Here is a 61,579-nt window from a genome sequence, read left to right as displayed (position 1 = left end):
CAACCATTGCCTTGAGAAGCTCTAGGACAGCTGTGCTTTGGAACAGGGACTGGAAATTTGGAAATTTGGAAGGGGAGTGGTCACAGGGATGTGCCTGTTCCTGTATTTGTGAAAATCTATCAGAATTTGGCCAAAAATGAACCTCCCATTTCTCACCTGGTCGATAGAGACACGTTGGCAGCTACATTCACCAATGATTCCATTTGCACTAAGTATGCATCAGCCTCTGGCTCCTACATGTGCTCAGTCTGCAGATCCCAGTGGAACCTGGTGTGCTCCAGCCTTTGGCCCCTGGGTTTCAGCTGGACTTTCCCTGGAATTGCTCCTCCACATGCTGTGGGAGTGGAACAGGCAGCAGCACCTGTGTTTCTCCCACGCTGCCAGGGCCCCATTGTTGACCAGAGTAGCATGGATGAGCATTTGCTGGGCTTGAATGGAGAAGAGACAAACCAGTATCTCAGGTGTGAAAACAGACTGGGACACGGAGCCTGGGATGATGAGATACTAGGACAGGGAACTGGGAGTGGAGAAAAGAGAGGAGCAGGAAAGGGATTAGCTGAAAGGGTGTGGGCAGAAGGGCCTGTGACCACAAGAACATGCTTCCCTTCAAAGCTTGGGGTGCGACTGAGATGCCCTGTGTCTCACCAGGCCTCTGCTGTCTGCCAGGATTTGTGAAACCTATTGTCAATGTGTGTGTCTCCTCTGCCCCTAGTGGCTGGTCTGCACAGAGCATAACAACCTACTACTGCTGCTAGTGACTCCCTTATCGCCAGGCTGGAAATGAACAAGTGTGATTCTGTAATCAGTGACTGTCTCACAGCGCAGCTGAACAAATGAAGGCTGCGCAAAGAGCATGAAGGCTGGCATTTCCTGCCTTTGGAGCGCTTGGAAATCTTCTTTTCAAACATTTTTGATGTAATATTGATTTTGCATCACTCAATAATGGTGAGGGTGGAGGGGGGGGGGACTAGCTGGGGTATGGAATGAGATGTGAGGCCTTCTGAGAAAACCAGTTCCAATCCATGTCTCTACACCTATTGCCCTTGCTATTGCTCCATGCTATCAGAGCGATCGATTCAGACTCTGCAAACACAGGCACCAGCGCTAGGTTGCTGACACTTCCATCACATTTCAAGCTTTTGTGGCAATCCTGAGGGGTAGAGCCTTGTGGATTTTTGTAGAGCAGGAACTTAGATTGTGGAGCACAAGTTAAGTTTTTTTCCTAACGCTTCTGGCTAGAGCTAAGTGCCCTGAGGCAGCAGGGGAGAGGAGGAACATCTTAACTCAGATTCTGAACCAGGACTCAGGACACCTGGGTTATTTTTGTGGCTCTGCCATGAAATACCTGTGCCACACTGAGCAAGTTACAGCCCTGCTTTGTACCTCAGTTTGACAGTGGGGCAATGGGGAGAAAATCTATTAACAATTGTGAGGCAGGATGCTGATAGGTTGTGGTGGGAGAGGTCCAGGTTGGATATTAGGAAAAACTTAAGTCTCGGCTTGACAAAGCCCTGGCTGGGTTGATTTAGTTGGGATTGCCCCTGCCTAGAGCAGGGGGCTGGACATGATGACCTCCTGAGGTCTCTTCCAGTTCTATGATTCTATGATTCTATGGGGGCCATATAAGTGGGTTGTGAGCTAGAGGGGTCATGGCTGAAACCCACTGGTGGTGGCATGGGGATGGTTGCCCATGCATTCTGGCCTCTAAGGGATAAAAACTCTGCCTGGTCTCTGGGGCAGTCGTTCCCAAGGTTAATACCTCTCCCTGGGGAAATTCGGCCCCCTATTCCCAGTCTTGCTTTCTCTGGGTATGGCTACACTAGCCACCCTACTTCGAACTATGGTGTCTAGTGTAGCCATACCTCTGACTCCATCCCCCAGTGGTCGGCTCTCGCTCTGCCCTTGTCTGGTTAATGAGCCCTCTGCTTCCCAAAGCCTCCTCCGGGGAGGTGCTGACAGACCGGGATCTAGTCCTCTCTGGGTCAAACGCACAGGATCTAGCTTCAGTCGCTGGCATGCAGGCAGGTTTGCCAGCCCTTCAATTTTTCCTGTTGCTCTTCTCTGACTCCTCCCCCATTCCTGGGCACCCACTTTGATGTGCATACCCCCAGAGCTGGATGCAGTCTCCAGTTGTGGTCTCCCCTGTGCAACCCTGTCTTCCAGCTCCCCTCGCTGCACCCCTGCTTCTCCAGCCCAGCATCACTCTCCCCGTCAGCCACAGCATCGCCAGTGAGCTCACCAGGACACCCAGGTCCTTCCAAGAGTCGCTACATTCCAGGGTTCAGCCCTCCAGCCTGTGCCTGACTGGCAGCTGTGTCCTCCCAGGCATGGCCTTCCACTGGGCTGTGAGTTAATACACATGGATCACTTAAGCCTAGCTAGAGCATGGGGTGAGGCAATGGCGTCATCGGTGAGGCTCTGCCTGTGCGTGCCGGGGTTAGAACCAGCACCCCTGGCCCCCTCTAACCACTAGACCCTAGACCCTATTCCCCTTCCAGAGCCAGCAAGAAAACCCAGCCATCCTGACTCACAGCTGTAACCACTAGACCCAACTCCCCTTCAAGAATGAGGGATTGAACCCAGGAGTTCTGGCTCCCAGCCCCCCTCTTCTCATTTCTTCCATGATGTGGACTCCAGGGGTGGATGGCCCTCTATGCATTGTCAGGAACAAAGGCCTGTCTTCCCAGGGAAGCTGGTCCAGCCCCATCAGGTCTGATTTGGATACAAAGCCCCGCCCCCAGCCCCACCCCTGGTTCATTGGACCATTGTGGTCTCTGCACATCTTATAGCCATCCTGCCAGGAGCAGGGCAGAACCAATGGACTCAACTCACCACCCACTAGCAACTGGAACAGAGCTGATGCTTCTAGAGGGGAAAGGTCCAATTCTCCACCCCCTGGGCCAGCCATTCTCCCCCTCCCCTGGTGCCAGGTCAGACCTGGCTCTCTGTAGAGGGGAAAGGCCCCCCTGATCCTGAGCCAGCCAGTGCCCTGCCTTGGGGCTGAGTCCTTAAAGCAAAGTCCTAGCATGATTGTTTATGGTCCCCAGTCCAGTGGCAGACGCAGAGGGGTGCTCACACCAGCATCCCTTGTAGATACTGTCAGAAACTTTCAGTAAACATTGGTCCCTTGATTTGGGATGGAACTGGGTCAGGAAGCCTCAGGGCCAGCATGATATTGCTGCACCTAGTGGGTGCAATGCAATTAGCTAGCAGGCTGGGGATGGGGCAATTGTGTGGGGAGTGAAGACAGCAGTTCAAGTCCCTTCTCCACCTGCTTTGAGACTTGAAGTTGAGTCTCCCACAGCCCAGGTGAGCAGAACACTCGACTACAGATAGGGTCCTAGCCACTGGGGATGGGCTGCTCTGGGATGTGGCTTTCTCAGACCTTCTGTGAATGTTTAAACAATCTTTGGGGTTTTTTTGTCTTGATGAGGAAGAAAAAATAATTTTGAACCTCTGAAACTCTGTGTGAAATGGAATTCTTGTTCTCAGACCAGCTGTGGTCCTAGTTAAATTCATTCTTGGTCAGTACATGTAAAAACTACCCTCAAGGTTGGATTAGATACAGGATTCCCTTTCTTGTCACATCTCAAATTATGGTGTAACTGTATGGGCATTACCCAGCTGTTATACCAGAGGTAGCTGCATCTCAGCAGTGCACAAGTGCTCTCCATGCACTGCTGCTGTGTGGCTGATCCCCAGCTGCCCTGCCCCAGAAGTGGCTGCATCTCAGCACCAGGCAAGCTGTCCCCATGTGGTGTTGTGATGTGTCTGTTACCCAGCTGCCTTTCCCCAGAGGTGGCTGCATCTCAGTGCTGGGTTGTGTCCCTGTGTGGTGAGTTTTCTCCAGGCACTTATTCTGTGTGTCTGTTCTCTAGCTGCCCCACCCTAGAGGTGGCTGCATCTTGCTGGGTGGGTGCTCCCTGCAGAGTGCTTCAAGAGCCTTATTGACAGAATGCATTGTTCCAAAGCAGGAGACTGGATTATGAGTCCCCAGCCAGCAAAGTGGCCAAGGTCCCGCGGGAGAGGAGGGAGTCTGGGGGAGGTGGTTATGAGTTAGAGTTTCCTATTGTTTGAAAGAACAAAAGGATCCTGAGTTAATTCTTTTGCAGCCTCAATTATCATGAGCAAGGGAGCAAGGGAACCTGAGAGGACCCCCCTCCCCGCCCAACAGCAACAAGATAACAATAGGCGCCAGACACCACCCAGCCCGTCCTTGGGACCTAGCGACACCACAACCCGGATGTCCCTGCAGACACCAGCTGGGAGGCGTCTGGAGAGAGACATGAAATAAAGGCCAAAACATTACAGCGCCTGAGTTCTCCCCCCAACCCCGGGAGGAGAGCGGGGGCTGGTGGATAGAGCACAGGGGCCTGGAAGCCAGTACTCCTGGGTTCTTTCCCCAGCCCTGGGAGGAGAGCAGGGGCTGGTGGGTAGAGCACAGGGGCCTGGAAGCCAGGACTCCTGGATTTTGGTGCTAGTTGTGCCATTGACCTTCTCAGGCCTTTTGCAGTTCACTTCCCCTCTCCATGCGTCTGGTTTCCAGGCTATAAAATCACTTCTCTGGTTCCCAGGGGAGCACTGAGAACTGAGTCCCATCTAAGAGGCTGACTAGGAAGCATCTTGCCCCTGTGAAGCAGCCCTGTCTGGGCAGAGCACAGCACCCAGCACTGACTGGGAACCAGGAGGACAAAAATTGGCCAAGGGCAGATGGGAAATGCAGGCTCCAAGGAACAGACTGGGTCAAGAGCTGAAACGAACTAGAATTTCCACCCGCGTCCCCACTATCCTACCCAGAGCACCGTCTATACCCTTATACAGGCCCGATGTTCTGGGGATCAACGTATTTGGAGACTGACAGGTGTAGGGTGGATTAAAGCATTTTTGCCTCCAGCCTGAGTCTGGCTCCTGGAGTCATGAGAATCCAGCAAGCTCCCAGAGACATGAAAACATTGTCTGTGGGATTGTGACAATGAAAATGATGCTGCCTGTCTGGATGCTTCCTGCTGCCTGCACCTATTGTGGAGAGAAGAGGCAGCTGCCCGCGTGCGACCAATGCAGCACTGCTGCCTGAGTCTGCAGAGAGCCTGCGCCCATCACAGGAGAGGAGGCAGCTGCCCTAGTGTGGGTGACGCATCAACACTGGCTAAGCATGAGCACATCACCTGGGGGGGGGCAGGAGCTCCCCTGTGCATCCCAAAGGGTGCCAGTTGCCCACCCCCTGCCCTTGGGTTCATGCCAGCCTTTCCTCAGAAGGGAGCTGGGGGGCACAAAGCGGGTGGCCTAGCCCCAGACCTAAGCACAAGCATCCCAGAATAATACTCCTGTGCTGTTACTTTGAAGGGGAAGAAGGTGGCCACATGTGCCAGGGAGGGGCATGGCATAGGGGGTGGGACTGCTTTGTCTTAACCCAGTCCTGCCTCACTACTGGCCCCATAGCACAGAACTTCCTCTGTGGAGCTACAGGGGCCAGACCCTTAAGGTGCAGCAGTAGTAGATTGTTACCCCCACGTGCTCCAGAGAACTAGGGGATATAGGCCCAAAGCCAGGGACTGCAACACCCCTCTCTCACCTCAAGATAGCAGCCATGTTTTTGATTCCCAGATTATGGAGCACCCTGGGCAAGAAATGTCATCCCGAGCTAGGGGCCTGGATCACCCTCATCAGCTAATGGCCTGGGCCAGGCACCTTGTGGGGAAATGGGCTGCAGGGAGCAGAAGCAGCTTGGGAACAGGGTCACACGCTGAAACTGAAGCACAATCCCAGGAGTCAGAGTGCCCAGCTCCGCCACTAGACCCCACTGCACTCCCAACCAGGGAGCGAACCCAGGCGTCCGGGCCCCCAGCCCCTCCGCCTCTCACCACTAGACCCCACTGCCCTCCCAACCAGGGAGAGAACCCAGGCGTCCGGCCCCCAGCCCCTCCGCCTCTCACCACTAGACCCCACTGCCCTCCCAACCAGGGAGAGAACCCAGGCGTCCGGCCCCCAGCCCCTCCGCCTCTCACCACTAGACCACACTGCCCTCCCAACCAGGGAGAGAACACAGGCGTCCGGGCCCCCAGCCCCTCCGCCTCTCACCACTAGACCCCACTGCCCTCCCAACCAGGGAGAGAACCCAGGCGTCCGGCCCCCAGCCCCTCCGCCTCTCACCACTAGACCCCACTGCCCTCCCAACCAGGGAGAGAACCCAGGCGTCCGGGCCCCCAGCCCCTCCGCCTCTCACCACTAGACCCCACTGCCCTCCCAACCAGGGAGAGAACCCAGGCGTCTGGGCCCCAGCCCCTCCGCCTCTCACCACTAGACCCCACTGCCCTCCCAACCAGGGAGAGAACCCAGGCGTCCGGGCCCCCAGCCCCTCCGCCTCTCACCACTAGACCCCACTGCCCTCCCAACCAGGGAGAGAACCCAGGCGTCCGGGCCCCCAGCCCCTCCGCCTCTCACCACTAGACCCCACTTCCCTCCCAACCAGGGAGAGAACCCAGGCGTCCGGGCCCCCAGCCCCTCCGCCTCTCACCACTAGACCCCACTGCCCTCCCAACCAGGGAGAGAACCCAGGCGTCCGGGCCCCAGCCCCTCCGCCTCTCACCACTAGACCCCACTGCCCTCCCAACCAGGGAGAGAACCCAGGCGTCCGGCCCCCAGCCCCTCCGCCTCTCACCACTAGACCACACTGCCCTCCCAACCAGGGAGAGAACCCAGGCGTCCGGGCCCCAGCCCCTCCGCCTCTCACCACTAGACCCCACTGCCCTCCCAACCAGGGAGAGAACCCAGGCGTCCGGCCCCCAGCCCCTCCGCCTCTCACCACTAGACCCCACTGCCCTCCCAACCAGGGAGAGAACCCAGGCGTCCGGGCCCCCAGCCCCTCCGCCTCTCACCACTAGACCCCACTGCCCTCCCAACCAGGGAGAGAACCCAGGCGTCCGGGCCCCAGCCCCTCCGCCTCTCACCACTAGACCCCACTGCCCTCCCAACCAGGGAGAGAACCCAGGCGTCCGGCCCCCAGCCCCTCCGCCTCTCACCACTAGACCCCACTGCCCTCCCAACCAGGGAGAGAACCCAGGCGTCCGGGCCCCCAGCCCCTCCGCCTCTCACCACTAGACCCCACTGCCCTCCCAACCAGGGAGAGAACCCAGGCGTCCGGGCCCCAGCCCCTCCGCCTCTCACCACTAGACCCCACTGCCCTCCCAACCAGGGAGAGAACCCAGGCGTCCGGCCCCCAGCCCCTCCGCCTCTCACCACTAGACCCCACTGCCCTCCCAACCAGGGAGAGAACCCAGGCGTCCGGCCCCCAGCCCCTCCGCCTCTCACCACTAGACCCCACTGCCCTCCCAACCAGGGAGAGAACCCAGGCGTCCGGCCCCCAGCCCCTCCGCCTCTCACCACTAGACCCCACTGCCCTCCCAACCAGGGAGAGAACCCAGGCGTCCGGGCCCCCAGCCCCTCCGCCTCTCACCACTAGACCCCACTGCCCTCCCAACCAGGGAGAGAACCCAGGCGTCCGGGCCCCAGCCCCTCCGCCTCTCACCACTAGACCCCACTGCCCTCCCAACCAGGGAGAGAACCCAGGCGTCCGGCCCCCAGCCCCTCCGCCTCTCACCACTAGACCCCACTGCCCTCCCAACCAGGGAGAGAACCCAGGCGTCCGGGCCCCAGCCCCTCCGCCTCTCACCACTAGACCCCACTGCCCTCCCAACCAGGGAGAGAACCCAGGCGTCCGGCCCCCAGCCCCTCCGCCTCTCACCACTAGACCCCACTGCCCTCCCAACCAGAGAGAGAACCCAGGCGTCTGCCCCTCCCCCCCATCTCCCAGGTGAGCCCTCCCGGCGGAGCTGACCACAGCGGGTGGCTGCGGGGTGCGAGCTGCCCCCTGCAGTTCCAGGAGCGCCCAGCAGATGGCGCCCTCCCGCCAGGGACGCGGCTCGGGGCGGGTCTCGCGGGGCTCCGGGCAGCAGCGCGCGGGAGGCACCGCGGGGAGCCCGGGCCGGGGGGTGCGAGGCTGAGTCTGCTCCGCAACAGCTACACCAGGGAATCAGCCCCCCCCCCCGCCGTGTGTGATCCCCCTATGCCTGACCGCCCCGTGTGTGACCCCCCATTGACTGACCCCCCCCGGCTCTGACCCCCTGTGTCTGCCCCCCATTGTCTGACTGCCCTGTGTCTGCCCCCCATTGTCTGACCCCCCCATTGTCTGACTGCCCTGTGTCTGCCCCCCATTGTCTGACCCCCCATTGTCTGACTGCCCTGTCTGCCCCCCATTGTCTGACCCCCATTGTCTGACTGCCCTGTGTCTGCCCCCCATTGTCTGACCCCCCATTGTCTGACTGCCCTGTGTCTGCCCCCCATTGTCTGACCCCCATTGTCTGACTGCCCTGTGTCTGCCCCCCATTGTCTGACCCCCCCATTGTCTGACTGCCCTGTGTCTGCCCCCCATTGTCTGACCCCCCATTGTCTGACTGCCCTGTGTCTGCCCCCCATTGTCTGACCCCCATTGTCTGACTGCCCTGTGTCTGACCCCCCATTGTCCGACCCCCCATTGTCCGACTGCCCTGTGTCTGCCCCCCATTGTCTGACCCCCCATTGTCTGACTGCCCTGTGTCTGACCCCCATTGTCTGACCCCCCATTGTCTGACTGCCCGATGTCTGTTTCCCATTGTCTGACTCCCCCGTTGTCTGACCCCCCATTGTCTGACTGCCCGATGTCTGTTTCCCATTGTCTGACCCCCCCGTTGTCTGACCCCCCATTGTCTGACTGCCCGATGTCTGTTTCCCATTGTCTGACCCCCCCGTTGTCTGACCCCCCATGTGTGACCCCACTTGTTTGACCCTCCATTGACAGCCCCCCCATGTCTAGCCGCCCATTGACTAAACCCCCTGGGTCTGCCCCCCCCCCCCATTGTCTGACCATCCTATTGACTGAGCTTCTTCTGTGTCTGACCTCCTACCGCCCCGCGTCAGACCTTCCTGGGACTGATGCCCCCCATTGTTTGACCCCCTTCCCATATCGGACCCCTCCCTGTATCCGATTCCCCCCTCTGCCCTCCGACACTCCGCAGGTGACCACCCCAGGACTGACATCTCCCCTATTTGACCAAACCTGTCCGGTCCCCCTGGTGTCTCCCCCGCATCCAATCCCTGCCTGACTGATACCCCCAGTGTGATTCCCCCCAGGACTGACTCCTCCAGGACTGGCCCCCCGTGTCTGATCCTCTCCGGGACTGTAGCCGTGTGTCTGATGCCCTGGAATCTGACACCGGAGACTGGCCCCCAAGTCTCCCCTGTTTCTGGTCTACGGGTGTCTGACTCCCTGCTTGTCTGACTCCCCAGAGACTGACCTGGGTCCGATCCCCCTAGGGCAGGGGTGTCCAAACTTTTTTCAAAGAGGGCCAGATTTTATGAAGTGAACATGCGTGAGGGCCGACCATTTTGCCTGACATTCTTTGAACCATTAAAATTAAACACAAATTAACTATTTTATGCAAAGTTTATTGCAAGCGGCATACTTTTCATTTCGTCACATGGATGACAAATCTAAACAGGTGTTAAATCACTCTGCCTTTCATATCTGAAGGCCAGATGAAAAAAAAAATCCAGGAAGCTGAAATATATGTCAGGAACATTGTAAAGTATATTACATATTATTGGTAATAAAGGTTGTCTGTCAACTTTTAAGTTCAAAAAATATGAGCAGGAACATAACACCAAGTATACATGTTGTGTCCAAATATATTTATAACTGATTTAGACCAACTGACATTAACTGAGATTTTACAATGTATTCATCTCAATACATATGGATTCGTTGGGGGCCATAAAAGATGGATATTGCCAAATTACCTGTGGGGCCGTATTAAACCGGAACACGGGCCGCAATTGGCCCGCGGGCCGGACTTTGGACATGCCTGCCCTAGGGTCTGATCTGCCCAATGTCTGATCCCCCTGAGTCTGATTCTCCCAGAATCTGAGCCCCCAGTGTCTGGTCCTCTGAGACTTTCCTGCAAGTGTGGACATTTAAATTGATAAAAATTTAAACCAAAATTTTACATAAGTGAAAACCGAACTCTGCCAACCCCGGCAACAGACACACAAAGTGTCCTGGCTCTGCCCTTGCTCTCTGAGCCCTTCCCCCCCCCCCCCGCCTTTCCCCGCCCCCGCAGCTCTGCCCCTGTTCTCCCAGCCCTGGGTTCTTAGTCCCTCAGCTCTGTCCCTGCCACCCCAGCCCTTCTCTCCCCACCCCCCCGCTCCGTCCCTGCCACCCCAACCCTTCTCTCCCCACCCCACCGCTCTGTCCCTGCCACCCCAGCCCTTCTCTCCCCTCCCCCCGCTCTGTCCCTGCCACCCCAGCCCTTCTCTCCCCTCCCCCCGCTCTGTCCCTGCCACCCCAGCCCTTCTCTCCCCTCCCCCCGCTCTGTCCCTGCCACCCCAGCCCTTCTCCCCCCCCCCCGCCTTTCCCCGCCCCCGCAGCTCTGTCCCTGTTCTCCCAGCCCTGGGTTCTTAGTCCCTCAGCTCTGTCCCTGCCACCCCAGCCCTTCTCTCCCCTCCCCCCGCTCTGTCCCTGCCACCCCAGCCCTTCTCTCCCCTCCCCCCCGCTCTGTCCCTGCCACCCCAGCCCTTCCTCCCCCACCCACCGCTCTGTCCCTGCCACCCCAGCCCTTCTCTCCCCACCCCCCCGCTCTGTCCCTGCCACCCCAGCCCTTCTCTCCCCACCCCCCCGCTCTGTCCCTGCCACCCCAGCCCTTCTCTCCCCTCCCCCCCGCTCTGTCCCTGCCACCCCAGCCCTTCTCTCCCCACCCCACCGCTCCGTCCCTACCATCCTAGCCCTTCTCTCCCCTCCCCCCGCTCTGTCCCTGCCACCCCAGCCCTTCTCTCCCCTCCCCCCCACTCTGTCCCTGCCATCCCAGCCCTTCCCCCCACCCCCCGCTCTGTCCCTGCCATCCCAGCCCTTCTCTCCCCTCCCCCCCACTCTGTCCCTGCCATCCCAGCCCTTCTCTCCCCTCCCCCCCACTCTGTCCCTGCCATCCCAGCCCTTCCCCCCACCCCCCCGCTCTGTCCCTGCCATCCCAGCCCTTCTCTCCCCTCCCCCCCCACTCTGTCCCTGCCATCCCAGCCCTTCTCTCCCCTCCCCCCCGCTCTGTCCCTGCCATCCCAGCCCTTCCCCCCACCCCCCGCTCTGTCCCTGCCATCCCAGCCCTTCCCCCCCACCCTCCTGCTCTGTCCCTACCACCCCAGCCCTTCTCTCCCCTCCCCCCCACTCTGTCCCTGCCATCCCAGCCCCCCTGCAGCTCTGTCCCTGGGCTCCTAATCCCTCAGCTATGCTGGGGCAGGGGGCTGGGAGTTAACACCCCAGTTAGATGCAGGTGGCATCTGCTCCCCTCCCCCATTTCCTGTTGCCTCCCCAGAGCTGGGAATGAGTCGCAGGCGTCCCCCTCACTGGTGTGAGTCAGGGTGTCTGCACTCTCCTGGGTTCTGTCCCAGCTTTGGGAGGTGAGTGAGGTCTAGTGGTTGGATCCGGAGGAGGGAGGCCGTCCTTAAGCACATGGTGCATATGTGGCTGTATAAGGCACCTGAAAATTTGTGGCACCACCAGGACAGCAGGTAAGAACGGGTCGGCTCCCACCCCACCAGAGCGCAGCAATCTCCTTAGGAAGGGGCCGTGTTGACAGAGCCGAGTACACAGGCCTGTTTCTGTGGGGAAGCTTCTGTCTGTAGGGCACCAGTTTAACAATGCACAGAGCCCCATAAGTCCTACGGACAGCTGGGGGAGGGGACGGGACTGGGAACCATGACTCCTGGTTTAGGGGATGGGGGTCTTGTGTGTAGTGTGCAGGGAAAGGGCTCTGTGGTTCCGTACCAGTGACCTGCTTTGCCTTGGGATGTGCCGCTGAACTGCTCTCAGCCCTTGGTCGTGCCTATTGTCCACATCACACCATGCCCCCACAGCCATGGTAGCACCAGCCCCATGCAGCCATGGGGAACCTTGCTCCCAAGGACTTCAGATGCCCTCAGAAGCCCTAATTAATCACAACTCTGCCAAGACAGGATTTATACATCTGCAGCACCAGGAGGCAGACACCTCTGGGGTGGGGCAGCTGAGGCATAGTTACACATAACACAGCATGGGGATGGCTGGCCTTGCACTGAAATGCAGCTGCCTCTGGGGCAGGGCAGCTGGGGAACAGCTGCACATAACACAGCATGGGCATGGCTCGCCTTGCATTGAGATGCAGCTGCTTCTGGGACAGGGCAGCTGGGGCATGTAACTCCACTAGGGGATGGCTGCCACCCATGGAGGTGGAAGATGTGGGACCTGACTGGAGGACTGTGGGTAGGCAGTATCCCAGCAGCTCAGCACGCTGCTTTGTGGGAGATTGTTTGCAGTGCTTTGCAGGATAATAGTGGATGGTGGGAGGGCAGGAGCTCAGGGCCAAATTCACACCGTTCCTTTCTTCCCCCAGTCCAGTGTTTCCTTCCATCACCTAAAGTTTCCCTGCATTTCTTACAATTCGCGGAACCACAGAGATGTGGGGCTGGCAGGGCCCTTCAGGGGCACCTAGTCCAGCCCCTCACACGCAGGTTACAGCAACATAACCCCAGAGCAGCCCTGGTGGGTTTGTCCAGACTGCTCTTAATTCCCTGTGATGGGGATCTCATGGCTGGATTGCCCAGGCAGGTAGAAAGAGTTTCCTAAGAGTGAACCTCAGTCTCGCGTCCTGCAGGTTAAGCCCAATACTGCTTGTCCAGTAACATATTTGGAGACTGTCACAGCCCCTCCCCCCCACCTCAATCTTAGAATCCCAGGGCTGGGAGAGACCTCAGGAGTCATCCATTCCAATCCCTGACCCAAAGCAGGACCAACCCCAACTCAATCAACCCAGCCAGGGCTTTGTCAAGCTGGGACTTTAAAACTTCTAGGGATGGAGAAACCACCCCCTCCCTAGGGAACCCAGCCCAGTTTTTCCTAATAGTCAACCTAGAACTCCCCCACTATACCCTGAGCCCATTGCTCCTTGTTCTGCATCTGTCACTACTGTGAACAGCCTCTCTCCATCCTCTTTAGAATCTCCCTGCAGGAAGTTGAAAGCTGCTCTCAAATCCCCCCTCACTCTTCTCTTCTGCAGACTAAACAAGCCCAAACCCCACAGCCTCTCCTTGTACGTCATCTTCTCTTCACCCAACAGGGCCAGTTCTTTCAACTGTTCCTCATAGGCAGTGGCAGACTAGCAATAGGGCCCGTGTCTGGGGCCCCAGGCCAATTGGGGGGACCCAGAAGAGTGCTGTTTGGGGAGCAATTTGGGGCGGTGGGCCTTGCTCCATTCTGCCTGCCTGGTATTCCAGCCAGGGAGCAGGTTTGGGGCAGGGGCTGTGTTCACAGAGCCCCCCCATGTGCTGACCCCATTTAACTCCCACTTGCTCTGGCGCAGGCCCCCTCTCTCCGAACTATTGTCTGCCTCTGCCCATAGGTCAGGCTTTCTAAACCTCTGATCAGTTTTGTCGCTCTCCCGCAGATTCTTTTTAACGCGTCCCCATCTTTTCTATAGTGCAGCACCCAGAGGTGGCCCCAGGAGCCCTGCCGAGGCCCCCCCAGTGCCGAGCAGAGCAGGCAATGATCTCCTGCCTCTTACCTGGAGAAGAGCTCTGTGCAGCTGGAAAGTTCCTTCCTCCAACAGAATTTGATGGGATAAGAGATTATGGAAGTAAGATCCCACGTAATTAGTTAACCGGTTACCACCAGTTCACATCCCTATAAGAGATCCCCTTGCCCATCTCTGTCTCCAGTACGGCCCTCCTGTTCCTGCCGCTCTTATAGCCCCAGGCTGGAACCAGGATCTGGGGGTTTGCCACCATACAGCGGGGCAACCTGTGGCCTCCATGGCACAGCCCACGGGCAGTGTTCCCTGTAGGCTAAGTGCGTGGGCAGCTGCCCAGGAGAGATGCTGGGCAGAGCACAGCACATGTTTCTGTTGGTGGTGCACATCTGCACATGCCTCCCAAGGTGCAGGGCCTGGGACAGTTGTCCTGAACCGCCCAATGGCTCTGGCTGGCTCCTGGCCCCTTTCCCCTCCCCATGACATTTGGGCATGGCACTTGACCCTTCATGCCCCCCATGTTGCCCCTGTCCCAGAGGTTTTGTGGGCATAAACAGGAAGTCCCCAGCGCTCTGCCCAGGTTAGCTGCAAGGGGCATACAGTGCTTGCATATTGTACACGTTGCTATCACTTTTTGAAACGTCAAACTAACTCATGCACGTGTGTGTGTTTAGCTGCTTTAACCTTGTACCCAGCTCTCTCCTCTCCTTTCCTAGCTAATACATCTTTCCAGTTTGTTAGCGCTTGGCTGTCAGCCTTGTCTGTGGTAGGGGATCTAAAGTATGTTTGACCTGGGGTAAGGGACTGAATGTTGCTGTAATTTTTGACAATAGCAAGGAGAGCATCCATCGCCTGGCAGGTGTCAAACACCCATCGCCAGCCCTTGTCCAGCAAGGAGCCGCAATGCCATGACTCGCCAGCAGGAGGCCACCGCAGGCGACTTGCTCAGCCTGCCTGGCCACTCAGGGATGCCCCCAGACCTGCCTGGAGGTGTGTCCTTGAGTGTATGGGACAGAGGGTATGAAACAGAACAGAGGGCCTTCCCCAGCTACACTGCAAGCACCATGGACACTGGGAAGACTTAGGACTCCGGGGTTTTGCTGAACTCAAAGCCATTGGCGACTTTGCTCTTTGCACAGTCATGTCAGGAAAGAAATCAGTGGGGACACGGCGCTTCTGGCCAATGGTTGATCCAGGTAGGCAAACAAAAGGGCTTTCACTTAGAGCTTCTACTTGATTTAGCGTCCAGCCCTTACACATCCTCCACAGGCTACGGGTGCACCCCACCCAAATTCCCCCAGATTAATATTTACCCAAGCGCTTGAGGAAGCCTTGAGTGGATACCCCTAGAAGGCTAAGGGTCAGCTTTCAGTCTGCTGGGGAGCTTGAAGAGGAAATGTCCAAGCACCCACCAGTGTTCCCTCTAATCTCCATCCAGGTGTGGATTTTTTCCATGCATTTTTTCAGTGGATTTTTTCCATTGATACATTTTATGTACACCGAGGCATGTGCAGAGGTGCACAATCAGAAGAAACAGAAAATCTAGCTGTGGGCACTCTGCTAATCAGCTGGGTGGCATTTGAATCTCTCCTGAGTGGCTGCACAAGGTCCCAGCTTACGGGGAACCTGCCCACTGAGTTCAGTGTTCCCCATGTAGCCGATGAACTGATTAACCGATAAGCAAAAGCTTATAGTTTAATTCTGTAGTCTACACACATTTCCCTCCCCCTCCACCCCAGCAGTACATTTTTTGGCAGGCAGGCAGCCCACCCGGCTCAGTCCTGGCTCACGCTGGGTCCAGACCTACTCCCACTGTGGCTCTGCATTTGAAGTATATTAGGAGCCGCATGGGCAGGCAGCCCAGCTCAGTTCCAGCTTGCAGTGGGTCCAGGAGCTCAGACATCCCCTAGACAGGGGCTGCTGCCACCCCGTGCTGCTGCCTCTTTACCAGGCCGCAGCACTGGGCAACAGGCAGGCAGTCCACAAGGGGAGCTGGTTTTTAAACTCTCTCTCCTCATGGGCCAGCTCCCGCCTGGCACCCCATGCTGCAGCAGCGCAGAGTGGCAGGGGGCTTCACAGGAGCGCACTGGCTGCCGGCCCCGCCCTCTGGGGACTATAGAATAGTCGAGTAACCTATAAGAATTCATGAAGTTACTTGACTATTCAGTTAACCGAGATTTAACATTCTTATTCCGAGATCCCCGTGCCTGGAGGTTTTAAGAACCAGCTGGACAAACACCTGCCAGGGTTCCCTTGGTCTTGACTTACTTGGTCTCCTCTCCACTCGGAGACCTGGCTGAGATGACCCCTTGAGGCCCTTGCAGCCTGACGTTGCTGTGACCCTGCAGGCGAATGCTGTGAACGCGATAGTTGGGATGTGGGAGAGGGAGCAGGAAGGACACGGGAGATTTCATTCGGGACACGTCTGACACCCAGCAAACAAACAGTGGTTTCAGAAGCAAACTTCTTTGAGTGCCAAAGCCCCAGGCCACTTAGGAACAGCAAACCCTGAGAGGCACCGTGTCACCAGCTGGAAACCCTCGCACACAGCCCTCGGGAAAGTAGCCCAACTGGCCGCCATGTCTGGTGTCAGGAAGGAATTTTCTGTTCCCCCAGCCGCTTGGGGGCTTTCACCTTCCTCTGCTTCATAGGGCAGGGTCTCTTGCTGGCTTAAACTCATGGAAATGGCCGGTTCTCTGGAGCAGGGCATCTTTACATGGTGATGGGAGGATGTCAGTAGCCCAACCAGAGGCTAGGGTCCCCTTGCAGGTGTGTCTGGGGGCCTGGCAATGCAGAGGAGGGCAGACTAGATGGCCTCTTTTGGCCTTAAAGTCCTTGAGTCTATTCCAGGCCCTGGGAGCTCATTGTCTGACCCCGAATGGCCCCAGCAAGCATCCTGGTAGTCAGGGCCAGCCTAGGCCAATTCCCCTGATTCCCCCAAATCGGGCCCCATGCCTAAAGGGGCCCTGTGCCCTAAAGCCGGTAGCATGCCGGGCGCGCTGTGGGAGGGGGCGTCGGCCCGGGAGTGCGGTGGCTGTCTGTGCCGCAGGAGGTGAGAGTCGAGCGCAGGGTTTTCCTGTGCCGTGAGGGGCGGGGGAGGGGAGGGGTTATCTACCTCTGGGGTTTGGCAGGGGAGGTACCTGGGGATTTTTTGTGTGACGCTCTTTTTTTTTTTTGCTCAATCAAAATTGCTGCAGGGTCCCATTGAAATTGTTCCTAAAGCCAGACCTGCTGGTAGTTCTCTGTCCACATGGAAGGGAAGGCCGGCCGTGCAGGCGTCTGCAGAGTTTGAATGGCTCCGTGTACATGGCACCATCCCTCGAGCGTGGAGATTTGGGGGCCCTTCGCTCCATAATGCCCTGCAGCTTAGCAGAGTCGCCGAGGACGCTCTGTAACTCTCCGTCCCCGTCGCTGCCTTTCTCAGCACCTGCGCCGCTTTCAGTCCTGCCGTTCCACCTGCTTTCCGGCGTTGGGCCCACTGCTCCCTGCCTCTCAGTCGGCAGCCTCTGAGGCCTGGAGGGGCAAAGCTAGGCCAGCAGAACTCTCAGGTGGGCTTTCCTGTGGGGGTAGGAGCATGATGTCAGCACAGGCTGTGCCAGCGTCACTGTGTCTACACTGGGCTCTGCCATGAGGGTTTTCTCACAAGACTGACGAACCAAATCTGGCCGGTCTATGCTTTAAGGGAGACTACCTTCACGTACCTTGTCTCCCACTCCCACGTTCACACCCTCGTGCCTTGTCTCCCACTCCCACGTTCACACCCTCGTGCCTTGTCTCCCACTCCCACGTTCACTCCCTCGTGCCTTGTCTCCCACTCCCACGTTCACACCCTCGTGCCTTGTCTCCCACTCCCACGTTCACTCCCTCGTGCCTTGTCTCCCACTCCCACGTTCACACCCTCGTGCCTTGTCTCCCACTCCCACGTTCACACCCTCGTGCCTTGTCTCCCACTCCCACATTCACACCCTCATGCCTTGTCTCCCACTCCCACGTTCACACCCTCGTGCCTAGTCCCCCACTCCCACGTTCACACCCTCGTGCCTTGTCTCCCACTCCTACTTTCACACCCTCGTGCCTAGTCTCCCACTCCCACGTTCACACCCTCGTGCCTTGTCTCCCACTGCCAGGTTCACACCCTCGTGCCTAGTCTCCCACTCCCACGTTCACACCCTCGTGCCTTGTCTCCCACTGCCACGTTCACACCCTCGTGCCTAGTCTCCCACTCCCACGTTCACACCCTCGTGCCTTGTCTCCCACTCCTACTTTCACACCCTCGTGCCTAGTCTCCCACTGCCATGTTCACACCCTCGTGCCTTGTCTTCCACTGCCACGTTCACACCCTCGTGCCTAGTCTCCCACTCCCACGTTCACACCCTTGTGCCTAGTCTCCCACTCCCACGTTCACACCCTCGTGCCTAGTCTCCCACTCCCACGTTCGCACCCTCGTGCCTTGTTTCTCTCTCCCACATTCACACCTGTGCCCCCCGGAGCAGGAATCCCTGCCAATACTTTATTTGCCAAGGTTATATTGACACTTCCACTTAGCAAGAGGAGAGCACTGAGCAAACAAGGGCCTTGCTCAGAATCCCAGCTTGGGGCGCTGGGGGGAGCAAGGGAGGACGGCAGCCGTGGGGAAAGTTTCCAAGGGAGATGCCCCTCGTAGTTCAGATGGGATTTTCGCATCTGGGATTCTGCAGCATGAGGAGGACCGTGGTTTTACCTTGCGTGTGAGAATATCCCTGGGAGCCAAGGTTCCCAAGCAGCACTCTGGGCAACAGGCGTGTAATCCTGGCTCTGGGAAGGGGGTGGGGTCTAGTGGTTAGAGTGGGGCTGAGAGCCAGACTCCTGGGGTCTAGCCTAGCTGGGGGGGGAGGGGCGGTCTAGTGGTTAGAGTGGGGAGGAACTGGGAGTCAGAACTCCTGGCTTGTATCTGCCGCTCAGCCTTTGGCAGCAGTATGCTCGGGAGGTGTGACCCAGCCGCAGCCCTGGCTCTGTGCCCGGGGTGGTGCGCAGTGTAAGGTGAGCAGGGAAAGTGCTGGGGGATTATGCGAATAGGGACAAAACTAAGTCTGCATCTGCTCATTAGCTAAACCCCTGAAATCTGGCAGGTGCGGTGTCAGAGCAGGTGGTGTAGCCGCGCCCCAGCCACCAGGATGCAGTAACAGTGGGGCCAGATTCCTTGCTGGGGTCAAATGGGAGTCAATGGGGCCAGATGCCCAGCTGGTGTGACTTGTCTTTATTTCCACTGAAATTAACAAACTATTTCTGATTTACACCAGCTGGGGATTTGGCCCTCTTGAGAGTAAGGGCATCGAGTAAATGGCGTATTGAGAACAAGCAGCCGTCACACTTGTGGATTCTGTTCACAGCTGTAGGAGGGGAGTGGGGTCTAGTGTGGTTGCAGGGTGGGTTGGGAGCCAGGACTCCGGGGTTCTAGCCCTGCTCTGGACAGGGAGAGGTGCTTCCTGGTTAGAATTTGCACTAGTGACAGATCTGACACCTGCAAGTGCTTTGCACGCAGAAGTATTGAACTGTGATGGGAAAAGTATCTGCAAACATTTGGCTAACACCCTAGGTTAACAGGGGCGTAGTGTGTGCTAAGGCCTGTGGGCTGATCACACACAGCGAGCTGGAGGTGAACAGAGTCCACGACTGAATCTGAGGACACGAGAATGACACAACAAAGGTCAGGACAGCTCTCTACACCCCAGCGAACACAGCCCGAGTCAGTCACACTGCAGGCAATCAGGAGTCACTGGGGTCAATTCCCTCACGCTGGTGTAAATCAGGAGTAGCTCTCCTGGGCTCAATGGATACCATTGACCCCTCACTCATCCTGGTGTAAATCCAGAGTAACTTTCCCTGGCTCAGTGGGGCTAGTTCCATTCTCACTCACCTCCATGTAAATCCAGAGTAACCCCGCAATGCCAGGATGGGGCGCTGACAGGTATCGGAGGATGATAAACGGCACCTGGGCTCTTGCTGCCCTCGCCTGTGTGTATCAAGCTGGGGGAGAGGAGAGTTCCTGGGCTTTGTAGGTGGGGAAACAGGGAAGGGCGTAACACGGGCAACCTGGGCCTGATACCCCTCCACTCACCCTGGTGTGAATCAGGTGTAATATGACTCTGGTCACTGGGGCTAGTTTGTACATTGTCATTCCTGGTTTACCCTGCAGGGGGAGCAAGAGCGGAGTCAGCCCCAGTGAGCCTGTGGAGTCACTCTGGATTTACACTGGGGGAGAGAGAGGGGATTGCCCCTGGTGATGCTTATGGAATCACTCTGGATTTACACCAGAGGGCCTGAGAGGGGAATTGGCCAGAGTGACACCTGTGAATCAGGAGTGACTCCGCTGGGCATCACCCCAGATTCACCCTGTGTGAGAGGCTCCAGCTCCATAGCGCCTCCATGAGGAGTAACAGTAGTTTGAAATTAGGGGCTTTAATTCGAACTATCTAGTTCATGCCGCATGTAGCTGCAGGCAGGTAGTTCGAACTACTGGGCATTTAAAAATGGCGGCACCCGGGAACATGCAATTGAAGCCCGGAATATTTAAATCCTGGGCTTCATTTACAAGTTCGAATGCCTACATTAGCCACCTAGTTCGAACTAGGGTGACAGTGTAGACGTACTCATTGAAACAGCTAAAACTAAACCCTCCCACCTCCCCGCACTGCCTGCCTCCCGCCTTCCCTGCCCATGTGTGTTTTGGGCCGGTTCCCTGGCCGCTGGCAGCCAACCGTAGCGCCTCCAGAGTCACACCCGCAGGGAATCCGGCCGCCAGGCCCGGGGGCCGGGGCACCTGGCTGGGCGAGGAGGAACTCCCTGCGGTTGGGCTGTGGGAGCAGTTCCATGGGAACCATGACTCTCCTCCTTCTCAAACACTCACCAGGAGCGGCTATTGCTGAGCACACAGCTGCTGGGCCTCTCCTGCCTGTACACAGGGAGCAGGGGCTCAGCAGGGGGCTGTGGGAAGTGGGGTGGGGGCTCAGTAGGTGTGGTGTCTGCAGGAAGGGGGCAGGGGGCTCAGTGGGCACTGTGCTGCAGGAAGGGGGCTCTGTGGGGGGTGCAGAAAGGGGGCAGGAAGGGGGCAGGGGGCTCAGTGGGCACTGTGCTGCAGGAAGGGGGCTCTGTGGGGGTGCCGGGTGCAAGAAGGGGGCAGGAGGCTCAGCGGGGGGTGCACCACACTTCCTCTCTTGGATGCTCCCAGCCCTGGCTCCCCACAGCAGTCCCTCCTCCGCCCAGCGGGGTGTTGTGAGGACCCCTGCAGTCAGGCGGGAGGAGGGTCTGTCTGTGCTGGCCCAGCCCTGCCTCCGCCTGTGTGAAAATAGTCACCACTATTGACGCTACTGCAGCCACAGGGTGGGGCCCCTGGGGGATTCAGTGGGGCAGAGAGCTGGGCGTCAGGGCTCCTGGGTTCTGTCTGTGGGCCTGGGGAGGGAGTGGTCTCCAGGGGGTTAGAGCGGGGGGCTGGAGTCAGGACCCTGGGTTCTACCCCTGAGCTTGGGGAGGCAAGGTGCCAACAGGGCCTTGCGGTGGTGGCCCCTTTAATCCTGGCTGAGTGGAGGGGAAATACGCTGGTGAAACATTTTCACCCAGGACAGGCTCCTGACTAGCGCCTCCTGGTCCCCGCCACACCCAGACATACCTTGATGCTGCAGGGGCCCTGCCTCTGGCTGTCTGAGGGCTAGGAGGGTTAAGAAACCCCCTACTGGCCAGTGGCATATTGTGTGTGGGGCGGTCTCTTTAACCCACGGCATTGGGTTCCATACCATAATACTCTAAGGCTCCCTGTGTGGTCACAGGGGCTGCATAAAACTAGTCAGAGTTAGGAGGGACTAACTCTGACTAGCCTTGCTGGACCCCAAAACACCCTGTGGCAAGGTGTTCCACAGGCCTCTGTTGCATCCCCCCCCCCCCCGATCTCCGAATTGCAGGGCAAAGGGAAACTGACTCCTTGGTTTGCCTTCCGCCCCAGTCTGGACATTGTAACCCTCTGTGCTATTTGTCATGTCTCTGCACTTTATTCTCTAGCATCCTTTGCCTCTGTGTAGGATTGCCCTCCTCCAGGAAGCTGTGATGAAGCCTGGCCTCTTTGCCTCGCCCATGGGTGTCCCCACCCCTCGAGGAGTCCCTTGCTATTTAAGCCCCTCAGGCTCCACTGCTGAGCCAGCCAGGTGCTTCCGGCAGGTAAGTCCAAATTCTTGCCTTTCTCTTTTGCCCCCAGCCCTCACTCAGGGGTGTAGTGGGGACATGTTGATGGCAGGAGATTCAATGCTGCTTGGGTTCAAGTTTGGTGGGAGACAGACAGACAGATGGAGGGAGAGACGATGGCAGAGAGGGTCTGTATATGGGAGGGATAGAAGGTATATGTGTGGGGATGGAAGGGGGTTGATCTAGCTAAAGGATGGGTGTGTATGGACATTGACAGATCAATGGACGGACAGACAGATGCGCGCTGAGGCCTAGCGAGAGAAACAAGAAGGCGCAGAGAGCAGACCATGGAGGGTGAGCAAGGAGAGCGCAGGGTAGGGAGAGGAGGAGGGGGTCGCTCTGCAGCAGGACCAGACAGATAAAAGACAGACAGGGATGCTTCTTTTGGGGTAAAGGCATCACCTCCTTCCAAGCCCCGGGAGCACCCAGACCAGACCAGACCATGGGCCCATCTACCATGGTATTTGGTCTCCAGCAGCGGCCTGCCCCAGCTGCATTCCGATGGGCGCATGACACTGCCTGGTAGCCCGTGAGGGCATGGTGTGCCCCAGGGAAGTTGCTGACCAGGTTTCAGGGGGATCTGTCATATGGGGCCACACACCTGGTGTCTCCAGCTCCTCCGCCCCCCTGGCTGCGGCAATCCCAGGGTGGATGGCAGGAGTCTCATTTTAACCCTTTGTGGCTGGGCTGGCACTGGGGCGTGGGAGAGACTGCAGGGCAGTGGAGAGCAAGGTTCATCTACATTGACCTGGAACAGGCAGGAGCCCCGACAAGAGCTGGGGGAGAGCCCAGGCATCCTGGCTCCCACTTGCCCTGGGAATCCCAATTCCCCCTCGGCGCTGCCTCCCCCACCCCCACACTCACCTCTGCTCCCCCTGGCACCCTGACTCCCCCCATTGCCCCGACTCACCCTTTGCCCTGCCCCTTGTCTTACAGCCATGGCAACGAGGAGGCTGCTGCTGCTCTGGACCGGGCTGGTGCTGCTAGGGGGTGAGTAGGGATCTGGCCTGGGGCGGGGGGGGGGTCGGGGGGTGCCCAGGTGCAGGTTACTAGAGCTGGGAGTGGGGCAGTAAAGAGTCTCTGGGGGCTGGGAGCAACCCTGGGCAAGGGAGGAGCCACAGGGCAGGGAGGGACTGAGGATTTTCCACCCTCTCTCCATAAATCAGGAGACTCCCCTGGGGTCAGTGGGCTGATCCGCACTTTGCACACGCTGGTGTAAATCAGGAGACTCCTCTGGGGTTAGTGGGCTGATCCGCACTTTGCACACGCTGGTGTAAATCAGGAGACTCCTCTGGGGTCAGTGGGCTGATCCGCACTTTGCACACGCTGGTGTAAATCAGGAGACTCCTCTGGGGTCAGTGGGCTGATCCGCACTTTGCACACACTGGTGTAAATCAGGAGACTCCTCTGGGGTCAGTGGGCTGATCCGCACTTTGCACACACTGGTGTAAATCAGGAGACTCCCCTGGGGTCAGTGGGCTGATCCGCACTTTGCACACGCTGGTGTAAATCAGGAGACTCCCCTGGGGTCAGTGGGCTGATCCGCACTTTGCACACGCTGGTGTAAATCAGGAGACTCCCCTGGGGTCAGTGGGTCAGGTTCAGCTCCTGCTCACCCCAGTGTAAATCTGGAGTAATCTCGATGGAGTCGATGGCTCATAGTTTCCTCTCTGTGTAAATTCAAGCTCACTGCTGGCCCAGCCCTGTGAGCCAACTTCCGCGGTGCCCAGCACAGCCTGGGTCCTGGGGCTGCTGCTTTGGATGGGCACAGCCCCCATGCAACCTTGGGACTACTGTAAGATTTGGTTCAGGGCCACAAGGTGCTGGGGGTCGGGGCTGGGACCATGCGCCCCATCCCTTTGCCAGGCCCCTGTGTTGAGGGAGGGGTGTGGCATAACATCAGCGCCTTACACACTCTAGCTGGGCATCGCCCCTCCGCCAGGCGAGGCCATGCCCCATGCATGCAAGGGCTTCAGTCTGCACTGTCACAGGGTACATCTCACTTGCTTTTCACACACAGTGGGGGAGGAGGAGCTGCACAGACTTCATCAGTGTGTATGTGCACACGTGTGTGAGTGTGTATGGGTGTGTCATCCTGTGTGTGTGTGTGTGTGTGTGTGAGAGAGAGAGAGAGCATGTATGGGTGCGTCGGCCTGAGTGTGTGTGCCTGTGTGTGTGTGAACATGTCTGAATCAGCCTCTGTGTGTGTGCAGAGTGTGACCAATGGGTGTACAGTGTGTGTTTGTGTGTCCATGACAGCATGTTTGCATGGGTCTGTGCATGTCATCCTGCATGTGTCTGTGTGTCCTTAGGTGTTTATGCAAGTTAGGGTGTGTGTCAGCAAATGTTTCTCTGTGTGCATCAGTATGTATTTGTGTGTATGTTAGTATGTGTGTAGGTTTTTGCATATATTAGCATGTGTGTGCATGTGTCTCTATGTATGTTTGTGTGTCAGGGGGTGTGCATGGATGGTTAACTCTTCCCCTCTGCCCTGTCCCTCCTGAAGCCTGGTGGCCCTGAGATGCAGGCATAGCAAAGGATGGGCACAGAGCCAGGATTTGACCATGCCCCTTTTCCCTTTTGCCACTCCTTTCCTTCTCGCCCTGCCCCTCGCCCTGCCCCTTTCTCACCTGGACAGGTGCCGGTGGAGCACGCCCATTCCCCTCCGGCCTTGCCTTTCCCGACGCGCAGGCCCCCTTACCCACAGGGAGGGGCATGGTGGGTCCTCTCCAGAGCTCCTTCCTGCCAGGGTTGAGCTGGGCTTTGAGATCTGAAGAGTGTGTGTGGGGGGGCAGGGCGAGTCAGGCCTGCCAAGGTGTGCACTTGGCTCTGAAGCAGTGTCCTGGAGTTACAGAGAGGGGTTGAGAGCCAGGGTTCCTGGGATCTATTCCTGGCTCAGAGAGGTGAGTAGCGCCAGGAGTACTATGTTCCCTCTGAGCTGCATGGGCAGCCAGCTGCACAGTTCTCTGATAAGCTCAGCCTGACAAGGGTCAAACAATGAGGCGGCAAAACTCGCAGATGACACAAAACTGCCAAAGATAGTTAGAACATAAGAACGGCTGGACTGGGTCAGAACAAAGGCCCATCTAGCCCAGTGTCCTGTCTGATGACAGTGGCCAGCACCAGGTGCCCCAGAGAGGGTGGACCGAAGACAATGATCAAGTGATTTGTCTCCTGCCACCCATCTCCAGCCTCTGACAGAGGCCAAGGACACCATTTTAAGTCCAAAGCAGACTGCAAAGAGCTTCCAAAGGATCCCCAAAACTAAGTGTCTGGGCAACAAAAGGGCAGGTGAATTTCAATGTCAATAAATGCAAAGTAATAACTATTGGAAAACATGACCCCAATTATGCATATGAAATGCTGGGGACCAAATTAGCTGTTACCACCCAAGGTGAGATGATCGTGGTGTCACCATGGCTAGTTCTCTGCAAACATCTGCTCCATGTGCAGCAGCAGCAACAAACAAACAGAAAGTTAGGCATAGTTAAGAAAAGGACAGAGATTAAACCAGAGAACATCTCATTGTCTCTGTATAAGTCCATGGGACGCCCACATCGTGAATACTACGTGCAAATGTGGTCACCTCATCTCAAAAAAGATCTATTGGCATTGGAAAAGGTTCAGAAAAGGGCAACAAAAATGATTAGGGGTTTGGAACAGCATATGTGGAGAGATTAATAAGACTGGGACTTTGCAGGTTGTAAAAGAGATGACTAATAGAGGTCTATGAATTCATGACTGGTGTGGAAAAAGTAAATAAAGAGGAGTTATTTACTCCACCCATAACACAAGAACTAAGGGTCACCAAATGAAATTAAGAGGCAGCAGCTTTAAATCAAAAACAAAAGGCAGACTTTCTTCACACAAGGCACCTTTGACCTGTGGAACTCCCTGCCGGAGGATGTTGTGAAGGTCAACACTTTAACAGGATTCAAAAGAGAACTAGATACATTCATGGAGGATAGGTCTATTAGCCAGGATGGGTAGGGATGATATCCCTAATCTCATTTGTTAGAAGATGGGAACGGATGACACCTGCGAAAATCAGAGGTGGGCAAAAGGGTCTCTGCAGGCCGGATCCAGCCCACCAAGTGGGTTGATCCACCCCGCAGAGATCCTGCCACTCCTCTACCCCCAGGCCAATTAGGGTCTGGCGTCAGGGGAGCACGCAAAGCTTCCTCCTGCCCTGCCAGGAGAACGTGGTGCTTTGAAGCGGTGTGTGCTGCTCACAGGGCGGGAGGAGATGACACGTGCTCCCCTGCCCCCAAGCCCTGATTGGCCTGAGGGGAGGGGAGCTGAGCAAAGTTTCCTCCCTCCTCCACCCACCCTTAGGGTTGCCAGGTGTCTGGCTTTGAACCGGACAGTCCAGTATTTGAGTTTTCTGAAACAAACTGAGAAAATAGAAATGAGAAAATAGAAATGTCCGTTAGTTTCTAACTAAGATGGAATGTAGATTGTGACGTGATGTCAAGTGTCCGGTATTTTTGTTGAAACCATCTGGCAACCCTACGCCGCCCTGCAAGGAGTGAGCGGCACTTCAAAGTGCCGTACACTTGTGCAGGGCGGGGGCAGGGAGAAGGACGTTTTGTGCAGCTCCTCTGCCCCCAGGCCCTGATTGGCCTGCAGGTGGGGGAACGTGTGAAGGGGGGGGCAAAAGGGCTCCCCTACCCCCAGACCAATCACGGTCTGGGGAACCCCAGAAGCATTCTGGCTCTGCCCCTTCTGGTTTAGACCCCGCCCCTTCTAGGGCAGCCTGGGCCCACTTCAAAAATGTTTTTGAAGCGGCCTCTGGCCAAAAATTATTGCCCACCCCTGGCAAAAATGTCCCGTGGCTATCCACAGCCATGGATGCGGATACCCTCAGACACAGAGCAGATTTGCAGGGATGTACAGCTCAGGAGTGGGGTTGGAGGAGCAAATCTCTCCCTCAGCCAACCTGGAGCTGCCTCAGAGCTGCTGTGGTTGGGCGACCCTTCCCTGACTTGCACCCAGCTTAGTCTGGACCTTCCCTGGCTGCAGGACAGGCTCCTTCCCCCGCCTGTGCCCCCTGGAGCTGCAGTGGCCATACAGGGGCGCCTCTCACGGGGTTCCAAGCTGTTGCAGTGGGAGAGGGCTGGGGCAGTCCTCTCTTCCCAGGGCAACCCACACCCTGGACCCAGCCCCAGCCCAGAGCTCACACTGCCAGTCAGAGCCCTCACCCCACAGCCCAACCCTCTGCCCCAGCCCTGAGCCCCCTCCCACAGCCCCACCCCTTGGCACCACCCCACCACGTGCTGTCCGAGTGTGGAATGACTTGCGTCATGTGACCTCCCTCTCAGCACATAGCACACGGGGACACAGAACATTGGCGGGATCGTGGCGGCAGTGTCCTGGCTCACTGAGGTAACCACAGCACCTGGGCCCAGCTCTCTCACTCCTGATTGTAACTCCCTTGCGGGACTCCTCAGCGCTACACTCAGAGGCACGTTGGCCCAGCAGAGCTGTGTGAGGGGCAGCCTGGGGCTGAGATGGCGGGTGTGTGTCAGGCCTCAGGGGCACAGGCAGAGCAGTGTGTGGGTTACTGAGGGCTTTAGCCATTGCCGTTTGTTCTTTTCCACCGCTACGGTACATAAACGCAGCTCCAAGCCTCCTAGAGCTGCTGGCGTGGTTACCCCTCTCTGTCCCTCTCCCTTCAGACCCCAGCACGGCCGCCCACATGGGCCGGGAGTTCATCACGGCCTTCATGGAGAATTACCAGATCAGCTACTCTAAGGCTGACTTCCAGCTCTTTGTTTCTGGCTACGCACCCTCCACCACCGTCACCATTGTGGTGCGTAAGTCCCAGTTCCACTCCACGATCCAGCTTGGCCAGGGACAAACGGTCTCGGTGAAGATTCCAGCCAATGCTGAGATGTTCGGCACCACCAAGTTCTGCAACACCGTCCTGGTGCAGGCGGACAAGGAGGTCTCGGTGATGTCGCTCAGTGCCAAGGCGCTGACGACCGACACCGGGGTGGTGTACCCGGTCCAGAGCCTGGGTGTAGAGTACTACATCCTCACGCCAGCTGGAGACGTCCCTGGGACCTACAAAGAGTTCTCAGTCGTGGCCTGGCGGGAGACCACGACAGTGGAAATCTACCTGAAGGGCAGTGTGAGGTTCCAAGAGCGGATCTACCCGGCTGGCAGCAAGATCACTATGTCCCTGGAGCCCTACGAGGCTGTCCAATTCCAGAGCAGCCAGGACCTCTCTGGCACCCGAGTCGTGTCCCTGAAACCGGTGGCAGTGCAGAGCGGGCACAGCTGTGCCCAGAGGAACACCAAGTGCAACTATGTGGCTGAGCAACTGCTGCCTGTCTCTGGGTGGGGCACAGCTTTCTTTGTGCCACCGATGCCCTTCCAGGCCAGCGACGATCTGGTGTACCTGGTGGCCTCCCAAGCCACACAGCTCACCTACCTCTCTGGCAAGGACAAAGGTAGCCAGGCTCTGGTGTCTGGGCAGGTCCTGCAGTTGAAGGTGAGTCTGGCCAGCCCACTGTACATCTCCGCCAGCGTCGGCATTCAAGTCTTCTTCTTCTGCACCGGCGGAGCCCAGGGCACCGTGAGGTATGACCCCTTCTTGGTCAGCATCCCAGACGTCTCCAGCTACTGCGCCTCCTACTCCGTCTTCACCCAGCAGGGCTTCGAAAACTACGTGGTCCTTGTGGCCAAGAGCACGCTGATGGCTGGCATCACCATGGACGGGCAGCCCCTGCGAGGGGCGCGCTGGAGACCGATCCCCGGCACCGAGTATTCCTGGGGAGAGCTCGGCCTGGGCGTCAGGGCCAGCGCCCGCTCGCTGGAGCATCCCAGCGACACCTTTGGGCTGCTGAGCGTCGGCCTCACTCAGCAGGATGGCTATGGCACGGCTGCTCTTTGCCAGAGCGGTGAGTGGGGGGGGGGTCTGAGGGAAAGGGGGGCCCTGGGCTGTGTCTGGGGCTTTTATGCTGTTGTGGGTGTGAAATCTTAAGGTGCTGGGCAGTGTGACTGTCCCTATGGGGGACCCCATGCGGTGTCTGCAGCGCTGCATAGGGAGCATGGCACCATCCAGCCATGGTCATTTAATGAGCATTGACAGCAAAGTCCCTCCCTCCGTCCATCCATCCATCCTCTCTAGCTGACCCTGCCAACCATTCATATCTCCCTACTTCACCCTTGTATAATGCTCTGTTATAAAGCCCCATCTACCTGCTCTAAGGCACTGGGCCACCAGGTCAACCCACTGGACCCTATAATTTGACCTGATGCCCATATGCTTCCTGTTATGATGTCGTTCCTATCTCTGCACTTGCCCTTTCCTTCTCATCCTATCCCCAGCCTCCCCGGTGCCCTCCTGCAGCTCTGTGCAGTGCCGGAAGAAGGAGACCTGCCAGATTACCAATGGCAGACCCCTGTGCGTGGCCACTTCTGTGGCGACTTGCTGGGCACTGGGTGATCCCCACTACCGCACCTTTGATGGGCGCCACTACGACTTCATGGGCACCTGCACCTACACCCTGGCCAAGACCCTCAGCTCGGATACCACTCTCCCAGCCTTCCACGTCATGGCTAAGAATGAGAACCGGGGCAACCAGCGAGTCGCCTATGTGGGCTTTGTGACTGTGCAAGTCTACGGCTACACCCTCTCCGTGGTCAGGAACGAATACGGGCTTGTGAGGGTAAGAGAGAGCCTGCCCCCTTTCATTCGTCTCTGTCCATCAAACTTTTCTTGGATTTTCTCTTTGTTTATTCTTTGTCTTCATTTCTCTTGCTCCCTTCTCATAGCTTTCTTCATTTTTCCTTCTTTTCTTTGTTTCTTCATTACTCTTCCTTTGCTTCATATTTTTCTTTTCTTTTCTTTTCTTTTCTTTTCTTTTCTTTTCTTTTCTTTTCTTTTCTTTTCTTTTCTTAAAATAATTTTTGGTTGAAACAAAAATAAATTAGAAATGTTTGGCAAATTGGCAAGCTGATTTTTTTTTGTTTTGGGCTAAACAAAATCAGCAGCTTTTCCGGAAAAACTTGCCAGCTGTCTACACTGGCTGCTTGAATTTCCGCAAAAGCACTGACCTCCTACTGTAAGAAATCAGTGCTTCTTGCGGAAATACTATGCTGCTCCCGTTCAGGCAAAATTCCCTATTGCGCAAAACTTTTGCGCAAAAGGGCCAGTGTAGACAGCTGAGATTTGTTTTCCGCAAAAAAGCCCCGATCGCAAAAATGGCGATCGGGGCTTTTTTGCGGAATAGCGCGTCTAGATTGGCACGGACGCTTTTCCACAAAAAGTGCTTTTGCACTGAATTCCTTCGGTGTCACCAAATCTGCTTTTTTTCCCCTGAAAAAATATTTCAGTTGAAACTTTCTCCCAGCTCTGTTGCCGAGCAGGCCTGGGGGTTCACCTCACAGGGTCCCATCATGAGCAGCAGCAGATGTCCCCGGGGAAGGTGCATGGAACCTGTGCAAGGTGGTGGCAGATTTACCTGCCCTGGGAAACACGAAGTGGTTCAAGGTGAAGTGGGTTCTCTTGGGTGGGCTGTGGCCTGGGCTTGTTTTTAAGGACGTGGCTGTTGGGAATAGGCCGTGAACTATGACCATGACTTGTGCTTTCCCTCCTAGGTGAATGCCCAGCGGTCCCGCCTCCCCATCTCCTTGATGGAGGGGAAACTGAGGCTGTATCAGAGCGGGGCCTCTGTGGTCATCCAGACCGACTTCTCCCTGAGTGTCTCCTACGACTGGGGCAGCTCCCTGGTGGTGAAGCTCTCCAGCAGTTTCTGGGAGAGCGTGAGCGGCCTCTGTGGCAACTACAACGGGGACCCTGGGGACGACTTTGCCACCCCAGCTGGGACGCTGGCTGCCAGCCCTGTGGAGTTCGGGAGGAGCTGGAAGGTGGAGGACGGGGACAGGTTCTGCTGGGACGACTGCCATGGGCAGTGCAAGAGCTGTTCCCCGGAGCAGGTCGGCAGGTACAAAGCGGAGCCCTTCTGTGGCTGGATCACCAAAGGGGCGGGCGGCCCCTTCAGCCGATGCCACTCCATGATCGATCCCAAAATCTACCTGGACAACTGTGTCTATGACCTGTGCATGAACGACGGGCGGAAGGAGATGCTGTGCCAGGCGCTGGCGAGCTATGCTGATGCCTGCCGGGCCGAGGGCGCGGCCGTCTCTGACTGGAGGAGCCTCACAGGATGCAGTGAGTGGCGCTGACCCCTGGTTTGATCCTGGTAGCTGGTACCAAAGAAATCCAAACCACGGTGGCTCAGGGGATGGGGCATTGTGTCTTCTCCCTCGATGGGGTGCCGGCTCCCCTCCAGCCCCAGGGTGGGTGACTGCTTGGCTCCGCGGAGGGCTTGGAATGGGGCACAGAGCCTGTCCCCTCTAGAGGAAACACTGTCAGGAGATGGGCTGTGGTTAGGGGAACATGTCGGCCCGTTTCTGTGGGGGAATTGGTGGCTGATCCTCGTTATAAAGTCCTGCTAATGAAGGGTGGGAGAGCATGGACCCCTGGGTCGGTGGCTTGCTACCCCCATCTGTCGCCTCTCAGCGCTGTAAACGTTGGGGTGAAACTGCCCTGAATAAAGAAGTCAAGCCACCCTTGACCCCACCAATGCTTCCAGCGGGACCAAGACCAAGCTGTGCCTGGGGGGCTCTGCTTCCAAGCAGTGGGGGCAGGGGAAAGGCTTGGGCCACAGAGAAGGCTGCAGGGAGTAGACTAGGGGCAGGGGTCTATGGGAGGCAGAAGGGGAACGGAGAGATCTGGGGGGCAGAGGAGGAGCAGTGCTGGGGCACGCAGAGTTGGGGAGCAGAGCGTGGAGGGGAGAAATGTGGGAGAGCAGATGAGCAGAAAGCTGGGGGTCCAGGAGGGGCTGCGGTTGGGGGGCAGGGAGGAGAAGATGGGGAAGAAGGAGGGGTAGCAGGGCCTACTCCCAACAACCCAACAGAGCCCACCCCCTCCATCAGGGGGCCAAGGGGCAGGGTCCTCCCCCCCCAAGTGGAGATTACCTAGCATTGTGTCCCCCTCTCCCAGGGCTGTTTCCTGGACTCTGGCATGTGGTATTCATCACCTGCTGGGAGGTGTTAGTGGTGCTTGAGGGTGGGGTGGGCGCTGCTGAAAACTCAACCGGTCCCCACCCGACACAGGATGTGTATTTAATGTAACTTGCAAAAGTTCCAAAGTTCTGACCCATCTCTCCATGTTCCGGTGGGCCGGCCAGGGGATTGTGTTAAGTGTTGGGCTTGGGGAGAGCACAGACCTTTGGTGCTTGGGCTGAAGGGGTGCTCCCTCTCCATGGGCAGCAGTAGTAGATCTCTTATCCTGCCTCTGAGACTGATGCATGAAGCTGCAGCATGCGCCAGGTGCAGCACTGCTCCCAATGACCCCCGTGTCCCATCCCTCTTCCAGCTCTGCCCTGCCCGGAGAACAGCCAGTACCAGCTCTGCGGCTCCGCGTGTCCTGCCACCTGCAATGACCGAGTGGCTCCTAAGAACTGCTCCCTGCCCTGCGTGGAGACCTGCCAGTGCCACGAGGGTTTTGTTTTGGATGCCGGGAGGTGCATCCTCCAGACCAGATGCGGGTGTGAGTTTGAGGGCCGCCTCTACGCGCCCGGGGAGCAGTTCTGGGGAGATGGTGCCTGCACGAGACGCTGTGTCTGTGACCCGCAAACCAGGCGGGCGAGCTGCCAGGCCACAGGCTGCCGGGCTGGGGAGCAGTGCCAGGTGCAGAACGGCATCCAGGACTGCTACCCCACAAGCTATGGAACCTGCTCAGCTTCGGGGGACCCCCACTACATCAGCTTTGATGGGAAGAAGTTTGACTTCCAGGGCACCTGCCTGTATCAGTTCGCTGGGCTGTGCAACAAGAGCCAGGACCTGGTGGATTTCCAGGTCCTTGTTCAGAACGACCATCGGGGCAGCCACGTCGTGTCCTTCACCAAAGTCGTGCAAGTCAAAATCTATGAGGTCGACATTGTGATCAGAAGGGAAAACCCCGGCAGAGTCCTGGTGAGTTTATCAAACCATTCTTCCCTTTCCTGGTTGGTCTTCAGACCTGTCTTCCTTTGCCATCTTCCTCCCTTCCTCTCTCTTTGTGTTTGTATATGTCGGAAGTCCCCCCTAACAGGTAACGTGCTCTGTCCAATGATGATAATCATTTGGCTGAATGCTTGGCCCCTCTGTGTGTCATGCTGGCTTTACGCAAATAGCTAGCACAGCAGACTCTGAGCGAATCCTCAAGCACCACAGACTCAGATAAGGTACAGAGGCCCCCGAGTCAGATTTATTATAAACGAAGCACAGCAATAGCTTCCCTGGACCAGACATCTACAGTTGGGCTAAGAACATGTGACCGTGGAAATGGACACATCGTCGTCAGTAGCCGGGGATCTGCCACTTCCTCCCAACGAGTGACGTCGAGGTGCCCAACATTTATAGAGTGAGACAATCAGCCTATGACATACACCTTCCACGGCATCGTGCGCGCTAGTGACTCGTCTGTTACTCTTCTTGTGTTTTCCTCCAAAACTTTCCTGCCCCCGGCTGCTCTGCTTTCGCTCCTGGTGGTCCAGACAAATATCACTTTTGTCAAACGAAGTTATGGTGCGCTAGGCTGGGGTGTCCTTGCTGCCCTGCTGGAGTGTGTTCACATGTGCCGTGTGTGGATGCAGTGCGAGCAGTCCTAGTGCCGACATTGCCCGGACACCGACTCGCAGGCCAACATCTGCTTTGACAGGGCCTGTTTCTCGCGGCATAGCTCTTGCTGACTGGTTCAGGCCTCAGGCCTTATGCCAGGCCCAGGCCTTATGCCAGGCCCATGCTTTAGGCTCCTTCTCTCTCCTGCAGCGTTCACATGTCATCTTCTCTCCGGAGTTTGCTCATTTTACCTTTTCCTTTACCCAGGACACCATGGGCGGCAGATGTCATAGGCACGGGGAGGCTAAGCCTCACCCGACAGCCTGGCCTGCCCCGACACATGGTCCCCAACCTGCCTGCTCTCAGTTTTCCCTTTCACTGGGGCTGGGGCATCTGGCCTGTGGCTGGGACTCAGGGCAGTGGGGCTGTGCTACCCGCCCACCCAGCTTGCACACCAGGGCTGAGAGTGGCGAGGGCCATACTGCTAGTCTGGCATGATGGATGGAGGGGGGCTGCTGGGACCACAGTGCTTGCCACCCTACCTGACTTGGGGTGGCTGGGGCTGTACCACCCACGCACCAGGTACACCAGACTGGAGACTGCTGGGGCTATGCTGATGCCCTGGGACAGAGGGCAGCACCACCCAGCTGCCTGCTCAGTGCTCTGGGGTTCAGCATAAAAAGTATTACTGTTTGGTGTTCCGTGGTCTCAAAACGTTTAAGAAACACTGCTCAAGGCAGTGGATTTCTATTACAGGGAGCTGTAGTCCGCCAAGGAGCCCAGCCCATCTGTGAGCATGGGGAGTGGAACTACAACTCCCATAAGGCAATGCACAGCAGGGACCAGACTCTTCATTTCTTTTTAACTGATTCACAGTGAAACCTTGTGGGTCAGTTAAAAAATGAAATATTCCAGTTCAGGTCCCACTGACCTACAATGAATGTTTCATTGTGGTGTTTCCCCTCTGAAAAATGGAACATTTTCAGCAAAATAAAAATTTTCTGTTCTAAATTTTAAAGTTTCAGAAACTGCATAATCTGCTGCAAAATCCTCCCTTCAGGGGAAAGCCAACCCCCATGACTTGCAAGTCATTTCCCCTCAGATTCATGACCTTTCTCTGGCACTGTCATTGTACCCACAGGCCTGCTGACAGGCAGCATGTTGGCAGGCAGAGGGAGCACCTGCCCCGGCGCCTGGTGATTCCACAGAGCCCGGAGCCCTCAGCCCTTTCAGTCGCCATGGCAGTGCCCTGCAGCGCAATCCAGGCCATGCTAGGACAGCACGGGGAGCCTGGTGTGCTCAGGGTGGCGCTGAGTCTGGCTCTCCTGTCCCTGCCGCTTCTGCCTGAGGCCCCGTCCCTTCTGGGGGCACAGTCAGTCCAACACATGCACCTTTCCCAGGGTCCAGCCCGGCTGTTGCCTTCCCTGTGTATCCTCATCTCTTATTCTTCTCGCTCCATCCCCGGTCCCGGCGCAGTGGGTCTATTTGGAAGACTGGCATAAGCAATTTTAATCAGATGTTCTGGGGACAAAATGGTGGCAGTTTTCACAAATGTTTGGTTTTGGAATCAATACAAATTCTAAAACACCCCAAGCCCCTTTATCCTGCTACCGGGAAATGGAAACATAGTTTAAAAGCCTTTTTTAAAAAGGGAAAATAAAAACTGACCAAAGTGGAAGCGACTACAGAATTCACCCTCTGGGTTTCTCTTCAGTCAGCTCGACTGTGAAAGTTCTTTAGGGAAGCAGGTTCTGCAGGTTCAAAGCTCCTTGCCCAGTGTCAAACCGTTCTCACTGACCCTTTGGCCCCTACTCCCAGGTGAATGGCGTGCTGACCAACCTACCGTACAGCCACAACAGCAGCAAGATCTCCATGTACCGGAGGGGGCAGGAAGCAGTGATCCAGAGCGACTTCGGTCTCACCGTCACCTTTGACTGGCAGAGCCGGATCACCGTCTCTGCGCCAAGCAGCTACGCCGGCGCCCTGTGCGGACTCTGCGGGAACTTGAATGGGGACAAGGGAGATGACTTGACCATGAGGGGTGGCAGGTTGGCCCCAAACCCAACGGCCTTTGGGCAGAGCTGGAAGGTGGCAGATATCCCAGGCTGTGTGGAGGTTGCCAAGGACGAGTGCTCAGATCTAGCAGCTGTGGAGAGACGCCAACGAGGAGTAAGTCAGGAGTGCGGGCTCCTCCTAGACAAGAGCGGCCCCTTCCGAGAGTGTCACAGCAAAGTCGACCCGCAGGGCTACTTCCAAGACTGCGTGTACGACTATTGCTTCTTCCAAGGCCGACAAGCTGTGACATGCCAGCTTCTCACCAGCTACGCCGCAGCCTGCCAGGCCGCCGGGGCGGCTGTCTCTGCCTGGAGGAACAGCTCCTTCTGCAGTAAGTGCGAGCAGCTTGGCACCGCCTGCAGGGCTGAAAGGAGAAAAAGCGGCGTGTGTGGTTGGGGCAAAGATGAGCTGATGGGTGGTCTGGGAAGGGGATTTGAGATGTTTCTGCCATAGCAGTAACAGGCTCCAACCCAGCCCAGGGAGGGGGGACTGGCAGGTTCGGGGTGGGCATAGGAGAGGCTGTGGGGCTTCTCCTTTCCAGGGGACATCAGCTGTGACATGGCCCTAAGACAGGGGAACTAGCTGGCTCAGGGGCGGGCGACTGGACTACAGAGAATTCCAACCCAGGCTCTGCGGGGGCGAGAAGTTGACTCGGTGCGGCTGGCTCAGGGAATGGGAAATGGGCCAGAATTTCCTAGGGGGTGGGTCTGGTGAAGGTCCTCACTGGGAAGTGAGCCCGTCCCGGAGCTCAGGCCAATCACTGGAACTCACCCGAGCTCAAGAGCTGAGCGGGCCGTGGAGACGGGGCTCCCCTGTGCCAAGGGGCCGGCAAGGGCACATTGACTGGGCACAGCAGGACACGTCCCACACTGCCCCCCCCCAGCTCCTCTCCTCCAGCCAGTGCCCGGTGGCGTTTCCCAGCCCCGTCTCCTTTCCTCTGTGTGGGATGCTAACGCCGGTTGTTCCACTGCCAGGTGTCTCCTGCGCACCAAACAGCCACTACGAGGTCTGCGCCCGGGGCTGCCAGTCGACCTGCAGCAGCCTCTTGGCCCCGGTTCAGTGCTCGGCTCAGTGCTGGGAGGGCTGCGTGTGCGACGAGGGCTTTGTGCTGAGTGGCGACGAGTGCGTCCCTATGTCCCAGTGTGGGTGCCTGCACCAGGGACGTTATTATAAGGCTGGGGAGACCTTCCACCCGACGTGCCAGGAGCAGTGTGTGTGCCGGGCCGGCGGAGACGTTGTGTGCACGGGGCTGTCCTGCCGCCCTAATGAGGAGTGCAAGCTGGCGAACGGCGTCCGGAAATGCCGCCCTGTCGGATCCGCAACGTGTACTGCTGCCGGAGACCCCCACTACCTCTCCTTCGACGGGGTCGCCTTCGACTTCCAAGGCACCTGCACCTACATCCTGGCCAAGACCTGCGCGGACACCGGGAACCTGACCTCCTTCGCCGTGAAGGTGGAGAACGTGCCCTGGGGCAACGGCAGGGTGTCCGTCACCAAGCTGGTGTCCGTGGAGGTCTACGGGCTCACGCTCACCCTGCTGCAGAACCGGAAGGGGCTCGTCATGGTAAGTTCTGCCAACGATGGGGCCGAACCCTGCCATGGCAATGCAAGGGCCACTTGTCCCACAGGTCAGTCATTCCAATTAATTCTCAGTAGGACTCAGGGTCTGATGGTGACCATACTGACACCACAGGCCTTTGGGTTTCCCTGGTAAAGTGAGACCAGAATCCAGCGCCCACCCCAGTGCAGCCAGTGGATGATTTAACATTAACCCCAGAAAGCTGAGATCAGAATCCTGCCCTGAGCCCCTTACACTGAGCAAAGTGACTCAGGATTTACCTTGGACTCTAGGGGTATGTCTACACTACCCCGCTAGTTCGAACTAGCGGGGTAATGTAGGCATACCGCACTTGCAAATGAAGCCCGGGATTTGAATTTCCCGGGCTTCATTTGCATAAGCCGGCTGGCGCCATTTTTAAATGCCGGCTTGTTCGAACCCCGTGCCGCGCGACTACACGCGGCACGGGCTAGATAGTTTGAACTAGCAAGCCATTCCGAACTATCTGTACGCCTCGTGGAATGAGGTGTACAGATAGTTTGGAATGGCTTGCTAGTTCGAACTATCTAGCCCGTGCCGCGTGTAGCCGCGCGGCACGTGGTTCGAACAAGCCAGCATTTAAAAATGGCGCCGGCCGGCTTATGCAAATGAAGCCCGGGAAATTCAAATCCCGGGCTTCATTTGCAAGTGCGGTATGCCTACATTACCACCCTAGTTCGAACTAGGGTGGTAGTGTAGACATACCCTAGGAGATCAGACTCTGCCCTAACGTAACTGAGTTCAGTGGAGTCACTACAGATTTGCCCAGCCATCACTGAGACCCTCCCTTGTGTCCCTAACCCAGCCCTGCAGCACCCCTACCCCTGCTCAAGGGAACGCTCTGTCTCTCCCAGGTGGACGGGGTCTCCCACAACCTGCCTGTGGTCGTGGCCGAGGGGCAGCTCCAAGCATATCAGCAGGGCGGGAATGTGCTGGTGCAAACGGACTTCGGCCTCACCGTGAGCTACGACCTGGTTTACCAGGCCAGAGTCACCGTCCCAGGGAACTACCAGGGGCAGATGTGTGGCTTGTGCGGGAACTACAACGGGCGCCGGGACGACGAGTTCCTGCTCCCCGGTGGCAGGCTGGCCCCTAATGTGGCGGCGTTCGGGTCGGCCTGGAAAGTCCCGGTCCCGGGGGCGGCCTGCGAGGACGGATGCACCGGGAACAGCTGCCCGGTTTGTGAGGAGAGGAAGAAGGACGTCTTCAAACAGCGCCACTACTGCGGGGTTCTCACGGCCCCTGACGGCCCCTTCGCCGCCTGCCATGTCACGGTCAGCCCCAGCGTGTATTTCAACAACTGCCTCTATGACGTGTGCCTGGCCAACGGGGACTCCCCGGTCCTGTGCCAGAGCATCCACAGCTACGTGACGGCCTGCCAGGAGGCTGGGGCCTCCATCCAGCCCTGGAGGAGCGCCTCCTTCTGCCGTAAGTGCCGGGATGCCGGTATGGCACAAGGCCTGGCTCACTCATCCCCCCTCTGGGCATCTCATTCCAGACCCTTCACTTCTCTGTGTGTTCACATCCAGTCTCTGCTTGCTCTCCCACTCTGGTTCCTTCCTTGCTCCCTTTCATAGAACCATAGAGCTGGAAGAGATCTTAGGAGGTCATCAAGTTCAGCCTCCTGCCCAATGCAGGACCAGTCCCAACTAAATCAACCCAGCCAGGGCTTTGTCAAGCCAAGACTTAAAAACCTCTAGGGACGGAGATTCCTCCACTTCCCTAGGGAACCCATTCTAGTGCTTCACCACCTTCGTAGGGAAATAGTTTTTCCTAATATCTAACCTAGACCTCCCCCACTGTAATCAGTTCTTGCTCAGTCAGATTTGCAGGTGGGGGCGGGAGGGGCTGTACTCTGTAAAGCAGTGACCCTGGGAAGGACCCAGGTGTCCTGACGGAGCCAGCTGCTCATGAGCTCCACAGACTGTGCTGCGGTCTATATGGTGTGGTGACCCTGGGCTGGAGAAACGGGACTGTGAGGAGCAGTCAGGAGGTGAGGTCTCCTTGAGAGGGCCACGACTGGAGACTGTGCCCAGCTCTGGGGGGCCGCACATCAAATACGATGTTGGAAATGGGCTGGGGCTCAAAGAAGAGCTACGGAAACAATCCAAGGGCTGGAAAACCTGCCTGGAGCTTTATGTGGTGTGTAACCCAGAGTAAGCTCGGGGGGACTCGGTCGGGGTCTGTCAGCAGTGCCCTGGGGAGATTTCGGGGAGCAGAGCGAGAACCGACCACTGGGGGATGGAGCCTGAGAGACTGAGAGTGGGCTTGGGCAGGCAGGAAGGCAGAGTTGGCTGCTCTGTGAATCAGTAATTTCTCTCTTTACTTCAGCTCTGAACTGCCCGGCCAACAGCCACTACGAGGTGTGTGCCGACCTCTGCTCGGCCACCTGCGCTGGGGTCGCCGGCGCTGCCCCGTGCTCGGAGACCTGCGCCGAAGGCTGCCAGTGCGACGCCGGCTTCCTCTTCGACGGCCAGGGCTGCGTGGCTGTGGACAGCTGTGGCTGCTTCGAGAAGGGGAGATACTACAAGGTACTGCCCCCTGCTGGAGGATGAGGATCTGAGCCTATTGCCCCCTAACTGGGAACCTAAGGTCAGCCGGAGCAGGGCAGATTCACAGCCTGGAGGTGCATCTGTGGGATCCCCTGGGTCTGGCATTCTGCCTGCTGGCTGTGCTGAGTCCCCGATCTCCACAGACAGGCAAAGACATCTGAGTCAGAGCCATGTGTTCCTCTGTCCTGGGCACAGACTCTGGGTCAGATTTGCAGGTGGGGGAGGGAGGGGCTGTACTCTGGAAAGCAGCAACTCTGGAAAGGACCCAGGTGTCCTGGCGGAGCCCTGTGCCTGTGAGCTGGAATACTTAGCTTCTACATCCTGTAGCCAGCTTCTTGACTGCACGTTGATGGGTTATGACCGAAACCGACAAATAACCAGCCCAAACAAGAACCTCAATAGGCTTCTCGCTAGCCGGTAGTAGCAGCGGATCCAGGCTAAGGCAGGATTGTAGCTGTGTCTGCTCCAGGACAGCGGGGAGGGGATGAGCTTGCAGAGTTTCTTTTGCCGTTGTTTGAGGAAGATCCTTCAATTCCTGGGTAAACTGGGCGGGAGGTTTTCTCTGAGTCCTTTTTGGGTGTGGGTCACGTCATCGTCTCTGTAGAGTTCAGCTCAGTGAGTTCAGTTTTATGGCTTTACAGTTCTGATGAAGGACAGCACAGTTACCTTTAAGCTATATTAAACTTATTTATTTACGTTTTCACTTTGTGCAGTGCGGTAGAGTTTAAGCATTTATTTTAAGTTGGCTTATTTAAAAGTTCCCAGATGGGCAAAGCTGTGGGTTTTACCCATTTAACAAATGCTGCTTATTGAAATTATCTCATCTTTGTGCAACATTGTGGGTTTTAGGCATTTGAAAATATTTTTTATAGATTTAAATTCTCACAGCTGCACAAAATGATGGGGTTGTCAGACTACACAACCGTAGCGGCTGGGATTCCAAAAGTTACAAATTTGTAACCATTAAGACACAAATTGTCAATCTCACAAGTCAAGGTACACAAAGAGCGTGGCCTTCAGGCAAATGCTGAGAAATTGCAGCCTTTTTGATACAGGAGGACAGCAGCTGCTGTGTGCCACCTTACTGAATGCCCTCTGCTTAGAAAGCAGGTATGTGTAAGCCAATGAACCCTGGTCCAGTGGCAGCTGGTATTGAATCTAGGACTTTAGGGACTAATCTCATGTGCCTCTCCACAGGCTACAAGCCAGATGGCTCTGGGCTTGGGCTGTAGAGCAGAGATCATGCTTCCTAGTGGTCTCAGTGCCTCCGGATTACACGTGCATCCAGCATTATCCCTCCTCGTTAGACCCATCCTGTTTCCAAGTTGCTAGCTACCGTAACCATCATCCGGTGGCAAGATTTAATCAGTCATCTTGGTAGCTGAGTCTAGTGGCTAGAGCAAGGGGCTGACAGCCTGGACTCCTGATTCTGTGCCCCACTGCAGAAGTGGGGTGTAGACGCTGGGACTTGTGGGCTCGGGCCTCAGTTTCCCCCCACCAGTTGTTCTCCTCGGGCCAATGAAAGGTTGGCTGTGTCTGCTCGCTGACTGGGGTTATGCCCTTTTTCCAAACAGCCCCACGAGACAGTCCTGGCAAACGCCTGCCAGCAAAGTTGCAGCTGCAGCCCGGCCCGAGGCCTGAGCTGTGAGTCCCATGGCTGTGCCCGGGATGAAACCTGCCAGGTCAAAGACGGGGTCATGGGCTGCATTAACAGAGGTAAAGGGCCGTGGCTGATGCCGGTGCTGTGAGGGGTTCTTGGAGCCAGAGCACATCAGCGGTTGTTGGTGCCAAGAGCGGGGGCGGGGCTGGAGGTCGGGGGCTGGGAGCTGGACTCTTGGATTCGACCCCAGCTCTGGGCTGGGAGGAGTGGGGTCATGTGGGATGGGAGGGGTTAGGACTCCTGGGTTCTTTCCCCAGCTCTGCTACTGCCTTGCAGTTATTTCAGGCCAGCTCTGCCCCCTGCCGGGACCAGAGTTCTGCTGAACACTCCCATAGACTCCTAGGCCTGGAAGATACCCCAGGAGGTGGAGTCCAACCCCCAGCTGGCTCCATGTCTCCGGGTGTATCCCGGTGCCAGCCCCCCACCAGAGCTCACCCCTCCTGCTTGCTGTCTCCTTTCAGACCCCTGCAAATCCCTGCAATGCCGGGCCAAGGAGACGTGTAAGATCGAGAACGGCCAGGCCACGTGCGTCCCCAACTACAAGCAGACCTGCTGGGGCTGGGGGGACCCGCACTATCACACCTTCGACGGGCTGAACTTCGACTTCCAGGGCACCTGCACCTACACTCTGGCCACGTACTGCGGGAGCGACCCCTCCCTGGTGCCCTTCACCATCAACGAGAAGAACGACAACCGGGGGGGCAACCAGGCTGTGTCCTATGTGCGTCTGACCAACATCTACGTCTATGGGTACAACATCTCTATCCACAAGGGAGAGGTTGGCAAAGTCCGGGTGAGTCTCCTGGCTTGGGTTGGGCTTCCAGCCAGCCCAAGGGCAACACACCACATAACACAGCGCAACTGGAACACAACACAGCAAGACTGCCACACAACATAGTTCATACCAACACAGAACAGCACAAATGCAATGCAACATGCTGCATGCAACACAGCACAGCACAACTGCAACACAGCACACTTCACATCCACACAATACAGCACAGCACATCTGCACCACAGCATGCTTCACACCAACACAACACAGCACAATTCAATATAACATGCTGCATGCAACACAACACAGCACAACTGCAACATAACCTGCAGCATACCAACAAAGCACAGCACAGCTGCAACACAACATGCTTCACACCAACACAATACAGCACAGTGCGCATGCAGCTGTCCCACCGTGTCCCACCAACGCTACATAGCATCACACAGCACGACCACAACACAAAACATCTGATGGCAATGTAACACAGCTTTGCACAGCACAACCATAGCATGACTCACCTCACATAAAATCACACCACTCCAGCTTGCTTCACAGCAACACAATAGCTTCTGATTCACGTATACCAGTGGTGTGCAATCTTTTTAGATCTGCGACCCCCACATTGCAGGGGCTGCCAACTGCTGGGCCCAGCCCTGGCCAGCCAGATCTAAGCGCTGCAACCCCCTGGGAAGACATCCGCGATCTCCTTGGGGTCATGACCCATGGGTTGTGCACCACTGACCTATACCCCCACACAGCTCAGCGCTGCTACTGTATTGTGTATAGCTTCTTCCACAGCACCTGGACTCGCAACACACTATCCCACAACATACAACCCCAGCACAATATTCTGTGCAGCATTCTCAGTGGCACCGGCAGCCCCAACACACCAGGCCCCAGTGCATTGTGTAGAGCACGTTCCAGTACACCAGTGCTCCCAACACAAGCTCCCTTTGTGCAGCGCATGTTCCGCCATCCCCATCCCCCGCTGTGCGTGCTCTCATGCTTGCCCTCCCCCCGCAGCTGAACGGCGTTGCCACCAGCCTGCCGCTGACCCTGGCCGAGGGCAGCCTGCGGCTGTTCCAGAGCGGCCTGAGCGCCGTGCTGCAGACAGCCTTCGGCCTGGCCGTCTCCTTCGACTGGAACTGGCTGCTGCAGGTGACCCTGCCCAGCAGCTACGACGGCGCCACCTGTGGCCTTTGTGGGAATTACAACCAGAACCCGGCAGACGACATGGCCACGCCGGCCGGCGCCCGGCCCAGATCAGTGGTGGAGTGGGCCTCCAGCTGGCAGGTGAGGGACCGCGACCCCTTCTGTTGGCACGTCTGCCAGGGGAAATGCCCCACTTGTGAGGAGGAGCAGCGGCAGCGCTACCAGCGGGACGAGGCCTGCGGGCTGATAGCCAAGGCGGACGGCCCCTTCCACGAGTGCCACCGCAAGCTCAGCCCGGACGGCTTCTTCGACAGCTGCATCTACGACGTCTGCCTCAACGGGGGGGCCAGGAGCATGCTGTGCCAGGCGCTGGGTGCCTACGCCGCCAGCTGCCGCAAGGAGGGGGTCGTGCTCCGCGACTGGAGGACGCCGTCTGGCTGCAGTGAGTGTGGGGCCAGCGGGGAGCAGGTTGGAGCAGGGGGACTGGGAGCCATGGCTCTTCAGTTCTACCCCTGGCTCTGGGAAGGGAGTGGGTCAGAGCAGGGTGGGCCGGGAGTCAGCATTCCTGGGTTCTATTCTCACCCTAAACATCCCATGATGCATCAGGGTGGTTGGCTCCCATGGTGCACCACTTCCCCTTCACAAAACGAGAGAGCACGGTGCATCATGGGTGATGTCCAGACACGGAGCTAGGTGTTTATAGGTGAGAAGGAGGCACCAAACCAGTGCCCCAAGGAAGCACTAGGGCAGCATTTCCGAGCAGAACTCTTTAGATTGCTTTTTGTTTGTTGTCAGCTGAAATTTGCACCCCAAATCAATGTTTTCCATAGGGGTAAGCCTCTCATTTTTCCTATCAACTCTCATGTTTCAGGGCATGACAGACTGCAGGGTCAGGAAGGGATTTTTGCTCCGCTCTGCAGCTGGCCTGAGTGTGATACCTGAGTGTGTAGCATCTTCAAAGGGAGGTGGGATATAGGATTGTCTGGACCAGGGCTACGCGTCGGGATAGGCTGTGGGTCAGTTTGGCTGTTGTTAATTTCCCCTCCCTTATCTCAGCCCTGCCCTGCCCTGAGAACAGCCACTACGAGGCCTGTGGGGATGCCTGCCCGGCCAGCTGCTCCGACCGAACTGCCAACACCTCTTGCCGGGAGCCCTGCGTGGAGACCTGCCAGTGTAACGCCGGTTACGTCCTCAGCGCCGGGCAGTGCGTCCCCGTGGGGAGCTGTGGCTGCGACTACAACGGCCGCTACTACCAACCCAGCGAGGAGTTCTGGGCCGATGAGAACTGCCGCTCTCGGTGCAGGTGTGACCCCAGCCTGGGCATGGTGCTTTGCCAGGAGACCAGCTGCAAGGCCAGTGAGAGATGCGCCGTGGTCAATGGGGTCCGGGGCTGCCAGCCAATCAGCTACTCCACCTGCACGGCCTCCGGGGACCGTCACTACACCACCTTCGCTGGGCTGAGATATGACTTCCAGGGCACCTGCATCTACCAGCTGGTGGGGGTCTGCTCCAAGGACCCCACGCTCACCCCGTTTAATGTCACAATCCAAAACAACCGCGGCAGCAGGGCTGTGTCCTTTACCAGGGAGGTGACCCTGGAGCTGTACGGCAGAACCATCACCATCAGCCAACAGCATCCCCAGAGGATCCAGGTACATGGGCTCTTGCGGAAGGGGGATCTGGGTGCCAGATTCCAGCTGGGGTCAATGAGCCGTAGCTCCATTGGAGTCAATTGGGCAGATCCCGGCTGAGTTAATGGGCTGTTGCTCTATTGGAGTCAGTGGGCCAGATCTCAGCTGGGGTCAATGGGCCGTAGCTCCATTGGAGTCAATTGGGCAGATCCCGGCTGAGTTAATGGGCTGTTGCTCTATTGGAGTCAGTGGGCCAGATCTCAGCTGGGGTCAATGGGCCGTAGCTCCATTGGAGTCAATGGGACAGATCCCGGCTGACTCAATGGGCCTATAGCTCCATTGGAGTCAATGGGGCAGATCCCGGCTGGGTCAATGGGCCATAGCTCCATTGGAGTCAATGGGGCAGATCCCGGCTGGGTCAATGGGCCATAGCTCCATTGGAGTCAATGGGGCAGATCCCGGCTGGGTCAATGGGCCATAGCTCCATTGGAGTCAATGGGGCAGATCCCGGCTGGGTCAATGGGCCATAGCTCCATTGGAGTCAATGGGGCAGATCCCGGCTGACTCAATGGGCCTATAGCTCCATTGGAGTCAATGGGGCAGATCCCGGCTGACTCAATGGGCCTATAGCTCCATTGGAGTCAATGGGGCAGATCCCGGCTGGGTCAATGGGCCATAGCTCCATTGGAGTCAATGGGGCAGATCCCGGCTGGGTCAATGGGCCATAGCTCCATTGGAGTCAATGGGGCAGATCCCGGCTGGGTCAATGGGCCATAGCTCCATTGGAGTCAATGGGGCAGATCCCGGCTGGGTCAATGGGCTGTTGCTCTATTGGAGTCAATGGGGCAGATCCCAGCTGGGTCAATGGGCAGTTGCTCCATTGGAGTCAATGGGGCAGATCCCAGCTGTTGGGATTCACAGAGGATATGAGCTCTGGTGTCCATGTAAACCAAGGAGCCAGCCTTTAGTTAAGCAAGTAGCTGGTATGTTGGAAAGCGTTAGTGCGACACTGTGTGTATGATCCGAGGCACACCGCAGGACAAAATCTTGCCCAAAATTACATAGACAGTCAGTGGAAGAGCTGGGAAAAGAGCCCAGGAGTCCTAGCTTTCAGCTTTAGCCACTAGACACTACTCCCACCCAGAGCCGTGGAGAGAACCCAGGAGTCCTGGCTCCCACTACCTCTCAGAGCTGTGGATGGAGCCCTGGGTCCCTGTCCCCTGCTTGTAACATTCATTCACAGTTAACCCCTGTCCCTGCCATGTCTGCTCCAGGTGGACGGAGTCTTTGTGGATCTGCCTTTCTACCATGAGGAGAAGCTTCAGGCCTATGTCAGCGGAGCCCACGTCCTCATCAAGACCGCCTTCGACCTGAGGGTGACCTTTGACTGGAACAGCCTGGTCCGGGTCACCGTGCCCAGCACCTATGCCAACGCCCTCTGCGGCCTGTGCGGCAACAGCAACCCGAGCCCTGGCCAAGATCTGACGATGAGGGACGGGAGCCGGGCCACCGACACCGTCCGTTTCGCAGAGAGCTGGCAGGTGGGGGAGGCCCCAGGCTGCTCGGCTAGCTGCACCGGGGACTGCTCGGTCTGCAGCGAGGCTCAGAGACAAACCTACAGGGGAGAGCAGTACTGCGGGGTCCTCGCCAGAGGGGACGGGCCGTTCAGTCAGTGCCACGGGGCCGTCGACCCCGCCCCCTTCCTCCTCAACTGTCTGTCTGACACCTGCCAGTACAAGGGGCATCACTCAGCTCTGTGCAGCGCGATCGGTGCCTACGTGGCGGCCTGCCAGGCCCGGGGAGTCCCGCTGGGGCCGTGGAGATCGGCCTCCTTCTGCAGTGAGTGTTGTGGGCGGGACTCTGCTTTGGGGGCAGGCAGGGGCGGGGGCAAGGTCAAAATGTCTTACTCACCGGCCGCATGCGTCTGTGACTTATTGCTGTCTAGGGGAGACTGGCTGTAGTTCACACAGCCAGTGCAGGGCCACAGCCCAGGAGGCCTGGCTCCCTGCCACTCCTGCTCTAACCACTAGACACTAGTCTCCTCCCAGAGCTGGGGCGAGAAGCCAGGAATCCTGGCGTCCAGTTTCACACCCACCCCAGCTTTGTTCACTGTACCTCAATGGGCCTTTTATCTCACCCCCTGTGCCCCTTTCCTCTGCTCTCCTGTAGGCCCCACCTGCCCCCGCAACTCTCACTACGAGCTCTGTGGGAGCGGCTGCCCTGCCACCTGCCACGGCCTCTCAGCGCCGGATGGCTGTGACGCCCCCTGTGCCGAAGGGTGTTTCTGCGACGCCGGGTTCCTCCTGAGCGGCGACCGGTGTGTCCCTGTCGCGCAGTGCGGCTGCGTGCACCACGGCAGGTACTACCGGAGGGGAGAGGAGTTCTACCCCAGCCCCTCCTGCCGGGAGCGGTGCCGGTGCCAAGACAACGGGGCCGTCGAGTGCCGGGAGGCCTCATGCAGATCTAGCGAGCAGTGCAGGGTGGAGAACGGAGTCCTGGGCTGCCACGCCAAGGGCTGCGGCAAATGTGTCATGGCCGGCGATTCCCACTACCTGACCTTGGACGGACGGTCCCTCGACTTCCAGGGCTCCTGCTCTTACACCCTAACCAAGGTCTGCAGCAGCAGCCTCCCGCTGGCAAACTTCTCCGTGGTGGTGGAGAAGGAGAGCTCTGGCGAGAGCCGCGTGGCTCAGCTGAGGACAGTGCTGGTCTCCATCCATGGCTACTCTGTCTCCCTAGAGAGGGGGAGGAAGTGGACAGTCGTGGTGAGTTCCTGTTTGCTTTGGGCCTTGTCGCTGGCCAGCTCCATGTTTGCCGGTTGTTCTGCACTCTGACCCAGGTGCCCGACGTCCAGTGCTACCTGGCTCGGAGCAGCGGGGAGGGATGGCCCTGGGGACGGGGAAGGGGGACTTGGGAGATTTGGTGCTAGACCCTGCTCCATCAGGTGCTCGCTGTGTGATCTTCAGCACGTCCCTGTACTCGTGACCTGCGTTTTAGCCCCAACCCTTCTACCGCCCACATGGAAAAGCCTCTGACCCTGCGCTTCAAACCCAGCTACCTTGGGCTGTGTCACAATAAACATGCAAAAGGCCGTGGGCTGCTCAAATGCCAAATTAACACAGGCGAGATCCGGAGCTAGAGTAGAGCAAGAGCACCTGGACACTTCTCAGCAAGTCCGCTGCTGGAGTGTGGGCAGGTCCCTTCCCGTTTCACTGCCTCATTTCCCCAGGCGCCGGTTCAGAAACACTGTGGTGTTTTGCCGAGAGAAGTTGTAGTTTTCCATGGGGCAGGGGCAGGGGCAGGGGCAGGGGCAGGGGCAGAAAAATGCCCACTTTTGGGCCATCTCAGAGATGCTGGTGGTCTCGTAAGCCGAGTCCATATGGCCCAAGAGTGGGGCAAACAGTCGTGGGAGGATGGGCTCCATTTTCATGAACATCAGGGCCACCTCTCCCGAAAAACCACCTCTCCCAGGCTCATGCAGATCGAGAGCCTGCGGTAAGGCTAGATGAAATGGATAAAGAAACAGAAGGCAGGGAGAGGCCTTTGAGATTTGCCGGGGCTGCATCTGAATACCGGAAGACTAGCTAGAAAAGAGACAGAATTTAACTTTTGACGTTGCCTCAGAACAAGAGCCAGTATTGGCTCTGGGGCTCGGGTAGATCAGCCTATGGAAGCTCCATGACACAGCTCCAGGGAGGCTGCGGGACTCTAGCGCAGTGATGGGCAAACACCCTTTTCCTTGGCACAGGTGAACGGGGAGCTCTACACTCTGCCGCTGGCCCTTGACAGCGGGAGAATCCAGGTGAACCAGGAGGGGAAGAATGTCGTCATCCAGACCGAAGTGGGCCTCAAAGTCCTTTACGACGCCTCCTCCTATGTCCTAGTCTCCGTCCCCAGCTCCTACCAGGGACACGTGTGCGGCTTGTGTGGCAACTTCAATGGCGACAAGAACGACGACTTCCTGCTGCCCAGTGGGAAGAGCGCCCAGAACGCGGATGAGTTTGGGGCTGCCTGGAAGGTGCCCGTTGAGGGTGTCACATGCTCCCATGGTTGTGGGGACAGGTGCCCCGCCTGCGATGCAGCAAAGATGGTGCCGTACCAGGCTGAGAGCTCCTGTGGGCTGATCAAAGCTCCAGCCGGTCCCTTTAAAGACTGTCACTCGCTCGTCAGCCCTGCCGAGTATTTCAGCCATTGCCTCTATGACATGTGTGCAGCCAACGGAGCCAGGGAAATCCTCTGCCAGAGCCTGCAGGCCTACGTGGCCGCATGCCAGGCAGCTGGAGGCACAGTCAGAGCCTGGAGAATGGCCTCTTTCTGCCGTAAGTTTACAAAGCAACCTACAGCCCAGTCTGAGATAACCTTTCCCCACCCTGTCACCCTCATGCCCTGGGACCCTGGTCTCCTTTCCCAGCCCTCCACCCTTCCCCCCAACCTGCTCATTAGTAGCAGCCCTATTGGCAGGAAAGTCTCTAAAGGACCAAACAGCCTAGGAACCAACCTGGAAAAATAGCCTGGCTTGGTCAGGCCAAGGAGTCACTGGTGGGGCTGGGACTGGATCCAGACCACTGGTGTGTCTACAGGTACATCTACGTGACAACACAACCAACTGAGCCAAATCCCAGAGCTCAGGCTGTGAGGGGGTTGGGCTCAGAGCCCTGGTGGGAACGCCCACACTGCTAGTGACCCACTTGCTATAGCTATAGGGGCTGACACTGAATAAGCTGTGGATATGGCAGCAGTGGAAAAGTGCACAGGCCCCTGTAGCAGTAGCTTAGCCAAAGTAACTCTGGTTCAAGGCCTGTAGACTTAATACCAGCAACTTACCAATAGGCCGTTGTGACCGGGCTCCCAGGAGAGCCAACTTAGGCCACTCAATTAGGAAAAGTTATTTACTTGTTACTATAATACAAGAACTAGGGGTCTCCAAATGAAATTTGGAGGTTTAAAAGAAACAAAAGGCAGTATTTCTTCACACAAAGCATAGACAACTTGTGGAACTCCTTGCCAGAGGATGTTGTGAAGGCCAAGACTATAACACCATTCAAAAATGAACTAGATAAATTAATTGAGGATAGATTCATCAATGGTTATTAGCCAGGAGGGCCAGGGATAGTGTCCCTAGTCCCTGTGAGAAGCTGGGAATGGGTCACAAGAGGATGGATCACTTGATGATTCGCTGTTCTGTTCATTCCCTCTGGGACACCTGGCATTGGACACTGTTGGAAGACAGGATCCTGGGCTAGATGGGCCTTTCCTCTGACCCAGGTTGAGCAAATTCCTATTTTCTTATGATGAATTGCAAAAAATGGGGCAGCCAGTCCTCAAATGTAACTTAGATTTACCAAGTCAGCAGAAAACAGCTTCTGTAAGACCTTACTGGTTACCCAGAAGCCAAAAACGCAGTTCCCTTGTAACAGCCCAGCCTTAGGCTCCACCCTGACACCAGGTCAAAAATGACAAGGGTCACTGAAAATCTTATTCTTCATCTAAGAAAGTTCTACCAAAGGACCAGACACAGCACATCCCTGGGGGGAATAGTTCAGATCTCATCCAAATACCCGCTCACAGCCAATTCTTATGAACTAAACAACCACGGCTTAGGAAAGAAAAGGGCGAGAGCATAATGGTTGACAGACAAGCACACAGACACCTGGGAGAACAGTTCTCGAGACTCAGATTCATTGTAGAGGGTGAGCTTTGTAGTTGCCACGAGTTCTTTCCAAAATCGCCCAGAGGTTACAGTGCAATGTTCGTATCCCGTATCCTGAGACTTTTACTTTTGTGTACAGTCCATCTAAATGTAGTAAGTCCTTATGATCCCAGAGTCACTAGCTAGCACGACACAATGGAACTTGCATCAAACAGGAGGTGAATACACACGCACGATTGGTATTACCTCTACATTCTAGCAATACTGCTTTGCACCTCACACATCTAGCCTACTGTGAAGGCACTAATGACTTTTCTCAGATGTCTCTACAGGGTGACTCTGGACGCTTAACCCTTTCTGGCCAGGGCCATACTTGGTCTAAGATTTGCTGCAGTTATATAATAGTGGGAGCAACAACCGTCTGTAGGCCATATTTTCATCAGATAACACCACAAAGACATCTGAGGATAGCTAGTCGCAAGCCGAATGCTGTTATAAGTTGAATTGCAGAACAGATGCCTGTTCGCGCCGGCATTAGCAGTTCATGAGAGGCAGCTGCGCCAACATCCACACAGCAGCCTTTTGTGCCCTAATGCACCACCAGTGTACACACAGCCTCCTAGTGCACCCCCACCCTAGCTCCGCCTCTACAAGAGGCGCCAGGCTTGTCAGCAGCGCTAGGGCGAGGCCGTGCCTGAGTCACTGTCTCACTTCTGTCCTATTGTCTGCTTGTGACCTTCACTGCTCCATGCAGAGAGCTGAGAACCTGCCACCCCTGCACCACGCAGAGCCACTCGGGGAGGCAAGAAGCGCAGGCGGCTGGCCCCTGCTCCTGGCAGGGAGCCTGCAGGGCACATGGGCTCCTGGCAGGGAGCTAAACAGAGCCGACAGCCCTGGCCCCCAGCCCCTCTTGGTCGGGGGAAGCGCTCCAGTGAGGCTGCGCACAGCGACGGGGGACGGATGCTGTGGACCAGCCACGGCAGTAATGACATAGGTTGGCAGAGGTCTGCAGTGTAGACAGGCCCTTCTCCAGCAGCTTTGCCGTACCAGACCAAGTCCCCTGTTGCTTGGGCATTTACTTCTTGTTCAATTCCTCTCTCTCTGGTTTGTTTCTCTCGCCAGCCCTGGCCTGCCCGGCCAACAGCCACTACGAGCTGTGCACCAGGTCCTGCGATTTCACCTGCGCCGGCTTGTCCGCCCCTGCCCAGTGCACCGGGAAGTGCTTTGAGGGCTGCCAGTGTGATGTGGGCTCTGCGGCCGACGGGGAGGCATGTGTGTCCATGGATAGATGTGGCTGCATGCGCGACGGGCGCTACCTCAAGGTCAGTGCTGGGGTCCTGAGGCGTTAATTTCTCAGGCCTGTTGCTGCCTGCAGGGTTAGCACAGGACTGAAAGGGGAGGGAGGAAGGAGAGGGGCTGAGAGGAGGACACACTGGAAAAGCAAAGGGGGTGGTGGTACTTTCTTAGCTCCACCCACAGAATACGCTCCGCCCACGAGTCTGCTTTTCCTGTAATAGATGTTCAGAATATGAACCGGTTCCGTGCCATTGCCAGCCGGGACCAATGGGAACTGCACACACAACTCTGAAATCCCTCATATGCAGTGAATTGCAGCAGGCTGATGAACAACCAGCTTTCTTAACCTCACAGGGCTGCAGTCCACTAATGGCCTGGCTGAATTTTGTCCTTTGCACCGATAAATCCATGGATTGTCTTGCTACTAGACACCGGACACACTTTTTTGCCCAAGGCCTTTCCACCTGGGGAAAAATGCAGATTTGGTGATGCCAAGTTGTTTTGTGATTTTACCTTGGTTTAGCCAATTTTTTTAGCCATATTGTTAGCAATATGACAAAAAAAAATCAGGAGAAATCCAATTGTTTCATTTCAGCATTTTCTAAATGGAGCGTTTTTGTTTTCCTGTTTGTCATTCTTTTTTAAAATACAGTTGTAAGCAGGGTCTGAGGGTTACACAAGTGAAGGAATTTGAATCCAAGTTGATTTGAACCAAAAATATCAGAGAGTTTTGTTTCAGGGCCAACCCTTTTCAGACACTTGTGATTGGTTTAGTTAAGAAAAGCGAAGGCGCTTTTGAAAGCAGTGGCTTGCCCTGCCATGAGATGTGTAGTAAGGCATGTGGCAGCTTTTAAAAGGAACCCATGTTGCACTCAATTTTCCACCCCAATGAAGCACTTCTGCCACCGGCTCTGTTATCGCGGACGATCCGGTTCTGCACTTCCAAGCTGTTGGCTGTTCATCCGTCTCCGCAATGTCCCACAGAAGTGCCTCCTGGCTGCGGAGTGTCCCGTGTGTCTGGAGTGCGCCAGGTCACACTGTGCAGAGAACGCTGCTTTGCTGTAGAGCCTGCGCCTGGGGCAGGCCTGCCAATGGGAGTGTGTGGGGGGGAGGCAGTTGCCCTGGGGCCCAGAGATTCAAAGGGGCCTGGAGCTCCCGGCTGCCCCTGCTGCCCTTTTGAATTGCTGCCCGACTGCTGCTCCACTGCTCCGCCTGACTCTGAGGGCTGGGGGCAGGACACTCTGTGGTCTGGTTGCTTTGACTTGCCCCTCCTGCCCTGCGCTCTGCCCCTTCTGGGGCGCAGAGCTGGCCCCCCCACACACCTGGCCCCGGGGCCTGTGGCGGCTGTTGGCCTTGCTGCGTTGGGGGCTGGACAGCATAGACATGGATGTTGGATCTGTCCTGTGGGCTGCCAGGTGGGGCAGGATTTTGGGAGTTGTGGCGCATGCCCAGGTTTGATCCAATTGCAAATGTCTACAATCTGTCACAGCTGTGAAACGGAGCATTCTGATTTTGGGGGTTCCAACAAGCGTTTCTGTTTGAGAGTGTCCTGCAGGTGTATGAAGAAAGCCAGTCGCAATTTGAAAATGGTGGAAACTGAAGGAGGCATTTTGATTTTGTTGAAACAAAATGGTTGGTTTGACTAGAAACGACATGTTCTAGACTTCTCAGAGCCCTGAAAATGTTGACAAATTTCATTTTCAGTTCGACCCAGCACTGTTTCTTTTGGAGTAAGGCAAAGAAATGGCTGTTCACACCGTTTACTTGCACTCTGTGGCTGGTTTCTAGGTGCTCGCTGTTTTGACACCCCAGAGCCCTGGGGCGGTGGGCGTTGACTCCCATCAGCTGTAAGATGAAGGGAGAGATACAGTCGCTTGAGGGGCTGGGAGGGGCACCTGAAATCAGGCCTCTCAGCCAATCTGGAAAGTGTGTCTTTGTGGTATCGGAGCATCTACACCTGCTCTGAGCCGGGTCCTGTCCGCGGCCTGCGTCAGAGGTGTGGGGGAGGGAGGCGTAGCTGCTACTGGCCTCTGATACGGAGACTTGACTCTCTCTCCAGTGAGGGTTTAACGAAGGTGTTTGGGAATTTCCCTGCAGGCTGGGGAGAGTGTGGTCTCCAGTGACTGCTCTGAGAAGTGCACCTGCCGGGCTGCGGGCGGGCTGGTCTGCGAGCCACACAGCTGCCCCGCCGGAGAGGCCTGCGCGCTGCAGAACGGGGTGCGCGGCTGCGTGAAGCGGGAAGGCCGGTGCACTCTGCTCCCCGGAGCCCAGCTCACCTCCTTTGACGGCACCTCGGGGAAGGTCCTCGCCGGCGGGGTCTACGAGGCGGCTTCACTCTGCGACGGCAGTGCCCCCTCCTGGTTCAGGGTGGTGGTGGAGGTCCAGCAGTGCGGCAGCGGGGGAGCGGTAGCTGGTGCTGCCATCTACGTCTTCTTCCAAGAGGCTCTTGTCGTTGTGAGGAGGAACAAGGAGACGTGGGTAAGTGGGGAGCGGGTCGGAGTGGACTGAGCCACAGGGGAGAGCGTCCCCAAGTTAGAGCTAACCACATAGCAACACACAGGAGTCCTGGCACCCAGCCCGTCTTCCCCGGTTCCTCTAATCCACTACAGCCCACTCCCCGCCCTGAGGCAGGACAGAACCCAGGAGTCCTGGCCCCCGACCCTCTCTCTAACTCCCAAACCGGGGGACAGGCCCCTGGAGTCCTGGCCCACCCACCTGCCCCACGCCTGTAGCCCACCAGAACCCTCCCTGCGCAGCGCCAAGACGCCCCTCACGCCGCCTGGTGCGGGGACGTGACAGCACCGTACAGTCTGTGTAGCCAGAGCAGCAGGGGTTGAAATGGAGGGAGCGCCCAGCACCCACGGGAAGCGGGTTTTGTGCTGCCCCGTTCTGGAAATGGAGTTTTCGGCTGATTTATCTGCTGCGTGTGTGTCAGAACCCGTCATTTCCCCATGGAGGGGGAGGGGCGCTGCGCTCGGCGGAGCAGGCTGATCAGCCTTGGAAATACGAGAAGCGAGAGGGGGGCCAGGATCTCACCATCCACGTGTCCGGGGGGCCAGGGTCTCACCAGTGCTGTCCCGGGCCAGTGGCCGGCTGGAGGATGTCAGGACAGGCAGGGCAGGGGCACAAGCAATGGAGCCTACCATGGAGAGGAGGGCGCGCATGCACCGCACGGAGCCTGAAAATGAGAAACACTGGACGGTTGTTGAGCCACCGGGTGGCCGTGCTGATCCCCGGCCAACCCCCAACCCAAGGAGGTGAAAAGCTGCAATGCCGCCCCTCCAGGCCCCACAGAGCTCCCTAGTTGTATCTCCCAGGACCCCTGTGCCAGGCGCTGTACAAACAAACCCCTGGCTCCTGCTCCAAGGAGCTTCCACCCCAAGTGCAGACCTGGCAGCCGGACGCAGAGTGGCATGTCTGACAGCACCGCTCAGCCTGGCTGGCCAGAGGACGCAGCCTGTGTCAGACAGAAACCGTGTGACTGTAGCAGGGCACAGACCTGTCTCTGCTAGTTTGGATCTAAACCTGGCAGGGTCGCCGCCCCAGCGTCAGCTGGCGACTTGACTTCCTAGCTGGGATCCCTGGGACTTGGGCAGCTCGTGCCATTGCACACCTGCTGCTGTCCCCACCTGCGCTAGCTCGATGAAAGCTGGTCTGCCAGGCCGTGCGGCTGTCACCCCCATGCACCCTTTGGGCTGGCCTGCGGGAATGGCCGGGCCAGCTCGCCCACAGCGCTCCCTGGTAGACACCCTGGGCCTGCTCAGAGTTAGCGTCGGCCACAGTGCGAAACGTCTCCCTCGTTCGGGGCTAGCTCGCGTGCTGCCAGTTCACACCCATCCTTCTCCGGACTGAATTCCTGATGCGGACGAGCCCACAGAGCCTGAGCCGGCTCCCGTCCCCAACGCTTCAGAGCCGCTCACCCGCTGGCGAGGTCCGGCACACGTTACAGAGTGGGGAAACTGAGGCACGGGAGGACTAAATGACACGCCCCAGACCCTATGGGGAGTCTGTGCCGCAGGGCAGGGAACTGACCCTCTTCTCTCAGGGCTCAGCTGGGCACGAGGCGCTGGCCTTTCCACAGCAAGGGTGGGGCTGGGGCGAGAGCCCGCTCCACAGCAGCAGCCATTGCTGCTCACTTGCAAGAGCAGAGGCTGTCAGTTGTTTTGCTTTAATGCTTCCCCACTTGCCCCCGAGCCGTTAAACGAGCACATTGACCTGCGCGAGCCAAGGGACAGCTACAGAACAAAGAAGAGTCGCGTTGCTAGACAGAGGGGTTCCCTGCACCCTCCCAGCAATGGGCACCAGCACCAGTGTTGCACGTGCACGGCTGTTTTACTTTCACCAGCAGAGTGCAACCCGTGTTACAAAGTGGTCAGGCTGATTACACTGGTGGGGAAACTGAGGCAGAGAGAGGGCCTGAGACTGGGCCACAGCTGCCCAACATGCCAGGGGGAGGAATCAGGAATAAGTCAACCTAATTAGTCCCACTACTAGGATGTGGCCCTTGGACTCCTGGCCCGTTGTGCTGTGGCCTGTCCCCGGGGATCTAGCTCAGCCCTTGTCACATCAGCTCACCCCCTCCCCCTCCGTGTGTTGCAGGTGAACGGGCGCTCGGTGCGGCTCCCAGCAAAGGTCTCCGACGTGGTGTCTGTGAGCGAGTCTCAGGGCGGTGTGGCCGTGGTCCAGGCCTCGGGGGTGCAGGTTCTGTTCAGCCCCGGCGGGCAGGTGACGGTGCGAGTCGGCGAGAGCCTGGCTAACAAGCTGTGCGCATCCTGCGGGAACTTCAACGGCGACGTCTCTGACGACCTGCGGCTGCCCGGCGGGCGAGTCGTGGGGAGCATCGCGGAGGTTGTTGCTGCCTGGAAGGCCAGAGACTTCTCCGGATGGTGAGTGGCTCTGCAGACCAGCACCTCTCCTGCCCCTACGCAGCAGCCGGTCTTCAGCCAGATCGCCCCACGAGGCGCGGTTTGAGGGCTCTAGAGATCCCAGAGCTCATTGGCTCAAACCCACGTCTCCTCGCTCCCAGCCATCGTGGCTTCCCTCCACACTCGGCTCTCGGTACCGGCACGAGGGCAGCAGCAGCCACTGCAGTGCCCACTGCAGGCCCCCAGCAGCGTGTTAGCTCCCCAGCCTGCTGTGTGGGGTTTGGCTTTCCCTTTGGCACCCGGGAGAAGGAACAGCCCCCAGGCCAGGCGCTCCCTGTATAGGTTACAGGTGCCCCCAACTCAAATCTCCTGCCTCTCAGCAAGAGGCTCCCTGCCCCGAGGGGAAACTGAGGCTCAGAAATGGTGATGTGCAGCATGGCTCAGGGTGCCCAGGACTGGAGCGGGGACACTGCTGTAGCATTTCAGAGCCACGGAGCCGCGGGGAACAGAAGCGAGATCTCCCGCGCCCCACTGCAGTGCTTTCATTACCAGGCCACTAAGTGTGGAAGGGATGAGCCTGGTGTAAAAATGAGTCTAGAGATCGAAAACCATCCCCTGGTACGGAGAGGAAAGCGAGTGGCAGGGAGGCAGGGGCTTGCCTCAGCACACCCAGCAGGCTTGTGGGAGAAGCAGGGACGGAGCCCGGGGCGCTTCAGGCCAGTTCACCTTGCAAGCGTAAGCTGGCACCGTTCTTCCACCCCCTCGTCCCAGAATGCCGAGCTTCCCCTTTGCCAACACCCCCCATGGGCACCCGTCTCGTACTGCGGTAGAGGGCTGGGGCGCTGCTCCGTGGCTGGGAAAGGAGGCCTCTGCCAGATGGAGGCCATCTCTCGCCGGGAATGGTGTAGACGGGGCTGCAGGTTGCCTGGGATTTCCAGGCAGGTTGGCTCAACCTCCAGTTCCGTGCAGAGGGCAGTGGGCTCGCTCAGGCCCCCCAGAGACAGAGAAGCAGCTAGCACCAGAGCCACGGTCAGAGCATGGACTCAACAAAAGGTCTCCCTAGAGGAGCAAAGTCGATACGAGAAGGGGGTGGCAGACTGGTTCCTCATTGACTAGTGGCCAAGATGGCCGGGGCCACACTCCAAGAGTCTCCAGCTGCCAGAGGCTGGGTCTGGACAACAGGGGAGGGATCACTCAAAAGCATCTGTTCTGTTCATTCCCTCGGGGGCGCGGACCCCCTCATAGGCAGTGAGTGGACTGGAAGCCCCACTGTGCTGATGCAGTGTGGCTTCCCTTATCTTCCACAGCCCGGGGAGATTTTTGCATGACAGTTTTGGCACAAAAATGCAGACTGAGCAGCACTGAAACCGTTCTGATTTTGCTGAATTGTTTGCTTATTACATTTTAAAAAAATAATCCTGCTAAATCAAACCATTGGCAGTTTTTGAAAGAAAAGGGTTGGATTTCACTTCCAAACAGACATTGTGTTCTCCTTGGCTTGTCTCTCGTTCTGAGCGTGGCCACACTCTGGTTTGATTTTGGCAAACCAAGTTTTGTTCCGTCTGAATCCAATTTTGAGTTTTCAATTTGCTGCGAACTTGTAAGTTCTTACTCTGATTCAAAACGGCCTGGGACTTCCCCCTCCTTCAAAATCCCTCTGGTGGCCCAGTTCTAGCGCGTGTTCTTGATCAAGATGGCTGCTAATGGCTATTATCTCTCCTCTAGTGCGGAATAGCACCGCCTGGAGGTGTCAAAGATCAGCGCTGCCCCTCTGCTAGATGCTGCACGTTGTCTGGACAGTTGCTAACCACCCCGAGCTACGTGTGAGACCCTAGGGCCAGTTGTAAGACACTGTAATATCAGTGGCTCCCGAACAATAAACTCTCGTGACTCTTCCAACACCACCTTGCACTCCAGGTTTGTGCTACTGGAAGGGTTCTGGCAGAGCATGTCGGAGCCAGGGGGAGGCTGGTGAATTGTGGTTTCACACACAAGAGTGGAAGGGGCCTTTGTGGCCGTTTCTCCGGGCCTCCTGCCTAGCGCAGGACTTGGATGATGCAGGCCTGGCGCTAATTAACTGAACAGGAAGAGATCTCGTCCCAAGAAGACCCTGTCTTGATTTAAAAGTAACTGGAGAATCCCCTGTGATGCTCCCCTGGAGAGTTACCCTCCCTGGTCAATGCTCTCCCTCTTACTGCCTACGAATTTGCCAGCTTCCAGCCCTCGGCTTAGGCTAGGCCTGGGCCCGTGTGACTGAAGATCAAGTTTCTGCTCTCGCACCCAGCTGTGTCTAGGCAGGACCCCGTGTCTCTCCCTGCCCTGCTGAGCCCACCGGGGAAAGGGCCACGTATTTCTACTATGGGAAACCAAGGTCGCTCCTGAACCTCAGCCATGGGCAGCAGCCACGTGAAATCACCTTGACCTCTGGGAGTAGGTCTGGGGTTCAAAGCAACACATCCCAGCTCCGTTCAGGCCACAGCCCCCCTGGGAGGATCCTCAGCAGCTGTCCGGGCCACAGAGCTAGGAAGAGGAAAGTGACAGGCGCTTGCAGGAGGCTATTGCCAGGTTTCCTCCCCTTAAATGGGCCACTGCATCAGCTCAGTTCTTAGCGAGCAGGGTTCTGGGGGTCCAGGCGAAACCCAGCCATTGATTCCACTCGAGGGGAGCAGGGACAGACACTGGTGACCAGAGAGCTTCTACCAGGCCTATTACCCACCCCTGTAAGTAGAAGCACCCTTCATCTCAGCCCTTCCCTCCTCTCCCCACTGGATGTTACCATGCAGAAGCCTGAATAGCCCCCTAGGGTTGCCAAATACTTTCACAAAAAATCCAGAACATGGAAGGAAAAAAGTTGTTGAGTGAAAAAAAAAAGGGTTGCTAGGCTTTTAAATACCCCGCACCCTTCGCTCTCCCTGCCCTCGCCAGACGCGGCCTTCTGCCGGCCTGCCGGACATTTTTGACCAGACAGGAGCCAGAAACAATAGACTATCTGGGCAAAAAAACGGACACCTGGCACTCTGGGGGGCAGGGGTGGTGCCCATGGAGGGCCTGGCCTAGGGAAGAAGGACAGGAGGGGAGGGGTACAGACCTGCTTCCATGGGGGCCAGAGGGCAGAGTCCCTGAGACAGGAGCGGTGCCGCCCCACACCTAGGGAAGCTATTAACATGCTGGCGAGCCATCTGCAATGTAGGCCACAGCCAGGACCGGCATGGTGCCGGGACTGGGAAGAGCACCAGGCACTGAGAGGACGAGGCCCAGGAGGCAGAGCTGCACTGGGTAGGGGTGCCAGGTGTCCGGTTTTGAACTGGACAGTCGGGTATTGGAGCTTTCTGTCCGGGAAACAAATTAAATGTCGGGTATTTTCTAATTAAGGATGTTTTATTATTTTAAAGAGTATCAGTACATACTGGGAGACACGCTCGCACTGCGAGAGTCACACTGTGTGAGCGTGTCTCCCAGCCAGGCAGTACAACTACACAGTAGAGAGAAGAGGGGTAGGGGTGGGTAGGAATCCCCGGAGCCGGACTCGCCCGTGTGCCCCATCAGGACCGTGTGTGGGATGGGCAGCATCCCGGGATCTGCGTGCGCCCGGGCCAGCCCCATTTCCCCCTGGCCAGTTCCCCTCCGCTCCTCCCAACCTCCTCCCAGCCAGGCCTGCTCCCTGCTGGCCAGTTTCCCCCGGCCAGTCCCACTCCCCCTGGCCCCCTCCCGGCCAGCTCTGCTTCCCACTGGGTGGTTCCGCCCCCCCCCCATCTTCCCCGGCCAGCCCCGCTCCTCCTGACCCCCTCCCGGCCAGCCCCACTCCCCTCCCGGACAGTCCCCACCCCCATCTGAGATAATTGTGTCCGGTATTTTTTTAAAATCATCTGGTAACCCTAGCACTGGGAGAGAGGCTCCCCTTCGCTCTCTGGGTTCGAGTCTCATGGGAAGGGCTGGATGGGCGAAGGTGCCTCCCACTCCCTGGGGGGGGCCAGACCCACCCCCCAGAGCTGTGGTTTGAGCTTTCTCCTTCAGCAGCCCCTCGAAAGCCTCAAAGGGAGGGGCAGACCCCCTGGCAATCGCAGAAGTCCTACCAGCTGGGCGGGCAAAAACCACCTAGTAGCTTGTTCCTTAGTTTCTGCCAACCTCCAGGAGTGGGAGGGAGGTGCAATCAGTTAAAAAGGGAAAGGGGGAGCCACCCAGAGGTGTAGCGAGGGTGTTATGCGCCCAGGGGCAAAGGAAAAAATTGTGCCCCCTCCCGGCCGCCATATGGCACGGCCCCAAACCTGGTGCACAGCTGAGGGGAACTTGTAGTGCATCTTCCCCCACCCCCTACAGTTTGGGGCTGGGTTCCCGCATGCACTAACCCGCTGGTGGAGATGGAGGAGGGTCGGGCTTGGAGCAGAGAGGCAGGGAGGAGGCTCCAGCTGCCGGTGGCAGGCGGAGGAGGAGCACGTGAGCTGAGGGATGACCGGGGGAGCAGAATGGGATTAAATTGGCGCCTCCCTAGCATGGTGCCCAGGGGCAACTGACCCCTCCGGCCCCCTCGCTACGCCACTGCCCCCTCCCCCCAGATCTATCATCTTATGCATGTGCAAGACCTGTGAGAGCCGTCCCATGAATCTGCAGTTAGTGTCTGTGGCGCCGGCTTCTAGGTGGTGTCTCAATGCTGCCACATTCGCCTCCAAAGAGGGGGCTTCCCAAAGCAGGTGTCTGCCCTTCTGCTTCACCCCCAGAATCCCCTGGCAACTGCACCTTCCCTTAGCCCTGCACCCTCCTGGTGCCTCCCCCTTCCCTCACTGCCCCTGCTCCCTTTTCCCTCTTTTTCTCTGATGCCCACCCCCTCACCACTCTCTGCCCCCGTTCCCCTCATGCCCCTGTGCCCTCACACATGACTTGCTCCATCCGCACCTTTCTTATGCCCACCCCTTCTTTCAAGCCTTCTCCCAGCACCTCC

General features: G+C 57.4%; 1 protein-coding gene across 1 annotated transcript; it reads left to right on the top strand.

Moving 5' to 3' along the window:
- The first annotated feature begins 27,474 nt into the window (after positions 1-27,474).
- Positions 27,475-61,289, top strand: LOC102448003 (IgGFc-binding protein-like). The gene is made up of 19 exons (XM_075907485.2): positions 27,475-28,696; positions 29,127-29,467; positions 30,399-30,972; positions 32,182-32,780; positions 35,226-35,793; positions 36,437-37,026; positions 37,914-38,487; positions 39,391-39,590; positions 41,186-41,327; positions 41,733-42,064; positions 43,073-43,643; positions 44,258-44,853; positions 46,107-46,671; positions 47,002-47,597; positions 48,581-49,151; positions 51,605-51,804; positions 53,876-54,256; positions 56,378-56,664; positions 58,369-61,289. The coding sequence occupies exons 1-19, from the start codon at positions 27,490-27,492 to the stop codon at positions 58,376-58,378; spliced, it is 8,904 nt and encodes a 2,967-aa protein (XP_075763600.2). The 5' UTR covers positions 27,475-27,489; the 3' UTR covers positions 58,379-61,289.
- Positions 61,290-61,579: the final 290 nt, after the last annotated feature.

Source organism: Pelodiscus sinensis, chromosome 22 (assembly GCF_052426305.1).
Source record: "Pelodiscus sinensis isolate ZL-2025 chromosome 22, ASM5242630v1, whole genome shotgun sequence".
NCBI lineage: Eukaryota > Metazoa > Chordata > Testudines > Trionychidae > Pelodiscus > Pelodiscus sinensis.
Note: the sequence above shows the minus strand (reverse complement) of the source record. Positions and strands in the feature narration are given on the sequence as shown.

Coding starts and splice junctions, on each gene's coding strand:
- LOC102448003 (XM_075907485.2), top strand. CDS start 27,490: ATGGGCCGGGAGTTCATCACGGCCTTCATGGAGAATTACCAGATCAGC. Junction 28,697..29,126: donor GGCTGCTCTTTGCCAGAGCG/GTGAGTGGGGGG, acceptor TCCTATCCCCAG/CCTCCCCGGTGCCCTCCTGC. Junction 49,152..51,604: donor GAGAATGGCCTCTTTCTGCC/GTAAGTTTACAA, acceptor TTCTCTCGCCAG/CCCTGGCCTGCCCGGCCAAC.